General features: G+C 39.0%; 1 non-coding gene across 1 annotated transcript; it reads left to right on the top strand.

The window, feature by feature from the left end:
- Positions 1–22855: 22855 nt before the first annotated feature.
- LOC113621367 (U6 spliceosomal RNA) lies at positions 22856–22962 on the top strand. Its single transcript, XR_003433154.1, has one exon. It is a non-coding gene; the product is annotated as a U6 spliceosomal RNA (small nuclear RNA).
- Positions 22963–72089: the final 49127 nt, after the last annotated feature.

Here is a 72089-nt window from a genome sequence, read left to right as displayed (position 1 = left end):
GCATGAGGATGAGGGCACTGGGAGAGATGAATCCCTCATTGCAAGACTGCTGACCAGCAAGTGAATCAGAGTCCAGGGAGTTTGTGGCATACTTCATCCAGGTCATATTAGGGTCAAGACCAACATTCCTGCTCTGTGGTAAGACAAATGAAATGAAATGAAATGAAACAAAACGAAACCAAACCAAACCAAACCAAACCCGCACCTTTTTAGTCACTGGAATATTGAAGTCCATTGGATGGTGCTGAGTAATCCTGACAAATTTCTGTCCTCTGGCTCTCTTTTCCTTGTCTTTTTTCAGGAACTCCAACACCCTCCATACATCAGTCAAGCTATAAGCTATAGCTAATTCAAACACAAATTAGTTATATTACTTACAGATTAGATTCCTTGCTCTACCCTAATCCCTTGATGAGAGACAGGAAAAGGTCTAGTTTCATCTGAAGCATATTGATGGATCATTTTCTGATAGTAAAAACAGAATCTATATTTTTTGAGCCCTTCCTTTGTGCCAGGTTGTGTCCTATATGCAGACTATCTCCTCTAATCTTTGGTACTCTCTTCGTGAGGCAGAGATTACTCTCTCATGGTGGTCAAGTACAAGGGCTCTAGAGCTGGAAGCCTTGGTTCAAATCTTGACTCTATCACTTACTAGCTGTCTGACTTTAAGCAATTTGGTTAATCTCTCTATGCCTCAGTTTTCTAACCTGGAAAATGAAAATACTATAGGGACATAGTGGGAAACAAATTAATTAATACACTTAGTGTTAGGATGGTGTCTTGCTGATTTTAAGTAACAAATACATGTTAGTTCTGTTGGGGAGGAAAAACTTTTCCTCTAACCTCTAAGGTTCTATAATTGGAGGCTGTGGATTAAACTGACAAAAGACAGCTTGGCAAGAGAAAAGACAAACTTTTATTCACGTATGTTTGCAGGAGTTCACAGAAAAATATGACTAAGGAAGTGGTTAGAATTTAGGGCTTATATACCATCTTAATAGTGGAAGTGGAGGGGGAGAAGGGCACTTATGGGAAAACAAATGACTCTTAGGAAAGATAAATGGTCCCTTAGGAGAATAAATGGGAGATACGGTAGTTTTGTGACAATGTCTGTTAGAGTGAATTCTTATCCTACTGCTGACTTCTCCCCAGTGATAGAAGTCAATCTTCCCTGGTTGTGAAACTCCCGGGAAGGGTGTTTATGACAGCTGAATTCTTTTGGAAGGCTCTGCTTTTAGGCAGATAAAGGGTGTCTAGGAAACAAACTCTTCACAGTGGTATATTCTGGACCCCTTCAACTCTTATCATGTCCATTTTGCAGATGGACAAGTGGAGGCTTAGAGGGATTGATTTACCTAGATCACCAAAGCAGTAAAGGGTGGAGCTGGGATTTGAAACTGACGTGACCTAAGAGCCTTTGATTTTTCCACCGTGAGAGATCAGAGATGGAGAAACTTCTTGTGTCAAAATTCTTAGGGAATATAAATTCTTTGGAATGAATTTAACTTACCTGGGCCTCAACTTCATCATTTTTGCAAAATGAGGGGTTGAACAATATGACCTTGCAGGGCCTTTCTACCTCAAAATTATTATTGATTTTAGGTGCTTTAGCATAACCCATCATTGAAGAAGAAATTATGGTCATGTTTCTAAGAATGCAGCAGAGGAGACACTTCGATGTGTGTATGCAGGTATGTGTGTTCATGTACACTCCTCCATGTGTGTACACCTGAGTACATGGTCAGTTATGGAACCAAGCAAGACCCTGTGGGTTTCCTGGGCACAGAAGCCTTTCTGTCCCCACTTTCTTGACTCCAGCCTCCATGACCTTCCCTGAGTTCCAAAGGGCAAATTCGAACAGTTGCTAAAACGGGAAGGGAGGGGATGCAAAGACAAGGGAGGGGAAGCCAGGAAATAATGGTGCAGGCTTGGGGCAGGGTCCTGGTTCCACTTCAAGGGATACACATAACAAATTCTTTAAGCTCTTTAAGATGTTAGCATTCTTCATACCAGAGAAAAACCACCTGAGGCTACATTAAAGGAACCAGAGAGCTCATCAAGAAGATTACTTGAGACCAGATTAGAGGAGTGCAGGCCCTGCACAGGCCCTAATCTTATCAGCAACCCCACCCTTGACCTGTTGCTATAAAACTCCTCATCAAATCCTCCCGAGTTGGGACACATAGTTTTTGAGGGCAGGAGCCCACTGTGTCCCCCTTTGCCTGGCAAAGCAATAAAGCTATTCTTTTCTACTTCACCCAAAACTCTGTCTCCTAGATTTGATTCAGCACTGGTACACAGAGGCTGAGCTTTTCAGTTGCTCTCAAAAGAATGATTGTCTTTGGAAGGAAAAGGGAAGATCTTAAGATGGAGATAGTTTAGTTGTTTATTTCTATCACACAAGCTGCTGACCTCGGATTCTGCACGTCCTCAGGGAGTGCCTCTCTAAGGCCTTTTCCAAAAGGTGATTGGCAAGCGAAGTCCTTCTAAAAGAGATAAGTAGCTTCTTAAAGTAAACTCAGGACAAATGGAGTACAAATTCTGTTTACTAAGTATTTCCTGGTTTATGGACGCTAACGTGCAGCCTTGCATGGCATGGTCTTTGAGGAATGGAAGAAAGGAGAGGGAGAGGTTGAATTCTGTTCCTGTATCATTTGGGAAAGGTATTTGGAAGCTGCCCCAGATGGAAGATTACATCATTTCAGAGTAGTAACTCAAATCTATAGAAATAGATGCTACCGTGTAGGAGATGTGTTTACGTTAGAGACCACCGAGACATGGGAGAAGCTTTTGTTTGCAGTTAAAAAAAATTGTTTTTGGCCGCACCTCGATGCATGCAGGATCCTAGTTCCCGGACCAGGGAACGAACCTACGCCCCCTCCAGGGGAAGCACAGAGTCTTAAACACTGGACCGTCACGGAAGTCCCTTGTATGAGAGGCTTTTGAAAGCTTATGATAAAATTTGTTAAATTCTTTGTAATTTATTAAATCTGTAGAATTCCTTGCACTACACAAAATTTTCTGAGCAGTTTACTTCCTTTTTGCTAAATACACTTTGCATTTTTTGTGGTTGTATTTCAGAATCGCAAGGTTTTGCTGCTGCTGGTTATTCTAACCAAAGGCTTTTTCTTCCCCACTCTGAGGACAAACAGGAAGGCTGGATGCTTGAGCCAGTTGAGTCAAACAGTTTCCAATTCTTTTTTTTTCCCTCTTTCTCTCTTTTTTTTTAAAAAAAAACTCTTCTTTCTGGGACTTCCCTGGTGGCGCAGTGGTTAAGAATCTGCCCAATGCAGGGGACATGGGTTCAAGCCCTGGTCTGGGAAGATCCCACAGGCCGCGGAGCAATTAAGCCCATGCACCACAACTCCTGAGCCTGCGCTCTAGAGCCCATGAGCCACAACTACTGAGCCCATGTGCTGCAACTACTGAAGCCTGTGCGCCTAGAGAAGCCCCCACTGGCTGCAACCAGAGAAAGCCCGCGTGTAGCAACGAAGCCCCAACACAGCCATAAATAAATAAATTTATTAAGAAAAAAAAATCTCTTCTTTCTTAATATTTCCTTTTCTGATGTTGGGCCTTAGTGATGTTAATTTAGCAGCATGATTCTTATACTGAGTCTGACTTTTCAAGATGATTTGTTCAGCCCCAGGATAGGGCCAATTTAAAGTCTGATTGTCTGATACAGTGAGGCTAATACAGGAAGAGAAGTCAAAGGATTACTAGTTGAGACCCAAAGTTGTAAGATAGTGAAAGAAAAGAATTTTGGCTTTTTTATCCCACGTGAGATGAAAAAAACCCCAAACAACCAAACCAACCAAGCAAAACATAAGAACTGGCTTCTAAAGACAAGGGTGACTTTAGGAAAGAAAAGGAGGAAATCCATTTATTTAAGCACCTGTCAAGAACTTTGTTCCTCTTACCAAAATAAATCACAGGTGTACATAAAATAAAATAATAAAATCCTGAAAAATGCTGGTCATCAGTTCAGATTAAGGAATAGGTTTCAAAACATAAAAAAAAAAATCTCTTTCCTAAAACCACACTTTTCCGCTACAAGTTGATTTACTCACACAATTTTTTATTTATGTATTTATTTTTGCTGCTCCTTATTTTAAATTTATTATGAAATATGTAACTGGGAAAAAGAGAAGAAAAAAATTCTTCCCTAGTTTTCTTACATGTATTCCTTTTTTATTTTTAACATCTTTATTGGAGTATAATTGCTTTACAATGGTGTGTTAGTTTCTGCTTTATAACAAAGTGAATCAGCTATACATATACATATGTCCCCATCTCTCCTCCCTCTTGTGTCTCCCTCCCTCCCACCCTCCCTATCCCACCCCTCTAGGTGGTCACAAAGCACCGAGCTGATCTCCCTGTGCTATGTGGCTGCTTCCCACTAGCTATCTATTTTACATTTGGTAGTGTATATATATGTACTCACTCTTTAAGTGAAGTCAAAAAAGTGGCCTAACTCTAGTTTCTCTTGTAAGATGGGACTTGAGGCTGTCTGAGCTTCTTCCTCTGTCTTTCTGTGACCTTCTGATGACCTAGGAGTTCCACCTACTTTGCTTAAGTCCTCTCTATGCCTCAAATCTGCACATCAGTGGGATGTAGTTTTCCTTTTGTTTTAATGGCTCCTCAGAACCTTACGCATTTGGCAATCCTTCCCACTTCCTTTCTTGTTTCTCCAGCCTTTAAGGGCAGTAACCCTCCTCCCCTCCCCAGCAGGCAGGCTCTCCGGGATTGATGGTGATTCACTGATTTACAGTTTTCCTTGTTTTGTTTGGCTGGTTTGGTTGCTTTGTTTTGTTTTCTTCTCAAGTGGTGTTAAAAGCCAAACTGTGTTTTTCTTACACTTTGGATCTCGGCTAGTAATCCTTTCACTTCTCTTCCTATATTAGCCTTTGTTTTTTAGTATAACCATAGGGAAAAATTATAAACCAGTCAAAAGCTTGACAAAACATACTTTGGGTGTTAAAAGTCTGCATAAGGGATTTTTGTATTTTTACATAAACAGGATTATAGTCACATTTTTTCCACAACCAGCTTATCCAACTTCAACAGTTTATAAAGAACTTCTTTCATTTTTCCTAAGTATAGCTTTATTTCATCTTTAAAAAAAAAGATGTTTTTTATTATATTGTATTCAATGGTATGAATGTAGAATAATTTATATGATTGACATGTTATTGAGGAACATGAGCTTGTTTACAATTTCTCACTATGATCAGCAATACTATAATGAAAATCGTTGGTTTATGCTGGCTTAATTATTTCCTTTGGATAAATTCCTGGAAGTGGAATGACTGGGTAATGACCTCACACATTTTAGATCTGATTCATATTGCCTGCTTGCCCTCTTTCAGACATGCACCCTTATCTCATTGGGCATTGTTACTCTTTTTATTCTGTCTCAGTCAGTAGGGTAGCACCCATTTTAGAAGCTGGGCTTCTCTCCACCACAATTGGAGGATCACGCAATGCCAGATTAAACGTGTTGATGGCAAAAATATTGAAGATACGAAAAGTAGAGAGAAGAGGAGGATGTGATGAATTTTCTACCTCCAACTCTGGCTTCTCCTTGATCTCATGAGATGGAAGTAGAAGAAACGATGCAAAGGAGAAAAATGAAATTTTGTTAGAGATATGTGGGATGTGTAAATCTGGTCTAGGGTATTTTAACCTGTTCTATTCAACCCATTTCTCTTAAGAAAACGAGAGCCCCCAGTTTTGTGCCCTAAATGTGGAAGAAACATTGCAGAAGACAGTATACCAGTACAGGAATGCACAGGGTAGGGTGGAGATGGGGTGGGTAATTCACTGAGGGCCAGCCCTCTCTATTCCAGGTGCGTTACAGATATTGTCTCATTCAATCCCGCACAACAACCCTGTGAGTTGGGTGGTGGTGTTATCACCATTATACCGTATTTACAGAGGAGGGACCATAAGCTCTCAGAGGGCAAGCCCACGCTATCAGAAGTGTAGAATCTGGATGAGGTGGTGGTGTTGGTGTTGATGGGGTATCTGCATGAAGGGGCAGCTTTCTCATCTGACACACATGCCTCAAGGAACGGGGGCGTGGGTGTTGGGCAGGGAGGAGCAGGGAGGGGGAGGGTGGGACAAATGGCTGTCCCTGGGGGACAAATGCCTTTGTGAGCGTTGGGGAATACGCTAGCTGTATCTCTATGTGCGTAGATCAAGACTCAGAATTGTCCTAAAATGCCCTTTGCTTTTGGTGACAGTAGGGCCTATGTTTGTTTCCAGAAATTTCAGTAGCCATCACAATGAGGCTATGTTCATATGTAATCGGGTTTGACAGGAATTAATTTTTAATAAGAGGTTCCATTCAGACAAACAACTGCCCTTCAGGGCCGTGTCAGGGTCAGTTGATCAGGGCTGGGTACTGGCACAGTGTGCTCTTGGCTGTGGCCTGAGGAGTGTGTGTGTGTGTGTGTGTGTGTGTGTGTGTGTGTGTAGAGAGGGAGTGGATGTTGGGATGATGGGGTACTAACTGGTCTTAGATCTTAAATCAGGACCAGGCATTGGTCTTACCAGAAGGTGGAGGAGGCAGCTGGCCATTTAGAATTTCCAAGAAGAATAAGTATGGTGCCCCGCAGGAAACCCCTTCTTGTTCTTCATACTAAGGGCTCTTTCAACAAATTTAAGGTCTGACAGAGGCTTAGGGTATGCCATTCACTGTGGTCTTGCTCAGTGCCACTTACTCTGTGTTGTTATTTAATCTTAACAACAACCCTACCTAGTACAATGTGATCAGTCCCATTTTAGAGATGAGGAAAACTAAGTCTCAGAGAGGTTAAATAATTAAGACTACAGTCAACTAGAAAGTTGGGAGGTGGGCTTTCCTGGTGGTGCAGTGGTTAAGAATCCACCTGCCAATGCAGGGGACACGGGTTTGAGCCCTGGTCCGGGAAGATCCCACATGCCACGGAGCAACTAAGCCCGTGCACCACAACTACTGAGCCTGCGCTCTAGAGCCGTGAGCCACAACTACTGAGCCCGTGTGCCTAGAGCCCGTGCTCCACAACAAGAGAAGCCACTGCAATGAGAAGCCCGCACACCACCACCAAGAGTAGCCCCAGCTCGCCGCAGCCAGAGAAAGCCTGCGCGCAGCAACGAAGACCCAAGGCAGCCAAAATAAAAATAATAATAATTAATTTAAAAAGGAAAAGAAAAAGAAAGTTGGGAGGTGGACTCTATAATCTCTCTGCTAAATCATTTTGTGTCCTCCTTGTGAAGACAAATCTCTATCCTCACCATTTCTCTGAGGACCAATTACTGGAGTATTGGAAGCACTACTGTTCAAACTCTTATCATATTTACTCTTTATTTAATCTTTCTCATTGAAGTTACATTTACCAACCATGTTTATTTATGATCTGCTACCAATTTTTCCCCATGTCAAACTCTGCCTCACTCACATCCCTTTGCCTATTACTAACACTAATAAGGTGATGTTCATACCAATTGTTGAAGATCTGGGCCTTCTGTGTCTTCTCTCTGAGAGGCTGCTTCCATTTTACTGAGGAAATGCACACTTTTAGGGTTTTTTTTTTTTTTGGTCCTGTGAAAAGGCAGAATCTAGAGGCTCTTCCTTCTCAATGTGGGCGGCCCTGCCATTTCCAGCACTGCAGACTTATCCTCCAGCCGCCCCCAAAAGCTTTATCAGGAGATGTGGTTATTTCTCTATGAAATTACACAGGTTGGTTTAAAAATAGGCTGCAGGGCTTCCCCCGTCTGGGAATGCTGTCAGGCTGCCCACTTTTGACAGTCACTTCTACCTCCCTTCTTTGGTACAAGTTGCAGCATTTTAATTTGTATTTAAAAAAATGTTCTGCTTAAGTTATCTGGAGCCCCCAAATTACCAAAAAGGTTCATTTGAAACATCTAAGGGCGCCTTAAAAAATGCTTCAGTTTCCTGATTAAGAATCATGCACAATTTGATCTTCTACACCTTACCATCTTTGCAGGGGCACTGTTAGCATGAAAATGAATTTTAAAAATACATTCTAGCGGAGGCGAGCGTCCTGACATGAAGAGTTCTGCTCTGTGTGGATGGAGACTCAGTTGGGAGCACAAAGTAACTTTGTGCTGGGAATAGATCAGCTTGCATCGTGAGTGCAGCAAAGGGCAATAAAAAGTTAAACAAATAACAATAAGAAAAAATAAAAACAAAGCAAATAAAAATAAGGTCTGGAAGTAAAAACAAATTAATTAAAAAAAAAAAAACAACTCACCCCACATAGAAATGCTGGGAAAGAGAACAGGCTTACAACTTGGGTAAATATTCTCTAGTCAAATCTTTTCCAAAATGATAGGATTGGTTGAAACATCTTGTCCTTTGTGTGCGGGAATGTAAAAATCTCCATTTTTTTCTGTAACCTTTTGCCTCTCCGTTCCTCTCTTCTTATCTGTACTGTCTGTTCCTCCCTTATATGGCTGTTCTCGGAAGTCCAGGAATTTGAGTGTTATGTGAAAGGCTAATTCTAATTGGGCTCAGTGACATTCCTGTCAGATGGGAGATGTATGGGGGTCGTCCTGTGAAAGATCAACACGGCCGGCCGCGGCATCTGCTGTTCTGCATTGCCTCTTTCATTCCAGTCTCTCTAAATACCGGGCTTAGCTAAATGGCCCAACAGCCCGTTATCCCCTCCTCCATACCCCTCCTCTCAGCCCACTGTTTCCTTAATTAGCAGGGCAAGTGTGATTCCCTAGCATTTCTTTAACACTGCAACTTTGCAAAATGATGTTTATTATCTCATTGATTACATGCAAAAACCTGTGAGATAAAGAGGGCAGGAATTCTTACATCATGTTTGTTTCCTAGCTAAGAGACTTGAGGCTTTGTAGGTTCTGGTTACAGCGTATGATTGCACAGCTCATTAACGGCAGAGTCCATTTCCCCTCTTCCAGCCCCAGGCTCCTTGGCGCCTTCGTTGGGCGGTTTTCCCTAAACAGAGTACTTCCTGACTTTGGACATCAGGCACCATTTGTGGGTCCAAGTTAGAGGTTATTTTGTAATATGAAAACTCATCCAGCTTTATGCCTCATATTAAAGAAGCTTTTCTTATCTCAATCTAAATGACTTCATACTTTAGGAAGTGTATTAGCTTCATTCATTCAACAAATATTGACACTGTCTTAGTTTGAGTACATAGCAGTGAAAAACAATCAAACAAATTCTCTACCCTCGTGGTGCTTACATTTCAGTGGAGGAGACCAAGCATTTAAATAAAGAAATAAATACATATATGATAGGCCTGGTGGTAAGAAGTGTCAATGAAGTATTGTGCATTTATATGAGATGGTAAGGCATGGTTTCTCTGGTACAGTGACATTTGATGAGGTACATGAAGATTTGAGGAAGAGGGAGCTCCAGATATCTGGGTGGGGAGGAAGCATTCTAGGGAGGGTGATGGCATGTGCAAAGGCCCTGGGGTGGGAGAATGCAAATAGGATAGCTGATGGGAGCTGAGAGGGGAGGTGAGTGGTAGAAAATGAGGCCAGGGAGATGGGCAGGGGAAGTAGCAATTGGGATAGAGCCATAGTAAGAATGTTGGCTTTAACTCTAAATGAGATGGGACACCACTGGAGGTGTTTGAGGATGGAATTCTGGTGTCAAAAAGGGCATTTCGACAAATGTCTGCATCCTGCTGGGCTATGGCCCAACTCTGACCTCTTGCAGCCCAGCTTCTGCTCCACTCATTTTCTTTTTGTTATTCATCAGAGATGACTACACAACTTGCATGACCTGGTCCAAAAAGAAAACATGAGGATGTCTGTTCAAATAGTAGGAAAAAAGATACAGTTAAAGGTACTTAAATATACAGCTTTTCTCTTTCTTCTGCAGCCTCTCTCTCAAATTGTCATAGTGGTTTAAATTTGCCATTTAATGTAATTCTAAGTAAAGAGACATTAGCATTTAAAATTATTAGCATTAATTTTACTATTCATCTTTATATTGCACAATGCCAGTATAAATGCCAGTTTTAAATGCAAACGTAAGAGCATTTTTTTGTATGTGCAATTACTGAAATTATACATTTCATGTTTTGTAGTCGATACGTGCATGTGTATTTTGTTTCTGCCAGAACAGAGGAAAGGCTGCACAAGACTAACTCAGTGGTTTTTACTTCTTGATACGCGACATCTACCAACACTCTACCTTTTGCTTACTGATAGGTAAAAAAAGGACTAAAAAGGCAAAGGAACTAATGGTTGCCTTTTTTCCCCCCTTTTGCTATGTCATCGTTTTCAGGGTAAATGGTTGGCTAACACAGGGAAGTACTAGGGATAACCAAAGATATGACAGGTTTCCTTGGTTGTTTGGGTTTTTTAGAACGCCTTGGCCTTCTTTCTGCATCTGGAGTAAATTCTGGACAGATTGGAAGCCTGGCCCCTGGGGGTGGTAGCACCCTCACTTATGCAGTCCTAGATGTAACACGCTTATCTTGTACTTGCTTTCAGTCTCTCTGAACTCCCAAACGTGGCAGGGGCCCACGAATTCTGTGCTCATGGGGCATCACAAACGCTCGTGTGGGAATGGGGTGGCAGGGAATGATGGACAGGCCTAGTGTGTGTCCTTCCTCACCCCAAGGTCCTACTGGACCTCATTTAAAGAGTTCAAAGACAACATTATTAAGAATTTTAGGGGGCTTCCCTGGTGGCGCAGTGGTTGAGAATCCGCCTGCCGATGCAGGGGACACGGGTTCGTGCCCTGGACCAGGAAGATCCCACGTGCCGCGGAGCAGCTGGGCCCGTGAGCCATGCCCGCTGGGCCTGAGCGTCCAGAGCCTGTGCTCCTTAACGGAAGAGGCCACAGCAGTGTGAGGCCCGTGTACCACAAAAAAAAAAAAAAAAAAAAAAAGAATTTTAGGATGGTGACATCAGAACATTAAACCAAGAACATGGCCCATGAAGCCCGGCTGCATGTTCATGAAGCTGGCCCTGGTTTTCACCCCAATCTTTCTAGAACTAGCCTGGTCTTAGTGTAGGAGCTATTATAGGGCTGCCCGAGTACCTTCCCCATGCCTTGGTGACCATTGACACTGCCCGTGAGGAGGGCTCTTAACCGATCCTGGTTGTGAAGATGGTGCTTCTTTGGAATGGAGAGAGTTATGCAGGAAAGCACAAAGACATTTGAGAAAAATGAACAAAGGAGAGGCAAGTTAACATGAGTAAAAGAGAGAAAGCAGGTGGGGATGAGGAAGAAAAAATGACTGGTGGCAAGGGCAGCTTCCAGGGAGGCTCTCTGACAGTTTTTTTTTTTTTTTTTTTTGCGTTACGCGGGCCTCTCACTGTTGTGGCCTCTCCCGTTGCAGAGCACGGGCTCCGGACGCGCAGGCTCAGCGGCCATGGCTCACGGGCCCAGCCGCTCTGCGGCATGTGGGATCCTCCCGGACTGGGGCACGAACCCGTGTCCCCTGCATCAGCAGGCAGACTCTCAACCACTGCGCCAGCAGGGAAGCCCTCTGACAGTCTTTTGTGTGGAAGAGTGAGGGACACTGGGTGCAGAGAAGGGGGTGCCAGCATGGTAACTTTGGTACTTTTGGTTGAATTGACTCCACTCTTAGGGCTATTGGTAAGGATAACGTCAAAGAAAGGGGAATACAAATAAAATTAGGAAATAATCAGGGCCCAGGAATAAAGAGGCAAAGTTGGATATGAGTAATTATTAATTTAAAAAAGGAACTAGGCCTTAGTCTCCTGGTTTTTTATAGGAAGTGAGGGAGATGCAATGAGTTTAAGATAGTCATTGTGTGTATATGAGCTATATATATTTATATCTTTTCATTGTAGGTATATCTTTTACACATATATACATATTTTTTCTCCCTTCTCCCTTGGGGGAAGGATGAATGAGTAGAATTACCCTGGGGCAGGATAAAATGTCAAGAAAAGACAAGTTTTCTGAATTTGGAGAAAATGAGCAACATGGGCTTCGGTTTCAGACTTAGAGAATAATGTCAGGAATGAGACATTAGGAAGAAGCTGGTTGCCTGACATTTGTTTGTGATTTATGGAGAAAGTTGTGGGAGCCGAGGTGTCACCTAAAAGAAGCTGAAGCTCAGAAAACTAGAGAGGCCATCTGCCTGTGGGAGAAGGTGTGAGGCAGAATTTCCCTGGGGTGAAGGTCTGAGAAGATCCTGAGGAGAAGGATGTGGTCTAGTCGGTGTTACCCTTAGACCCAGGCAAGAGGTGCCCGTGTCCTGAGCCCCCAGCTCTGAGGGGTCCTGTCTTGGATATACTGGACAAGGGGCGAGACCTGTCTAAAGTCCACGCTCTGTTTCAAGACCACGTCTGAGTGCCTAGGCTCTGTGAACTCCCCACGCCCGAGTTCAGTGCCCTTGTGGCTGGGCTTATCCTCCTGACTGCAGACTGTTGTGCATTTATAGGTGTGTGGGGTTACCAAGGGCCAGCTGTCAGGCAGGGTTTGAACTGCTTGGATCTGGGGGCTGGGTTATCCCCAACCTGCCTTGAGGCTGCTTGCGGTGCTGGATGCAACCGGGCGCTGGGGGGGTGGGAGTGGGCAGGGCTCAGGGGAGGGCTCTCTCCCTGTTTCTCTGTTTCAGTGTGGAACTCTGAGGACTCCAAGAATCCTGAGTTTAAACCTGGCCTTCCTTGTTATTAAGAAGGTAGAATTGTCAAAGCAGGAGGATAGACTATATTTTATTTACCCATTTATTCTCTTCTTTTATAACTTTTAACTATTTATTCATTTGGTGGGCATTGGTTTGTTCTCCAGCACTGGTCCTGCCACCCTAGGAATAATTTCTGGGGGTTTAGTGGCTTAGACGAAGGTGAAGGGTGATGAAGTTCCGCCTTCTCCCTCCCCCACCAACATTGTTATTGTTGTTTTGTTATTATCCTTAGTAGGTTAAGATGGAGACCCTTAAAGACTGAATAGCAGATTCTTCCTGCCTAATTATACTCTGAATTACTTCTCATTTTGTGAATGGATAGAGTTGTTTTAAGGTGAAGAATTAAAAACATTTTGATGTTTTAGGCATCATTTGTTCCTTTGATACCTTGAACATGAAGGGAAAAAATGGAGAGACCAGAATTACTGGTTAAACTGAGTATCCTGTTTCAAGCAGATGACTGCAAGACATTCTTTCCCCCGGGAACCGGGGCTATGAGTTCCTCCACGAATCAGGGAGGAAGCCAGAGTTAGTCTGTACAGTCTGCTTTTTTCCTCTCCTTTAAACTCAGATCCCAAATCTCTTGCTCTTTCTCAGACTTGAAATTAAGAGTTTAGAAAAAGGGAAGTAAAACAGCTTGGGCAAGGAGAGCAGTAGATCCAGAATGTTCTGTTGATTTCAAATGTTCAACTTCTGCTTTGGCCCTAGGACATGGAAGCAGAGCTGAGGCGGTTGTGATGGGGGGCAAATGTAAGATTCCTTCATGGAACATGTGATGTGGCCAGTATTTTTATGAGAGTATGGGCAAGATTAGCAGACATGGTTTAGGTTCTTGTCAACAGCATGAAGACACATTTCCTGAGCACTTCTTAATGAGCCAGACATATGCTGAACATATGATAAGCATTATCTCATAATTCACAGATTCTAATACAATTATCAGTTCTCATTTTACAGACGCCGAAACGGAGAATTTAAGTTACCTGCCCAAGATTCTAGAGCTAGTCAGTTACTGAGCTAGACCTGAAACTGGTTCTTTTTGATAACAAAGTTCATGCTTTTGACTATGATGCTACACTGCCCAGACAGTGAATACTTGTGAAAGCACAGATCCAGAGAGGTCAATTGACTTGTTTGGGATCAATCAGCCCGTTGGTCCAAAACCAAAATTCAGGTGTCCTAAATTCTACACCGGCAATTATTCTGCTACATTCTGGTGAAGGACACATTTGAAAATACAGTTGGAGTAATGGTGGGTGAGGAAAGTGGACATGTTTCCTTTTAAAATTCGAACTTGGAGCAGAGTTGCCAGCCTCTCTTATTTTCCTGCTGTTTCTTTGCCTTGCAATCTGTGCTGAATTCTGAGAGCTTTCATAAGGGTATGTGTTGCTGATGGGTGGGTCTTAGTGTATGTCATGTTAAGGATGGAGGTACGTGGTGGTTTCTCCTGCAATGTTTCTAGATCAAATGTGCATTTTGTTTTAGTGGTTGTTCCATCAAACCCTCTTTCCTTCTCTTCCTTGGTGAGTAGGGTGTAGAAGGCAGGAAACGCATGCCCCAATTTTCAAGCATCTGATTTATACTTGACTTTCATGTGTGAACAACTGTTTGTTCTCCATCTCGCCTAATAAAATTGTGGGGAAAAGTCACATGATGTCTCTAATTTACTTTTAAATACTTCTGCATTAAAAAATAAATAAATAAAATGAGTTTTAAAAAGGAAACAAGAAATTTTGGAACTTTAACCTACTGTGTGGATTCAGGAGTTGTTTCAGTTAGCTTTTGCAGTAGAACCAATGTTCCCAAAATGCATTTATCTGCTCACAATTGTTTGGGTAGCGGTCTGTGCAAGGCTCAGTAGGGACTGCCCATCTATCTCAGCTTTCACTGTGACCATAGTGGGGACAAAATAGATGGTTTGAGAAGATGTCCATGACAGTTCCTTTCATCACTACACAAAGGCCCCTTGATGACGTGACTTTGCCACTCCTCTCATCAAATAGGGAAGTTTATTTCTCTACCCCTTGAATCTGAATTTAACAATGTGACTTATTTTGCCGGAGGGGATATTGGCAAATGTGACGCAGCAGATATTTGAAAAGGACTTGCATTTGGGGGCCTGCTCTCTTGCTGCTGGGAATCTGAAGACCACCTTCAGAAGAAGCCTAAACAAACTTCCTGCAGAAGGAGAAACCACGTTGAGAAACCGGCCATCCATCTCCGCTGTCTGGACTGAGACCTCAGACATGTGAGGCCGTCTTAGACCTTTCAGTCCCTGTTAAGTTGACCCAGACCAGAAGAACTGGGAGAAATAAATCATTGGTCCTATAATCCAGTTACTATTCACTTTTTGGTTGGTTGGTTTAAAATATCACATTTACTGCCCAGATCAAAATCTTATAGACTACAGTGATTTTTAAAAAAATCTATTTTTGCATGCTTAAAGAGCCTGAATAAGTACCTAGCAATCTAAGAGAGTTTTAATAAATTTTGTTCTACAAAATGGTGTTACTGATATCGTTGCCTGACTTAGAGCTGGTGGAACTTGTTGTAAGACAAAAAGTCCTTGTTGGCAAAGTAATTTAATCAATGCAAGGGACGTCGAGAATGGTACGCAGTCGCCGTGGGTTTACAGAGCTGCTCTAAGCAAGCGATATCACCTCCCTCTCACAGCAAAGGGAAGCAATGGCTAAAAAAACCTTCCAAGAATACCTTCAAATTGCACCTGCAACATATTTCTAAATGAATAAAGGTCAAGTCTGTAAACTAGATTAATGGTGCTCATGAGTGAAAGAATTAAAAAGTAAAGATGCAATCTGGTGAATCTTTCTACTTCTTCCTCTCAGGATATAATTTTTCTTCATGAGGAACCAGGAAAATCCCTTCCTACTCTTTGACTTCCCGGGTTAGCGGATGTTCGACAGCATTAGATCTAATTCCATCAATGTCTTGAGACAAACATTCCATTTTACTTTCAACAGATGTTGATGCATAAAAATCCACTAAGAAATACCCTCTGCTATTATGCCGCTGACTATGGATGGAGATCAAACAAGGAAGTGCTTGTTTCCCCAGGTTTCCCAAGTTCCTCACTGTTGCTCTCATGCTGATTGAGACAGAGCAGTCTCTGGTGGCTGCATGGCTTTCAGGGTTAAGGCCAGCACTAAGCAGGGGCATTGCCCCTGCACACCACGCATGGCTTGGGACCGAGGCAGCTCCTGGGACGCTGGAGGGCTGGGCTTGTGGGACAAGGTCCATAAGGACTGGAAGGACTGCAGGGACAGTACTGGAACTGGTGGGTCAGAAGGCTCCTGGGTCATGAAAAGCTTAAGCCATTTAGTTTTGGAGTGGTTTGTTTGGCAACGAAAACTAACCGAGGTATAAATAGAACAGCCTTAGAAGACCGTTTGGAACAGAATACCCTTAAGAAAATATCTCTAATTATGAAAACAACGCCAATGCCCACAGAATGAGAACAGCATAAAAATTACTATTACTATTTTTACTGAGGTATAATTGACATATATTTCATTAGTTTTAGGTGTATAGCATAGCGATTTGATATATGTACATAATGTGAGATAATTACCAGAACACGTGTAGTTAACATTCACCACCACACATAGTTACATGGTTTTTTCTTATGATGAGAATTATTAAGCTTTGCTCTCTTAGAAACTTTCAAATATACTATAAGTGTTGTTAACTATAGTCACCATGCTGTACCTTACATCCCCAGGACTTGTTTAACTTATAACTAAAACCTTGTACTTTTTGACCACCCTCACCCATTTCACCTACCCCCAACTCCCACCTCTGGTAACCCCCAGAGGTTACTAAAAATTACCATTATTAAAACTAACAATGATGATGATGATCCTGACAACTGAAGTGTCCCTTACTTCCTATGGTGAAGGTTAAAGGTCTTCCATAGAATGATCTCATTTAAATGTGTACACCTGTTAAAAAATGTTTGCCCTACACTTCCATTTGTAATACTGACATATATTCTATGCTTTTTAGAGATATTTTTGAAGGGATGGTGTTAATCGAAATATAATAAAGTACAGTATCTGTAGGAATTGGAGATATGAAGGATTGACTGAGTTTTCACAATTTAGTCAGATTGCTTTCCTCTGGACAGCTCAACTATTTGAAGGGAAAAAGGATTTTTATTGTAGGTAGGGACAAAGGAAGTGAGCACTCTGGAAGATCAGAATGGAGTGAGCACAGCTGAGGGGTGTGGATAAGCACAAAGGGGACAAGTTCCTGGGGAGAAGACATACAGGAGCTGTGTCAACAGCGTATAGAGAGGGGTGATGAGTCTTGGGCTGGTCTTGACCTCAGGAATTAAGGAGAAAATTCCCTTTTCCTCTTCCTTCCTGTTCAGCAAAGTTCATCAAGTTGGAGTTCTTAACATAGTTTAGATACATTTTGACATACAATAGCATTTTCCCCAGTGTGTTCTTTGTTTCATTAGTTCCTCAAGATGTTCCGCATGAAAGAGATAAGGCGTTAAATAAGTCTGACAAATATATTAAATCCTACTTTTTGCCAATGTATGTTAGTATAGTATACTGAGGACTTTAAGAAATACTGTAGTAAAGAAATTATTCCCTCTTTTTAAAATCTAGTACTTGTCAATCCTATTTAAAGACAGAATTATTTCCCTCTATAAAATGTTTTAACATCTCACATAACTGTCTTTCCCTTGAGAAAAATTGAGTTAGTTGGCTCAATTCAACCCGTAGTTATGTATATGTGTATATACACCTTGGTAAGATAAGATAAGATAAGATAAGTTCGATGTGGTATTGGTCTCAGAAAATTAATAGGTACAATAGGGAATATAAAACTGGTACACAAAAATATTATATGACGTAGAAAGAGATAAGGGCTGTATCAGTAATAGGCTTTCACTGGAGGTAACAAAACCCAGCTCAAAGTGGCTTGAGGGAATGATTGGCTTATGTAACTGGAAAGTTCAGAGGTCGGTCAGGCTTGGGGAGCTTGTTCCATCAGGATCCTGGCTGTATTTATCCTGCCCTCCTCTGGGTGTCAACTTCACTCTGGCTTCCTTGATGGGAACAACAGGTATGCCCACAGCAACATGACCCATATTATCCATAACTTTCAAGTCCAGGAAGAGAATGTCTCCTCCCACAGTCATTGGTGAAAAGTCCTAACACTTGTGCTGATGGTACATCTCTTGAACCAGTCCATGTGGCCAGGAGAATGTCAAATACCTATTGGTTTAGGATTAGATTACCTGGATCAAAGATTCAGTCAAGAGAGATGAGATTATCCTCATTGGCACAGAACCCACTCCAGGAAATAAGGGTGGGCTCAGTCTCACTGAAACCCTATGGCTGTTAACCACAGACTAGAGGGGGTAGAATGGACGTGGGGGGAAATGACCACAATGCCCACTACAGAGGGGCCATGAAGAGCACTTCAGTTCTGCGGATCCAGTAATTGGTTCCTTCTGTTGAGAATCTTGGCGGGGTAGCTTTTGAGCTGGTTGTCAAGGGCATGAGTTGCCTTTGGATATGAAGGAGAAGAGGGGTAAAGGGCATTCTGGGAGAAGGGAGCTGCAGAGGCAAGTCAGAGGGGCAGGGCATGGAGGAGCGTGAGTGAAGCGCTGTCAGGCAGACCCATTTGGATGGAATAATCACAACAATGTTTTTATGCGAAAGTTCACTCTGCGCTCCAAGTACTTAAAAAAATGAGGTTTTGAAACTCAACCCATTAGTAAATTGGGAACTCCCTGTTCTCTTGGTGGCAGTCGTAGCCCTACTAACATTTATGATGTTTATGTTTCAAGAAGTGTATAGTTGGCATATCCATGCAAAATCTTTATAGAAAAACTACAGACTTGTTTGAAAAGATGCCAGGTTAGTGGAGAATTGACCATTGACAACTCAGAGTTGACCATTGACACATTTTATAGCAAAATGCTTGTTGACAGGAATGAAATGAATTCCTTGCCTCTCCCTAAGGACCCCTGGCTTTCCATATATTACTATATGTAATAATTTAGATTAGAGATAAAAAGCAGTTTAAAAATCTGATTTTGGAAGAGATGCTATGCATTTTCCTGTACCCAGTGTTTAGCATTTTATTTTGAGTAACTAAAAAGACCATAACAATTTATGTTATATTAATTTAACATAAATTGTCTAGACTAAATTTCAAATCTGTTAATAGACTGAAGTACATTAACAGTGTGAATTAGGAGAAAAGAAGAGGTGCATGCTATTGGGTATGGAGAAACCAGATGTGCAGTTACCCATCTGGTAACAGAAAGATAGAGCAATGGATGCTCTAACATATTTTGAGCCTTTTAAAATATCTCCCTGACTTTTTCTTTTCATTTTTTAAAGAAGTCTTTGTATTCACTTATTTAGTTGGTTTAGTTTTTGTTTGTTTGTTTGTTTGTTTAATTGAGGTATAGTTAATTTACTACTCAGCCGTAAAAAAGAATGAAATTTTGCCATTTGCAACAACATGGATAAACTTGGAGGGTATTATGTTTAGTGAAATAAGACAGAGAAAGACAAATACTGTATGATATCACTCATATGTGGAATCTAAAATATAAAACAAATTAGTGAATATAACAAAAAAGGAAAAAAAGAAAAGAAACAGACACAGATATAGACAACAAAGTAGTGGTTACTTGTGGGGAGAGGGAAGGGGGAGGGGGAAGATAAGGGAACAGGATTTAGAGGTACAAACTGTCATGTATAAAGTAAATAAGATACAAAGATATATTGTATGGTGCAGGGAATATAGCCAACATTTTTCTAGTACTCATTCACGTTAATTATACATTTCTTCTTTTCCTTAAAAATCTAGCCTAGCACTGTATGGAACTTCCTATGAAACAAGAGTAGGACATTTTTAAGGGACTGGAGTCAGACCTTATCACTGCCTTTGATGTACAGTTTGATCTTTCCTAAATAGCTCCAAGCTTTGGTAGTGGTCATTCTGCTTCCTCACTGGTTGATTCAAAATCCGTAATTACCTCTAGGTCCAAAGGAGAAGATTAACAGAACTTAGCCTAATTGCTTGTTTTTGTAGAGCTGTTAAAAAAGATTTGGGCTCCAGAAACAGAGGGTGTAGCCAGACAGAGGCAGCCTGGAGTTCAAAAGTCTTGTAATCTTTGGCTCCACAGGCCTATAAAATTGAAGTGTTGACTGAATGCAAACAGCCTGCAGTCTAAGAGACCCAGGCCCATCGGTCATTTGAAGAGGCGGGGTTCTGGACTGAGCTGTTAACGGATGGCCCCATTTGATTTCCCCTTCCTCATGAATGCAAGATCTGGAGCTCTCTGCCACACAACAAAGCTTTTCTTAGCTCCCGTATTCCTGGAATTTAAGAATAAATGAGGCCTTTTGCAAAGGCCCGGAATGAAAGGAGTAAATTGGAAATATTAAGGGATGATTGTGCAGTAATAATGCACTCTTGTTTCCTGATGCCACTCTTGAGGTAATTGTTACAGGCTTGTAATTTGTGAGCAAGAAATTAAGTTCAATATTAAAACGTGATTACAGGCAAGTAGGAGCGGGGGGCTCTTTGGGGAAAGTGTGAGCCATCAGTCACCTCCTCACCTCCAAATATTACAGGTTACCAGAGGTTATAAGATTTAACAATATGGAAAGTTTTGCTGGGTGAGAGGGTGTTTTAAAAACCTCACCTGGAAGGTCTTTCAAGTGGCTTTCTTAACAACAAATCGTGCGTTCTCACTCTCCATGGGGTTCTTAGGAAATCTCTGGGTATCTTTACAAAGGAAAAGTTTAAAGTATAAATGACATGTTATACCTGATTGATTTGTGGAATAAAAGATATATTATTTCATTTAAGAAGATGTAATAGAATATCACATTAAAGCTGGTTATGAAAAGATGTTAGAAGAACAATGAAGACAGACTTTTTTTTAATTTTTATTTTTTAAACTAGGCAGAAATTGTAAAGGAACAATGGTTAAGCCTCTGTTTCCTTTTCTTTCTAAGCTGAATTTTTTGTCAGCAAGCTAATTCTCAGTTATTTTAGCACAAATATATTTTAAACAAATTTAGAAACAGTATAAATGGAAATAAATATTTTTAAATGTTTTCAATGAATCTGTTTTTTAAATTTTTTCTTCTTCCTCTTCAGAGGAAGAATCTCTTAGTTTAGGAAATCTTTGTTTTATATTATTTTCATATTTGCTTAAAAATAAGTACTTTCATCTTATTTTATCTTAATATTTGGACTTTTATAAAGTCAGGAGATTTCCTAAAATTACACCTACGTCACCGATCCCTATTCATTACTATATTTGAGTTTCTCGAGAAAAACAAGGTTTGATATTTAAGAGCCTATTTTTTGTCTCCAACTTGAACTCATCTGTGATTTTTTGAAACTAAGAAACTAAATTAATTTGAGGTGCAAGTCTATAAAAAGAGGTACTTGTTATGGGAGTTTTGATGACTCCCATCTTTTTTTCCTCATAAACATGTCTGAAATCTATTATATTTTCCTTATAAAATGTCTGAATCTATTATATTCTAGAGGACACTGTCTCTTTGATGATGTGTCTTGCATTGGCCACATTCTGACTTTCTGATCCCTGGAAAAAAATTTCAACACCCGTTAAACAACTAGGTCTCAGAAAGTAGTTCCTGCCTTATCCATCCGGAAGGAACTTCTTAATTTAATTCTGAATACAATGATTGACTACCCTGAGAAAGAATTATGTCAGTTCTGTGTGTTTTGGACCCAAGTCTCTTGCACCAGCTCTTTCTCCAACCCTAGGACATGGGTCCCACAGGTAATCAGAGAGAGAGGTCAGATGAAATGTGTGACTTGTGTGGCAGGGTTCAGGACTTAACTCACATGTCAATTCAGACGTGCAGAGAAACATAGCTCCTTTATTTTGTCTATTGCCTGTCCCCTTCCTGAGCTCCCACATGCTGGTTTGCGGGAAAACTTAATTAAATTTCCAGTATGTTTTAATATTAGTTCAATCTGACAATTTAAATAACCCCTTTAGGTTATTCTCAGTCTCTCACATGAAGAAAAATATTGAGTCTTGGAGAGTTTCTATTTCCTCCTGCCCCATTTCTAACATTGAGTTGGTGTGAGTGGAAAGGTGAGTATTGCTCAAACTTGTGTTGCCCCGAGGCAAAGGAGAAGATTTGGGATTCTCTAAGGTGTGATGTCTTCTGAACTCCAAGGTTATGGCCATTGATTACTGAATTCTCTCCCGCGTTCAGAGCTGAGATCTGGAGAATATGAAGCTGTGGGCTGTTCTCTTGGCTCAGGAAGTGCTACCAGTGTGGACTTTGGCTGCTTTGTGTCAGCCACCAAGTCTCTAGCAGTTCCTCCATCTGGCCTTCTGTTCTTGGGGTCCTCTTCAGCTGTGGAGTCCTTATGCTTTTCTGTGGTGGGCTCCATGGTTGGCCTGTTGGATTTCACTTTGAATCCAAGCAATGGGGAAATGCAGGTGGCTTGGGAATGCGAAATATCGAGGCTTCTTTACCTAACCACACTGCTAAGGTTTCTTTGAGTGGCTGTGCCTTAGACTGGATACTCTACTAAGTGGTCCCATTTCAGATTCTAAATTGGGGGTAGTGGATCTCATTGGTACTGCATGTGTGACATATTACCTCCTTTCATGGTGGAAGCCAAGATGGAAAAAATTTGAAGGCATGTGTTGACTTGTCTTTTATCTTCTCTCTCTTTTTCACCATCTTATGTCCATAAAAGGGCAGACTTTCTTCCACTTCCTTTAAGACACATCCTCTGTCTGCCATAGTGATGGCTTAGCTGTGAGAGGATAGGCATCCTTTCCACACCATGGTAGAACTCTATAATCTAAGTTCTTGCTATCCTAAAGGAAGTATTAAAGTGATCTGGAAAACCTTCTCTCTATGCAATGATATGTCTGGCAAGGCTGTTGTCTTGGCACGTTACCCTATTTTGCATCTCAGAAGCTGCTTATAACTTTATTACACCTGGAATTTGCTCCGCAAAAAATACCAGTGTTTACCTTGCACGAACTGTATCACAGGCAGCTGTGACACCATTTTGAGGATTTTGGGGAGTCTTGGAGGCTGAGCTAAGACCTATTGGTTCTGTTCTTATTTTTCTACGGCCCCTTGCTTCAGCAATATTCTTGATATTTTGTTAATTAAAATGGAAGCTAAGTGCTCGCTTCGGCAGCACATATACTAAAATTGGAACGATACAGAGAAGATGAGCCTGGCCCCTGCGCAAGGATGACTCGCAAATTTGTGAAGCGTTCCATATTTTTACTGTCAAACAGAGTGAAGTAAGTCAGAAAGAGAAAAATAAATACCGTATGCTAACACATATATATATGGAATCTAAAAAAAAAAAAAAAAAAAAGGTTCTGAAGAACCTAGGGGCAGGACAGGAATAAAGACGCAGACGTAGAGAATGGACTTGAGGACACGGGGAGGGGGAAGGGTAAACTGGGACGAAGTGAGAGAGTGGCATGGACTTATATACACTACCAAATGTAAAATAGATAGCTAGTGGGAAGCAGCCGCATAGCACAGGGAGATCAGCCCAGTGCTTTGTGACCACCTAGAGGGGTGGGATAGGGAGGGTGGGAGGGAGACGCAAGAGGGAGGAGATATGGGGATATATGTATATGTATAGCTGATTCACTTTGTTATAAAGCAGAAACTAACACACCATTTTAAAGCAATTATACTCCAATAAAGATGTTAAAAAAAAAAAAGGAAGCTAAATGTATTCTTATGATGTATGTATTCTCTTTCTGCCAAAATATAGCCTGCTGAGATGTTGACCATCTATTTCACCTCCAAACCCATCAATCAGTTTCTATTACCTTATCCTTCCTTATCTTTAGAGAAGTTCGTCTTAGTGAAATTATATATTTTTACTTGCTTGCCTGCTTACTTTCTGTCTCTCTCACTACACTATAAGCTTGAAGAGAGGGAGGCTTTATCTGTTTTGTTCACTATGGTATTTCAATGCCTAGAACAGGATGTACTCATATTAGGGACCCAATAAAATATATGTTGAATAAACAAATTTATAAATAAATGGATGAATGAATAAATCTATATCCAGATTCTACAGTCAGTTGACTTTCTTTTCCTTCTAGGTTCAAGGTCTCTGCATAGGCTCATTAACAATGGCTGATCGTCAATGACGTTACTATAGATGACTAAGCAATCATATTCACCGAGGTTAATTCTGAGCTGTGTTTTTATTTCAAAATGTTTTTGGCCTGAAAATTTCATTGGTTCATGGAGAGCCTGTTTTGTGGAATTGGAGAAGTGGTATCCTGACTGTGGAATCAATGCAAGGTAAATTCACGCAACATTCAACAAATGCTATAAACTCTTAATATTCATTTGTTCATCATTGTATTTTGGTACCTATTCATTTGTTCATCATTGTATTTTGGTACCCAACCCCACTACGTGACACATAGTAAGCATTCATTAATGTTTGTTGAATTGGTTCAGTACGAAATGTGAGTTCAAAACTTCCAATTATGCTTTACGTGTTTGCATAAGTTACCCTGAAGTCACTAAACCTCAGATAAAACTATACTGTTCATGGTATGTTTACTCTAAAAAACAAAGATTATAAATCCTAGTCTGCTTTATTTTGTCTTAATTTAGGTCCTGAGACACTTCACAGCCAGCTAGAAGAAGGCATTATCAGTAAGTTCTTTACCATTGACACTTCAGTTCCAACAGTTCCACTGTGCTTTGTTCCAACACACTAGCTGACCTTAAAGCAGCAGAACAGAACTGTTCACAGATTAATCAAGAAGCCCTTGTTATGGAGGTTGAGGATTTGCACAATCATTGTTGACTGCTTGGGATGACTGATTACTTAGATCTCCTACGCTCAAAGGGGGCTGACCACAAGAATTGTCCAGATATCCAGGAATAAGCTGTTCCAAGCCTGTTTCTACAACGAACACAAGAGCCCTCTGCTTTCTCGTGATCATGGCTGTGAGTCATCTCAGCTGTGTCCCCAAGCCATTTGGGTCTCTTGGAAAGGCCTCACCTGTGTTTAGTGTTTTGGGAACTGAGATCTGGCCAAATCACAATGGCCACGGGACTGCTGGCATATTCAGGCAGTTCTCCAGCTGTTCAGTGAAATGATTAAATTGAGTTATCCTAACTCACTTTTATGATGCCAGTCGTGCAGTTTGGGGAACACAGATTCAGAAGTAGAGTCCGATGGTGGTGTTATTGTCTGCTGGTGTTTTGCTGGCATAAAAGTTACACTCATTTTCCATCAACATAGTGTATAGTTCATATGTGGTAGGCCACTTAAAGCAAAGAGGGGCTGATGGAGAAAAGTCACTCTATTCAATTAAAAAATATGTATTAAGCACTTATTGGTATTGGGTATTAGCCACTGCACTTAGTAGGCCCTGAGAGAGATACAAAGGAGAGCAAGAAACGATTCTTAGCCTCATGAATATATCGAATGTTAGATATATTTATGCTTGCAGATAAATAGAGCATACTTTGACACAGAAGACCAGTTAGTATTTTTTGTTTGCATGTGGTATAGGAGAATCGATGTACTTGCCTTAGACTGCAGCGTTAAGAAAGGTTAATGATTGATGACTTTTTCTTGTCTTTTGGAACACATAGTATCTCCTAACACTTCTTTTGCTCAAGTGCCAGAAACATTAAATATAGAACCGAAAATTGCATAATAGAAATGGGTGGGTTTTATTGAAACAAACCCAAAACAAAAACTAAACTAAACTGAACAATCAAAACGTATGCGTTATTGAACTGGAAGTTTACGTATTTTTTAAACATTCTTTGACATCCATTTTCTTTGGATCTTTTCCCCCCTTTTTTTCTTAATACTGAAAGTACTCAGAAGAAAATCCTATCTGTCTAGATTTATTTTATTCTTTGCCGAAGCCTGCACGGTTTGCAGAGTTCCTTTCAGTTACCAATGTAATAAGGGTGATATTTTTAACTTCAAACCCTTGATGATTATTTTTATTTCTCAGGAAAATCCTTTTTTCACCCTTCTATCCTGCTCACCAGCAGAGAGAAAACAGCACCTTATAAGTCTTTCTTTCCTCCTATGGCGTGTTTCATAACACCAGTGCTCTTCACTTCAGCTCAGCTTCCAAATTTAATTCATTTGTTAGGCCTATTTTTACCTTGAGACATGAAATCTGAATGTGTTGCTAAACTATCAGAGAAAGTGCTTTTCTTTGTGCCTTCCATCTAAGGCAATGTGTGCTTTCCTAATGGTATTATTTATAGCTGTGGGCTGTGAAAACGGAGCACAGACAGGCTGCTTACGTCCCCTGTCACACTTTTTTTTTGGTTAGAGTAGTTAGTCATTAGTACTGAATTGTTTGGTCACGAGCGGGGAGAGAGTGAAAATGTAAAATTAAATATACTTCATTTTCATGGTTCTGGTGTGAAATCTATGGGGGAAATCCCTGAGTGGGGTAACCCGACCAAAGGGTTGCAGGTATTTGGTGTTACTCAGCATCTCCTGCCTCATCCCTTCTGCCCTGGAAGTCTGTGTTTGTGAATTTACTAGTCAGGATAGGCTAGTTTATGTTGCATTAACAAATAAGTCCCCTACCCCCCAACCTCAGTGATTTATAGGCTGATTAATTGTAGCTTCTATACCATGTCCTTTCCATATTGGCTATTGCTCTACTTCCTGTCATCTGATAGAGCAGCCTCTACCTGGAACACTTGGTTGTTGTAGCAGAGGAAAAAGAAACACGGCAAACCGCTTGCCAGCTCTGAAAGCCTCTGTGTGACCCACATCATTTCTGTTTACATTTCATTGGCTAAAGCAAGTCACATGATCACTTCTGAGTCCATCAGAGCAGTGATATATAATCCTTCTTCAGGGAGGGACACTGTAGATAGGGGCCCCAGAATATTTGTTGAACAAACTACCGCAGTGGGCGTTCACTGACTTTCATTTGACAATAGTCAACAGAAAGTAAGAACTTTCCAGACAAGGACTGAATCTTGTGACTGAGCTTGGCAAAGAGCTAGTATCTTTTTTTATTTTTTCTGGGGAGCTAGAAATAAGGTAGAAGTCCTCATTGCTTAGAACTCTAGGCCACTAGATTTGAAGGCCGCTTTCTAATGTATTTACATACTTGTTATATCCATATTCATTATGCTATTGTTTGATCTACTCAGTTAAAAAATAACTTCATGATGTTTGGTGTTTTATGACTATCATTTTGTCCTTCCTGTGTGTCCAGGTTCATCTCTCACCACACTCCTGCCTCAGACTCTAGGCTCTGGCTGCAACTATTTGCTATTCTAGAACTTTCCTTAGAATGCCGTTTAGTCTTGCCTTGTCTGGCCAACTCCTCTCATCCTTTAGGGCTTAAAGTCAATATCACATTTCCTAGCCTTGGTCAGGTGCCTCTATGCTCTAATAGGAGGCTGCCAATATTTATCATTACCATAACATTTATCCCATGAAAGTATGTTATTGTTTGTTTATCAATTTTTTCTCATTATATTTAATTCATCATTGCCCTGGGAGGCCCACAACTGTAGCCTCAATTCCTATCACTCTCCTCCATTGACCCTGATGCTCCAGCCACACTGGCCCTCTTTCTTTTCTATGAATCAGCCCAATTTGACCACACCTTGGTGCCTTCTCACTATCCATTCCTGCTGCCTGTTCTCTCTTGTCTTCAGAACACTGGTCCTTTTCTGTCATTCTGGTTTCAGCTTAAATATCACTTCCTTAGAGATGCCTTTTTTCCGAGTACTTAATCTAAAGTAGCCACCCAGACTCTGGCTATCATATCACACTGTCTTTGCATACTCCTTATCACTATCCAGTACTTTTTCTTATTCATTCATTTGTTTGTCATCTGCCTCCTTCCATTAGAATATACTCTAAGAGAGCAGAAAACTTTCAGTTCTGTTTATTTCTGTGTTACTGAGGACAGTGTTGGTTATTAATACTGTTAGGTAGTCAATAAATAGTTGTTGACTTTTTAATGAATTAATGACGTTATAGTAGTTCTTCAAAATCAAGGTTAAAGCTTTCATTGTTGTTAAGCACTCAATACATATTTATTTATTATTAAAGAAATTAGTGAAATTCTAGAGGTTCTTCAAAATCCACATGAAATCTCATCTTCCATTGATAATTTCCACCCACACTACCAATCTTTCACAGCACTTCTTAGTATTTTTTAATCTAGTCATAATATCTTCTCATTTTATTTTTACAGGTTTATGTTATGCCCCTGATGATGACAGTATATTTTACTTTAGTTCCCCCTTCGATTCTTAGCAAAAAATTTGGAAATTATATTTTGGGATAGATTTTATCTCATCAGTGGATTGTATAAGAAGACTTTGTTAGGCAAGTCTTATTGTCATAGATTACTCATATCAGAAATGAATTTACCAAGAGTCAAAGATTCCTACAAAGATCTTGAATCACTCAGACCAAATTTTCATGACCTTCTATGACTAAAGCCTGGAGAATTAATTTCCATGACTCTATGGAAATTGCCTGAGATGGACTATTAAGAAGATGCCATATGATTTGGTAATCACTGAAGAAACTTTTCCATAATTGGATTCATGTATCATTTCTTACTCTTTCAAATGAAACATTCATCAGATTTTGATTTTAATACATTTCCACTTCACTAACAGGGTATATGACCTCAGACAAGTTAGTGACTTCTCTGTGTCTTGGTTTCTTCATCTCTAGGTAGGAGATAATAGTATTGACCTCTCAGAGTTGAGAGGATTCAATATATTAATACACATAAGCACTTAAAACATTGTCAGGAAAGAAGAAGGTGCTACATTATTGTTAGCTATCATCATTATTATTTTTAATAATGTAAGCTAAAATCAATGGTGAACTTCTAGGAGATGCTTGAAATTAAATTTTTAACTAGAAAACAAAGACAATACAATAAACCTTGAAGAGTAATAAGTTGGTTCAACTTACAAAGCTCTGCCAAAGATGTGGCATCTTTACACTTGCAAGCCTACCTGTAAAATTTACCTTCAGAGATTCTAGAATACAGCTTATAGTCTAAGCCAGTGGGATTCAAACTGGGTTCTGTGGGGCTCCTTCTAAGGTCACTGTGGAGTGTTTGGATTGGGGAGGAGCAAAGAACCTACGTGTGTGAGATTTACCACTCCTCCAACCCTGTTCCTTTCCTTGCCTGTTCTAGCTCCAGAATAGAAAATTTTCCTGATTTAAAAAGTTAGGTTTTTGCATAACATTTTTGGAGTGTGTACCTTCAAAAAATGTGTGAGAGGTTTGAACACTATTGGTCTAAGTTATAATTTGGGGGCAGTAAAGCTAATTGCATGGGAGCTGGGGATGAAAAAGGGCAGAAATGAAGACCTCTTTTGGCTCTAAGAGTGGCCCTGGGAAGTAAATACATCAGTTGGGGAATGCCACCCTTGTTCTCTCTACCTTGTTTTGCTTTTCCTCCTTCCTCCTTCATTCACTTCCATGTCCTTGACCCTTAGTTGCAGACCAAGACCCAGCATTTGATTTATTCATTAACTTGATCTTGGCCTTATCTTTGATACCATGGAGATCACTATATTTGATATTGAGAGATGGATTTTGGATATCCAGCAGAACCTCTGTGTACCCCAAACAGGATGATGTCCAAATACCCAGTCATGTTGATGAACAACCTTAGGCTAACTGTTTAGCATGTAGAACAAATAAAATATTAATAAAATGTTACATACTTTAACTGGTTGCTATATGGTCATATAAAAAGATCCTTCATTGATGTGGTGAATTCATCCTTTCTCTGATGCAGATCAATATGTAGGGAGACCGAAAGTAAGAAATACAGAAATGTTCTGGAGGAGTTTTTCAGGAATTTATCTTGTCAAGGGAAAGCATTGGTATGATTAAGCTTGAAGAGATAGCATTATTATATTTTAGTAATATCTTATCCCACCATTTTGATCCCACAACTTTGATTATTCCTATGTGTTGATCTGTCTCTTTCTTTGCATGTTTCTTTTTGTCTCCCTTTATTCTCTCTTGGCTTTCCCATTCACCTATTCTCTCTCTTCCATTCACCCATCTTCTTTCTCTTCCTTGACCTCTTTCCCTTTCCTTTTCTCTATTAAGTTGCTTATAATTTTCATATGGGTTAATAGAGGAATAATGATATTTGCATTAAATATTACTGGTACAAATAATCTCCATAGAATAGAACTGACAACATCTTAAATTGCACATGGTAAAATTTGTTATTGACTGAAAATTAATGGAAGAATAAGATCTTCTTAACAATATTTAGGTCTGCAAATTCTCACCCAGAAATATTGAACTTGGTAGATATAATGGCTACAAGAGAAAACCCACAAAGATTGAAAGAAATCAATAAAAATTGATATGACAGAAACCTCGCTGATGAATGAAATTATGATTTTATAAGTATTATAATTTATAATTTAGATGGAAAACAACTAATGTCAAAGAAATAATCTCAGTTAAATAAAGAAGAAAATTGAAAAAATATTGAAAAATAGTTACAGTACTATTTTGATCAAGGAATAATTTGGCTTAGTGGTATTTGCTCTGGGACCTAATTTCTTGATGAAAATTTTAGCAATATTGGCCTAATCTGATCAAAATGTTTGTACTATACACATCCTCAGGGTCAAAATTTCTTCAGAGACAAAAACAGCTGTGTCAAAATGGTGGGGTTGAAACATCCTATAAATATTATTTTGTAATCTGATTTTTATTTAACAATTTATTTTGTAGAATTTTCCATGTCATTGGATATTTGTCTACAATATTTCAATGGCTGCATATTCTAGTTTTTGAAAATATAATAGTTTATTTAATTGGTTTTCTATTTTGTATATTTAGATTGTTTTAAACTTTTTGCTATAACAACTCTGTGAACAATACCTTTACAGATCAGTGGCACACTTTTCATAAGAGGAACATTTCTTGAATCTTTCTATTTCTGTAAGGGTTTCAGAAATAGATATTGTCTGAAAAACTACTGTGAAGGAAAAAAGACTCTGTATGTCTTTCTTTTTTACTTCAAGTTCTGGTTATCTGGCATTGACTATTTATTAAGAGCCTTTCAGATTAAATTAAAACTTTTAAACTTCCAGGGTTGCCTGAAACTGTGACAAAATATGAGACAGCATCTGATCTTTGCTTTTAAAATAAGTAAACCTGAAATATCTCAACCCAAATAGCTCAAAAACAGCATGAAAGGATTGAAATGTCATATAGGAGCTGCTAGGATTTGATCGGTCGGAATTTATTTGTCTTGTGCTTAGTCCAATGCTATTTATAGTCAAAGGTAAATATAATTTTAGCCCTCTTTTTGGAACCACAAGCAGAACCAAATGTAGTTTCTGTAAGAGGCTAGAAGAAATGGATTGGGGATAAACTAATTTCATACTCATTGCTTAGCATAGTAAATACAATTCATTAATAGTCATTGAATGAATGAGTAAATAAGTTAGTGAAAATGAATTTTTTAAATTTTATTTTATTTAAAAAAATTTTATTTTTTGGCTGTGTTGGGTCTTCGTTGCTGTGCGTGGGCTTTCTCTAGTTGTGGCGAGCGAGGGCCACTCTTCATTGCGGTGAGCGGGCTTCTCATTGCGGTGGCCTCTGTTGTTGCAGAGCACAGACTCCAGGTGCACGGGCTTCAGTAGTTGTGGCGCATGGGCTCAGTAGTTGTGGTGCACGGGCTGTAGAGCACAGGCTCAGTAGTTGTGGCACACGGGCTTAGTTGCTCTGTGGCATGTGGGATCTTCCTGGACCAGGGCTCGACCCCGTGTCCCCTGCATTGGCAGGTGGATTCTTAACCACTGTGCCACTAGGGAAATCCTGAAAATGAATTTTAATTTCATACTTTGTGACAAGCAAGATATCTACAAAGTCTATCACCTGGCATCTAGTGCTGCAAGTTCAGGTATTCAGCATGAATTCTTGCCAGATGAATGCAGAAATAAATACATATTCCTGTTGCCTTGGATATCACTGTATATTTAAAAGATGTCTGAGGCCAATGTGATCACATTGTAGCACTGGTTACACTGAGTGGTCAATGGTATGAACTTGGGCTTATGATGGCTTTATGTGGCTGGTGATGAAGGCTGTGAATGAATGCTGTGAGGAAGTTAGTTTACCCCACAAAAATAACCACAGTGTGTAAATCATCTACAGGGTGCCAGGCACTCTCCCATTTTGTAGATGAAGAAACAGAGGCTGAGAATGTTAAAAACAAAGAGACAAAAAGAACAAAAACTTTTTCAAGCCTGCACAGGCAAGAGGTTTAGCTGAGACATCTACCCGCTTCTTTATGGTCCTAAAGCCTGTGAACCCCATTACACCCATTGCCTCTTCTTCAAGTTGATAATCCAACAATGTTTCTTAAAATCACTCATCATCCCAGTACCCAGAGATAGTAGCTAGTATTTTCTAGAATTTTAAGAATCCTGTTTGTACTATCAAAAAAGATATTTGGGATTATCCTTTCGGTTCTGTACTGTAGTTTCCTTTATTTACTGTTTTCTTTTTCTTTTCACAATGTATTTGAACATTTCCTCATGGAATTAGATATCCTTCCCCATACACTTCAGTGGTAACTTCCCCCACCAGAACCCCAAGTAAATTATAAGGTCTTTGAGGGGAGAGACTTAGAAAAATGCATCTATCACAGTGTTTAGGGTAACACTGGACATAAAGCAGATAATAATAACTATTATAGCTACATTATATAGTGTTTATTTTGTGCCAGGCAATGGGCTAATCATAATGTGGATTAATTCATTTAACTTTTATAAAAGATCTGTGAGGCAATACTATTAGTACCCCACTTTCCATACGAGGAAAGTGTCTAGGTCATCTATGGTTACTGAGTGGCAGAGGCAGGTTCAAACCTGGCCAGTCTGGCTCTGAAATCAATGCTTCTAACCACCATGCTCATCTACCTAAAATAGATCCGCAATGAATACTTGTCAACTCTAGGAAATGGCGAGTAAAGGTAATTATGGGTGTGCCTTGACATTTCCCATGTGCAAAAAGCCCACAGTTCATCCCCATTGCTGACCTGCCTGAATTCTAGATTCTTCTGCTAGGCTTTTAAATTAAAGATTCCATCCATATTTCTCCCAATTTCCATTTGAACTTTTGGTTTAGTGAGACTGAATGCATGACCACCCCATGTCCATTGTCATTTTTTAAAATCTTGACTCTATCCAAATTCTCTCCACCATTGCAAGCTTAGCTTAGTTCCTGGGTCCTCCACAAAACATTCCCTGTGTCCTCAGACCTTGTTTCCTGTCTCTCTCCTTTGGACTCGTCTGGTCTAATGTTAAAGATTTTGTCTTATTCCTCTTCGTATTTCTTAATGTCTCAGAAAAAATGCTTGATTCCCGGCAGGAAGTCAATATTCTTTTGTTGAGTGAGGAAATGCCCAAATGAATAAATAAGAGTTACACTCTTTTGCAGCTGATTGCATCTGCAGTAGCCTTATCTCTACAAATAGACTATAAGCTATAACCAGGCACTAGAGAAATAAAATCACATAAACTGGAAACAGCAGAAAAAATGGACAACAGAAATCAAGCAACAGTTACTTCAAGGTATTAGACTTATCAGACACAGACTGAAAAGAAGGCAAAGAAGGATCAACTCTGACCATTTCTCCATCCTCCAAGTGCCTGGTACAATCCGAATCAGCACAAGGTCCTCAGCCAATACCTGTAGTTGTTGTGGCTCAGCTTGGAGTACATAAATGGTGGAGAAGACAGTGCACTTTAGAGATTAAGACATATTTTGCCCTTTTATCAGATGCACTTACTTTCTTATTTATTTGTATTTTCTGTTTGCTTGCTAAGAATATTTATTAAGGAATTATTTTGAATGAATCACTATTTTCAGGGTTAACAAAATTAAATTAAAAAAATTTTAATTTTAACTATTTGTTGTTAGTGTGTAGAAATGCAATTAACTTTTATGTTTTAACTTTATATTCAGCTACTATTCCAAACTTATGTATTAATTTTAATAATTTAACTATAGATTCTTTTGGATTTCCTATTCATATAATCATATTGTCTGAGAATAATGACAGCTATATATATATTTTTTATTCTTAAAGCTTCCATTAATTTTTATTGCCTTATTTAATTGGCAAGTATATTTAATTCAATGTTGAATAAAAGTGGTGATAGGAGGCATCCTTGTCTTGTGACTTGTCTCAGATGGAAAGCTTTTATATCGCACCATGAAAGAGGAATTCTTGAATCCTTGGTTTGGTGTTTTCAGTCATTATCCTTTAAATATTGCTTCTGTCCCAACTGGTCTTTATCTTCTTCATGAATCGTATTATATGTTAGAGTTTCTCACTGCATCAGCTAAGTGTCTTTCCATCCTTTTATGTCTCATTTTACTCTGAATATTTCTTTTGATCTAACCCTCGTTTCACAAATTTCCTCTTCACGTCATCTAATCTGTTGTCAAACTCATCCACTGCATCCTTAAATTCAATTGTGCTTTTCAATGAAGTTTATAGAGCTTCTATGTGGCTCTTTGTTACTAGTTTCCAATTCTCTGCCAAATTTCTCAGTCTTGTTTTTTATCTCCATCAACATTGTAAAATAGTAAATATTATATTTTAAAGTCTGCATCTGATAAGTCTAATACCTTGAAGTAACTGTTGCTTGATTTCTATTGTCTATTTTTTCTGCTGCTTCCAGTTTATGTGATTTTATATTTCTTGTGCCTCATTATTTTTTGTTGTATTTAGGACATTGTGCACAACTGTTTTTAGAAATAATCTAAGGTCTAGGATAATCTTACCTTTCCCTAGAGAGAATTAACATTTGCTCTGCCATGCTTCTGACTGTGTTTGCGATATGGTAAGTTTCAGGAGATGATGTAAAGGTGTCCTGCAATCCTTTAAAAGCCTGTCTATTCTGGGTTCATCCTTAAGATGTGTCTTTCAGGGTCTCAACAGAGAGCAAAGAGTGTTCACGTGAGCTCTTCTTCTGGGTGGACCCTGGCCCCAAACTTTGTTCCTCCAGCTCTGGCAGACTGTCGAAAGTACTCCAGCTCAGTTTCTCAGCCACTTTATCTAGAATTGGCACAAGTCTCCAGGGGAAATGTGACCCCAAATGCCGAAGTTTTCTTTCTGGGTTTCTGCCTTTTCCTGAATCTTTGTCCTTTTTCAGTGCTTTGTTGACTCTGCTATGCTTTCAAGTGGAAGTATTTATATCATAGAACTTGCCCTCATTACATAGTCTGCTATTACTGGAATCAGAATGTCTCTGTGTTCCTGACTTTTGATTTTAGATTTTTTGTGCTCCACTCTCTATACTGTTTGAAGGAGTGAATCTTTTGAAATTTATGCATATTCCTGTTTCTGTTTGTTTGTTTGTTTGTTTTTAGCACTGCAAAGTAAGTTGCTTGGATATCTAAAACTCTAGCTACCTAAAGTGAACAAAATGTTGGGTGTTTGTTGCAGAGATGGACTGGACATGCTCACACATATCAAAATACAGCTGGAAAAACTAGTTATAAGACAAGTGTTGAAAATAGGCTATTAAAAAGAAAAGCATCCTGTCAAATTTGATTTTCCTGTATCGTGAAACTGTTTTATCCTTTTTCATTCCAGGGTAGGTGTACTAATGTTGGTCTTTCTGCTTAGAAAGGGAAGACTACAATATCATCATTTTTGTATTCCTTAGCAACTCTAAAATAACAAATAATAGCAAATTAATGGAAGAAAAAGAACAAATTTATAAAGGGACAAGTTTGGGCTTCACGTTTCCTTTGGCTTCTTTAAGATAACAGCCAGTGGAGAAATAAATGTTTATAACATTTCTTTGAAAGTTCCCTTTAAGGTTTTTATCAGAAATAACTAAGGACAAGATTTATGCCAAGTAGAAAAGTATCCTGTTAACTAAGTGATACATTACAAACAAAAATAAATACTAAAAGTGAAAATAATTGACTGATTTCTTTCTTTGGACTAGTAATACATTTTTGTTTCCAGTTATAAACAATGGATATAGATGAGACTCTATCAAATACCACTCATAATACAGCAGCCAGAGTGATTTTTTTTTAAACAAATCAATCCTACAATGGCTATCAATTGCACCTAGAAACAAAAACTGAATCATCACATGACGTATAAGAAATTACCGGGACTTCCCTGGTGGCGCAGTGGTTAAGAATCTGCCTGCCAATGCATGGGACACGGGTTCGACCCCTGGTCCGGGAAGATCCCACATGCCATGGAGCAACTAAGCCCAATGCGCCACAACTACTGAGCCCGTGTGCCACAGCTACTGAAGTCCGCATGCCTAGAGCCTGTGCTCCGCAACAAGAGAAGCCACCACAATGGGAAGCCTGTGCACCACAACTAGACCACGCTCGCCACAACTATAGAAAGCCCGAGTGCAGCAATGAAGACCCAATGCAGCCAAAAATAAAATAAATAAATACATAAATTTATATTAAAAAAAAATTACCTAACCTCCATGATTTGACCTCCACTTTCCCTCTCCCCTCCTTCACTGGACGCCATCACTGCCTGATTTCTTTTTATTCCTTGAACACAACAAGATTGTTTCTACCATAAATGTTTGCACGTGTTGGTCCCTTTACCTAGAAGCTCTTGTCTTTAGCTTTTCTCTTGGCTGGCCTCATTTTTATTGTCCAGGTTACAACGTAAATTCCTCAATGAGAACATATCTCACAAACAGTCTAAATTAACCTCCCCTCATCTCTGCTGCCCCTACTTCAATCCCATTCAATCAGCTTGTTTCATTTTCTTCATAGCATATATCATTATCTGCAACTATCCTGTCCATTTGTTTTCTTACTTGCTTGTACTCTATCTTCTTTAGAAAACAGGCATCTGGCTATTTTCCAGAGCCTAGAACAGTGTCTGTCACACAATGGATCTTGAAAATAATTATTGATAAGCTTTCAAATGTGATATTTGAAAGGTTGTTGTAAAATATGTGTTATTTTCATAGAAAATTTCATTGCCTACCTCAGCAAATTTTATGTCAGAAAAAATTGTTACAATGAGATTCCTCATAGAGAGGTAATTCTGGCCTAAAGGGTATTAAGTGTCCAACTTAAAATGAAGACCTTCCTCAAACAGTGTTCAAATTTGCCTAGAAGATTGAATGATCCATTTCTCTATTTCTCTATCTATTCATATATATGGCATTTAGGAGACATATATATTCATATTCATATGGAAGAATGAGATCATACATACTCTGAAGAAGAAATTTGGAAGTGAGTCTTTCATTAAAAATATTTTTTGAACCTCATTTGCCCTCTGTCAAGCAGTTGATGACGTATTTCTGATTAATTTTAAATAGTAACCTTTCTACTTAGACAAAATGCACCCCTTAACGCTCACCCCCCAATATTGCACACGCACACGAGCACACTGTCTCAGGGTTGGGATGATACTCAGAGGAAACAAATACTGTTACTAAGATGGTAATAAAATTTCCAGTTACCATGTCTACCTTTCATCAAAGTCTATATGTATGGGAGCTCCTAAATCTAGCTAAAAATGTGTACTGATATTCATCTGGCATAGAATTGGGATTAATAATTAAATCCAGTTATATTAAAAATCTACCACTATCTATCAAGTGAAGATTTAGTCTTTACCTGTGGCAGGCAGAATTCTAAATGGCCCCTAAAATTCCCTTGGAGCACATACCCTATATGATCCCTTGCCTGTGAATAGGATGGATTTCACTCCTGTGAATAGGTTACACTATGTAGCAAAAGTGAAGGGATTTTGCAAATGGAATGAACGTTCCACATTAATTGACTCTGAGTTACTCAATAAGATTGTCCTGGTGGGTTTGACCTAATCAGATGGGCAGCTCCGAAGTCTGCGGCCCACTTCCACACCAAACACCTCAGGAACATGAGTAGTACACAAATGTAATCATTTTAATGTCGTGGTATTAGTGAAATGAATCCTCCCAGAGAAATGAAGAATGCTTTATAATTTGAAAATCCCTTCCTAATTTTCCTTTTAAAAATGTATGTTTTTGAATATACTATTCCTTCAAAACAAAGATCCCTCAGGTTCTTTATATCAATTGCCGTCTGCCAGCGTCCTTCACACGTGGTAAGGCCTCTTTAAACCTTATGTGATAAGAGCCATAGGACACAGCCCCACAGACGTGGGACCTGCAAAGGAGTGGACTGGGCCAAAATCAATTAGGCTAAAGTTAATTATGATTTGTTTTTTGAATGGTAAATGTCTCGATGGCAAGATTCTCAAAATTCTTCTGCTGATACAGTCACTTATTTGTATAAGAGACAGCAGGAGGCGGATGTAGTTCTAACCATTAGGTCGTGTTATGTTTAAAAGGAACATTAATTCTATTGTTTCTGGTTTAAAAGTAAACTATATCCACATTGCATGCTGAGATACCAGCCAATGCTCCGAAACACCCACATTCATTTAGTACTTTATTGTCTTCTATTCATTTCATCCCTTTCCTAAGCCGCGGCTCACTCCACAGCCCTCTCCCCACCCCTGCCTTGTACATCTTTAAGAAGGGGCTCATTTCCCTTCACTTTGTGTGCTTTCTTTGCTGATTCCTAATTATTTTACTGCATTAGTCGAAGCTGTTAGCAAAGTAGCTCCAAGAACAGACTTCATAAGAGTGACAGATTTTGACTTTCATATAAAATTATAAATCCGTGTCCATGGAAACAGAAGGGAAAGCAAAACCTCAGATTCCCTTCCTTTTTATCTTGCCGGGTGGCACAATGAAAAGTAACCACAGTGGAAAGAGCTGAGAACAATTATGTGTTGCAGCAAATCCAATATCCCAGGTGTCAGGAAAGCACAGTTCCACAACCCATAGATTTTGGTTTATTGCTAAGGAGGTGCGCTTCAACATGGTTCAGCCACCATAAATCTGGACGTGTGATTCTAATCTATCAAAACCTGAAAGCGTCAGAATGTTATGTTTCAAGAAAGACTTTTTTTTGGATAGGATTACTGTGACAGTTTTGAAATGACAGAGATGTTTTTACCTGTGAATACTTTCTTGTTTATTTATTGGTATACTATTGTGATGTCTGTGGAAATTTGCCATTGACATCTCCTTCAAGAGAGCCTGCTAGCGAAGTGTAGTTGATGGAGACACTCAGCTGCCCTTCCTTAGTATCCATCCCAGTGGCCACTCTTTTGATGGCTATCCCCAGCCAATGACCAAATGACTGTGGGATCTGGGACCTTTTTAACATCAGTTTTGGCTCTTCAGCTCCCCATTCATCTGGCCGATATTTACATGGAACTGCCCTGCAGGCTGAGACTCTTCCTATCCAGACCTCCTTCCTTCTCTTTCTTTCAGAAGCATCACACCTGCATCTGGCAGTGGGAGCCTCCCCCTGGCTACTTCTGCTCCTTCCTCTTTATCCTTCACTGATATTCCCACCATCAAATCTTTGCATGTCTAATCACACTGTGGTGTCTGCTTCTCAGAGGACCCCAGCTGGCATAACTGCCTTTTCCCAGAAAAGTATATAAAATGGTTTACATAAGTACCAGCAATACAATGAGAGATTTAAAATAGGCATGAAATATTAGTAAATGGGAAAATAAAGTTAAGATAGTAGAATGGAGTCCCAAAGGGGTTAATTTACAGAATGAACATTATATATGGGTCATATATTTGGAAACATATGAGTAAGATAATTCTTGTTTTACTGTTTAGAATAACTAATAACATAGAGGACCCAGAAAGTGTTGGGAAAAGACAAATTTCTTACCATCAAAGCAATTTTGACCACGTTTTGATTATCTGTGTTAGTGACTTAGAGGAGTGGTATGGATATAACCAGCTCTTGGTAATTTTAAGAAATCAATTTCATTTGGCATTGGATACACAAGCATATATTGTGCAAATATATATTTATAGCAGACTTTCTTTTTCTAATATTTTTCTTCTATTAATATCGGCATTAATTGGTATATATCTGACTTTTTTAGGATGTGTGACAGTGGTGGGAAGAAATTAAAATATCTTGCGGATCTTTCACCGTATAAACCTCATGATACTATTGGAGAATGTGTTGGTCCCAGCAGGGCCCATTATGTCCTCATGGTTCTTCATATAAATCAAAGTGGTCTATATCTTCTCAATCCAATCTCAGCCAGAAATCCAGATGTGAATAATAGTAATGTACATTCAACTGTCAGAAAAATAAATTACAAATTAATTTCACTCATACACAACACCGTGTTCCACTCTGGTGACTAACCTTTTATATTATGTGCTCTGGAAAAGTAACTTTCTGTCAGAGAAGGATCTGGGGTTAGAAGAGACACTAAGTTGAGCATAAGTCAACATTGCAGTTTTGTTGAAAAAGGTCAAGAATGTCACTGGAATATATAAATATAAATGTGGAACCCTGCATGGGTAGAATCACACTAAAATGCTGTATAACACGGAGACAGGATAATAGTGGTTAAACACAGGGACCTGGAGCTAATTAATGTTAGCAGTTGCGACCATACTAGTGTCTTCACTTTTATCTGTCAACCATTATCCTTTCAACCTTTCTTCAGGGAAACATAATTCAGGAAGTTTTAGCCAATTACTTTGAGCCAGAAGACAGTCAAACTCAATCTACAGTTATTACTGTTGTCCCGCCCATACTTGTTAAATGTAATACAGCTGTGATGATTTCTTTCTCCATCTTATCTCCATTTAAAAATTATTAGCTCATTCATACATAATTTTTACTTTATACCACCAACCACCATTCCAAGCTTGACTAGGGAAGTCTGTTGATATTATAATAATGATTTGTGTTAGAGTCAGTTCTAGTCAGATCATTCAGATGATAGGTCATATTCTAAGCTGTATAATTTAGGGAGAATTTAGGAATTATTCAGGAGAGAAAGAAACAAAGCTTGGTAAAGAGCCAAAGGATGTGTAAGAAAAGGATATAAAGAGCACTTTCCTGAAGTAGAGAAACCAGAATCCCAGATAATATGGATTTAAAAGAAATCAAGGTATCATTTACAAACAGTAGTATGTACAAATCTTAAGGCCCATGAATTTTTAGAAAGTAAACACACCCAGATAAACTGCATTCCCAATAAGCCAGAAACTTCCATCATGCCCCATTATTAAGTCATTAAATTATTCCTCAAAATAACGATTGCTCTGATTTCTTGTCATTGTAGGCTCTTTTGGCCAGTTTTTGAAAACTTCCCTCTTTTTCTTTCTTCCTTCCTTTCTTTCTTCCTTCCTTCCTTTCTTTCTTTCTTTCTTTCTTCCTTCCTTCCTTCCTTCCTTCCTCCCTTCCTCCCTCCCTCCCTCCCTCCCTTCTTTCCTTTCTGTCCTTTCTTCCTTTCCTTATTGCTTTTGTTCTTTCTTTTTTTAGTTTTCTGGTTGATTTAATACAACATTATGCTTGTGAGGTTCACCTATATTATGTGCAGCAATAATTTCTTTTAATATTTATATAGCCTTCCATTGCATGACTTAACCATTCCATTGATGAGGGACAACTGGGCTATTGCCGTGTTTTGGTTATTATGAACAATGCTGCTGTGAACATCCTTCTATGTGTCTTTTGGTGCACATCTATACATATTTCTATTGTGTTTATGAGCAAAATTCTTGGTCATAGGGTATGTGTATGTTCAGCTTTAATCAACACAGCTAAGTAGTTTTTCAAAGGAGTTGTACCAATTTGCCTGATAACCAGAAGTGTATGGCATTCCATGTGCCCCATGTGCTTGTAAACATGAGATGTTGTCACTTTTCACCTTTTGCTCAGTTCTAATACATACTTTTTAATCATCTGCCATATTCATGAGACAGCGTTTTGAGATCAAGAAGATTTTAGAGGTGGAAAAGATGGAGAAGAAATATTTAAAAGGTTATGAAAGGAAGAAGATAAGGGATGAAGCAAAGAAAAGGGAAGGATTATCTGAGTGAACTATGGAGGGAATTCTTATGCATTTTGATCACTTGAGAAAAAACAAAGTGAAATTCAATTCCTTCCGAGGAAAATTTCTTCCATCGGACTTGAGGCTCTGATTTCTTGGGTTATAAAGATATGATAATGGGAAAAATAAAAATAGTGAGCAAATATAGAAAAAAAAAACAATAAAGCTTCTCCAAGTAAGACCTAAAGGTCATTGGAAGAGTCGTAAAAGCAAGTAGTATGTTATCATTAGATATTTTGTGGTCTATGCTCTTGCATATTTTTCCTGTCTGCTACTTCCATCTAATGCATATACCCCATATCTTTATGAAATATTTTTGATATTAAAAAATTTGGAGATGGAAGGGAAAAAAACGTGATGTCTGATTCCATCCTCTTCTTTCCTTTGCTCTTTTCCTTCATAATTTCTTCAACCTTACCTAACACATCTTTTCTCTGGGGTGTGAAGGGAGGGTGTCAGAAGCAGTTCACCATCCTGTAAAATCTCAAAGGTCTGATCTAAGTCCCTGACGGGAGGTGACAAGCCATCCCTGAGAAGCTAAAGTATTATTGGCTTATAATGGAGGTGAGGTGACACCCGATATCTTCTGGGCAAATGACTTTTCCTTGTTGATTCTGTCCACCTAGTCTTCTAGCTTTGAAGAAAAAAGAAATCTAGTTTCATGACCTTATGAAGGGAAATCCCTAAAGGGTTAAAACCTTCCACCTACTTAAAATTTATTGTTTACCTGGGTAATTTCTGTTTAGTAATGCCAACTTCAATAAAAACTGGTTGAGAGAGGGACACCATTGAATATACAGAAACCATGTCTCTTTGGGTTTGCTTGCTAATTCTGTGCATTCCCCTCGCTAGCCATCTGGAAGAAGGGAACAGGCTTCAAGCTAAATTTGGAGATTTATGAGGCATTGGATGCATAGTTGCTCTATTCATTTGAATTGAAAATTTGATCCAATTCTGGAGACTTCGAAGTAAGCATCAACCTTCTGGGTTGAACTAGAAATCTGGAAATGACTTTGTAACATTATCTGCTTTGATTTAATAGGGCAAAATGTTGTCTCACACCTAGCAAAAAAGCAATGGAGCAATAACACTTGCTGTACTTGTCATCTTTCTTTTTAGCTAAGAATACTGAAGAACTTTACGACAACTGTATGCCTAAATTAGCATTAAGTTGAACCTGTCCGGTAACCTGGAATCTTTTTCCAGGCAGCTTCACTGGTGTTGCCCTCATTATGTTAGCAGGACTTTGCCTCTGTTACTATCCTAGATCAGCTGAGGTCATGGTTTATGGACTGAAAATAAAGGGAAAGAGAGGCATACTGCCACAAAGCAATTAATCCGTCATTGCAGAGAATGCCAAAACACACACCTTCTGCTGTTACTATGACTTACTTAATCTCCTGTTAATATGTATTTTTATACCTACATGGTACTGAGGGCTCGAGAACACTAACAATAGTGTTGGTGAGAGCTGGATTTTCACCAAGAGCATTTTTACTTTGCAAAAGCAATAATGTTAGAAGCTAAATAGGTATCTATATTTCTTTTTGGCTCTCATGGAGAATTCCTCTTGGGCTACAGTAGAATTGGACACTCACTTCTCAGGTAAAACATATCCAAGTAATTAAGAAAATGTATCTAATCCATGAAGAATGAATTCACAGGCCAGCATGGGTTTAAATATTGGCTGGCTGAATAATCTCTTCTTCCTTTTCTTCTTTTTCTTCTTTAAGACAATGCAGACAACATGGAATAGAAAATGAACCTACTCTTCAGCTGTTAACTTCTGCACCACCCACAGTCCAAAAGCTAAAAGGGACGATAGCGATTGTCTAGTTTAATCTTGCCTTTGTACAGATGAGGTAACATGTGGTGAAAGAAATTAACTGGAGTTGAACCACACCACTCTCTGATCTCTTCCAATCATCAGATTCTGTAAGTTTATGAAGTGAGTTGAACTAGAGATGAAGAAACATTGATAATCAACGGGTGTATGTTATAAGAGGATATTACTTGCTGAGAGGAGTGGTTGCAGGAAATTCTTTTATTTCGTATTTCATATCTTTTACTGTAATGAATTAAGGTCACTTTTCTGAGTACAAAAGATATGGATGTGTGAATGAGAATCAGACCTTCTCACACAGCATGTTATTTAACAGCAAAATATCTTCATGACCATCTGGCCATCCACTTATTTACCTATTCAATCAGCATGTACCACGTCCTAGACAAAGAGCTGGTTGCTAGGCCTGCAGGGTAAACAGTATAGATATGGTTCTTGCCTTCTAGTGTGACACTTTTGACCAGTGGGGGACACAGATCTATATACAGACACATATATAATATCTCATTGATTCTAAGGTACACATGTCCTCCCCTATATTTCAATATATCTGACATCAGGACACATCCTAAAATTGAAAGAGTGCCATATCCTTTTCTTTCTCTTTGTGACATGTAATATAGTGGCGTGTCTAACACTTGCTGGAATTCTAAATTTGATGAGGTATTGGGTGTATATATATGGCAAGTGCTATGAAGAAAAACTGTTATGAGGCAGACTAGCTGGGAAACTACTTTGGATTGGTGGGTGTGGGAAGACCTCTGGGCAAGGGGATATTTAAGCTTGAGGAAGGAGAAGGACCCAGTTGGGTGAGCAGAGAAACACTCCAGTCCTAGGAAGAGAGAACAGACTTTGTGAATGCCTGGCTGGGACAGAGCTGGGCCTATTTGCGGAACAGGTGGAAGGCCAGGGCTGCTGGACCATAGCAAGCAATAGGGCCTTTCGAAAAGCCTGATTCTTTTAGCTCCTTGCAAATGTTTATTCTGGAAAGACCTGTTTCAGATCAGCTGTACTGAAGGCAGTTCCTTTTGTTTCAAGTCATATGAGGGAGCAAAGGCTTTCATAAGCTCTGCCACTGCTTGGTAAAATCAGTCCGAATTTCACGTTTTTATCTGATGTTTTTAACCTAAGTGTAGGGAGCACATGCAATTGTAATTGAGCCGAGTAATTTGGCCTTTGTTTTTTTTTGGAATTATGTCGCAAGGTAACATTTCTCCTATTTTGGCTTCTTTGATGACTTGCCATTTTCAAACAAGTACAGTATACCTTTTTTAATTGAAATACTTTAGGGGAGGGATTATTGAAATTATGTGATTTTAACAGAAAATAATTTTACTTGAGATTGCATGCATATAAGACAAAGTGTTAATAAAATGTGGTGGTTGTGTTGCTGAGGTTGTAATTCACTGAGCCTCAACTATAAAGAGCAAAACTCTTCTGCATAAAAATGAAATAAAAAGTAACAAACAAAACTAAATATAAGTAAATGTAAATATAAAAAATATCCCAAATTCTAAAACACAGTTTACTCTTTAAGTAGGGAAACACAGCCCCTGAAAACTGATTTACAGTTAAATTTGTTAGCAATTGTTAACTGCTAATATCTCCAGGATGAATGGCTACATATACAGTAGTCAAAGAGGAAAATCCATGTTAATGTAGCTTTATTGTGAAACATTTTTTGAATCCTCTCCAGTATGAACAACATACTTTCTTCCTCTATGTATAATCTAACAATGATGAGTTTTTCTCAGGCACGTTTAAATAGGTATCTAAAACCAAAGGAAAACACTTTTCAATGATCGGACTTAAGGAACACTTCCCAAAAAGAACCACAAAGGATTGCGTTTCTTTATCACACTTAAAAAATTGATTCTGACAGTTCTATACCACCGCCACCGACAACAAATCCTCTACTAAAATAAGTGCAAAATATCTTTTCACCATTTGACTCTCATCATTTTTTCCATAATTGTCTTCCAGGCATCTGCTTTGTGTTCCAATTTTATTTTGCTAGAGGTAATTTTATATAGGCTTTTCTGAATGGTGCATCTGCTTTAAAATCCAGGTGCATATGTGCATGAAAGTATTTACAGAAAATAAAGCTAAACCTATGAAGAGAAGGAATGACTGAGATCTTTCATGAAAATAGCACGGTTCCTTCAAAGAGTGGTTTGTTGCCAAATTAGATATAGGTGGGTTCATGTCTAATTCCATGTGCGCTGCGCTGAGGCTGTTGAGAAGAAATCGGCCCCATGAAGATCCAACAATATTTAGAAACTAGATGTAAACCCTGCTGTTTCCCAGGAAGTGCAGTAGTTTCAATGAAAAACTCCTCCATTCTGCTGGGATTTAATTGACCACACATGGTGGAGATTGTGAGGGGAACTCAGCGGAATACATTCAGTTCCTCTAAGTGAAAAGTCATCCAACCTAAACAGGAAAGAGCAAAATTTGAATGCTAGAGGATGGAACAAAATTGCTCTAATTTCCAAGGTGGAAAGACTCAGATGGCTTTGTATTTTAAGTTTTTCATATAGAAATGGAAAAAAACAGCCAAGTGCCACTGAAAAAACTGCATTTAAAACATGGAAAACTTTAAAAACAGGGCTATGACAGTGAAAAGGGGAAAAATGGCTCCTGAAATTTTTCATTTAGTAATTCATGCTTAATTAAAATAGAGATGATGAATATCTTTGCTTAGTGTGCAGTAACCAGCTAAAATCCTTAGGTAACAACATATTCATCAATTATGACTGTGCTTTCAGATTTAGAATCAAATTGTTTGTTTATTTAACTAATATGAGTGCTTTTCACTGGGGGCAGTTACCATAGCAAAATGGTGTTAACAGACCTGGTGAAGTAAAGAAATTTTAAAAAGAGCTCCTAAGGAGAATAGCAAAAGCAATGCATTAAGTTGACAAGAGAACTACATGTACAGAAGTAAGCTGCTATTATAAGGGAAGTTTTATAGATTTAAGGACACATTTTCATGCATATATGTACCATATTTCCCTTTGGTAGCTAGGAGATGAAGTAGAATACCAACACAGGAGTCATAGCATTGGTTTCTAGCCTTGCATCTGCCAGGCTCGTGACCTTGGGCAAACCACCTTAACTTTCTGAACCACTGTTTTTTCATTTAAAACAATGGAGGGGAATCATAGTATTTCCCCTGACACTTCCTATGGATTCAGGTAAGATGATGGATATCAGCACATGGTATCAATAAATGTACTGATAATGCACCAATATCAATTAAGAAATAATTTATCACTATTATTATTATTGTGTGAGAAATTCACAAAGATAGGCAGAAATGTGTTGGTCTGCAGGGCTGGATGCTACTGCTAAAACAATTCCTTGTTTCTTTCCAGGCATCCCTCAACGACTGAAACTCTATCGTTCACGTTAGCCTTTCCAAAAGGTAATGACCAAATCATTTAAGTTAGACAGCCAAGACATAGCTCTGAGAATTAATTCTAGCGTATCGTACTCAACATATTTAAGACTGTCAACAGTTTTTGTTCTCTCAAATGTTTCATAAGGTCAGGAGTTTAAAAAGAGAGAGATTTTCTTGATACAGTTTTTCCTTCGTTTCCCTTTGGGAAACATCACTTTGCCTCACTGCCTTCAGGCTGAAGGTGTCAGGGCTTACAGGTTGGGACCAAACAAAGAAAAGTCCCTCCCTGAGACAGACGGTAAGGAACGAATGCCCTGGGAAACTGACTGCCCTCCCCAGTCTCAAAGGCCAGATGGGCTCTGGACAAACCCTGAGAGTGTAGGCAGTCTGGGGTAGTGGAGGTCAACCATGGTGCTAGGAAATTCCCTCTCTGAAAGACACATGGGCAACCTGTTTTGGTATCCGGAGTTTGAGTGATGAAATGGTGAGAAGGGGGACTAACTTGGTGGACTTTGGCTGGGTCTGTACACACAAAAGCTTTCTGTTTCCCTAAGGAGGAAAACCCCAAGGGATACTGATCAGTGGAATTTAGGGTACAGGAAAAGTTACTAAGTTGCATTGGTTCGCATAACTTTTATTGCAGACCTTATGTTTACAAAAAAAAGTCTTTTCCAACAAGTTTATTTCATTGGGGGATTATTGTCAACTAACTGATCATGATAGGGAATGCAAAAGATTTTTATTTACTACAAGGCCAAAGATGCAGGCTCAGGAGGATGTGGTGACAGATTCTACTTCCTGTCTATTCAAAGAGTGTGAATAGACAGTTTACATGATAGAACATTCAGTAGGCTCACATGGAGCAAATCATACAGCCTAGTTTGCAAATAACAAAATGCAAATTAAAAGAAGCTATGGCATGTTTGAAAACTGATTAAACTCACAAAAATAAACAATGAGAAAACCCTGAAATTCAATTCTTTCTGGGGAGCAGTGTGTCTAGGCTGTGTGCGGTGGTAGAGAGAATGTTGCATTTGGAATATGAAGACTTAAATCTAACCAAAACGGTGGGCAAGTTATTTACCCCTCTGAAGCTCAATTTTTTTCTCTTCTGTAAAGTGTGAATAATAATATCTGTCAACCTTATAAGGTTTATAATAGATTCAAGTAAGTGAGTGGAAGAAATTTTCAAATGGTAAAGCATTGTATAAATATAAGGTTTTCTTCCTGTTTTAATTAACAGATTCCAGTTACTTTGCATCCATTTCAGAAGCAAGTAGGATAAAATTTATGCTAAATGCATTAGCAATTTCACTTTTGGACATTGTCAGGGGACTGGCTAAATAAACTGTCTCAAAATAATAAGAGGGAATTGATTATTATTAAAAATTATAATTTTGTGGACTCTATCAATACATTCACATTAAATTCAGATTTCATCATGCTCCCCTCATTTTGTTGGTTGATTTCACCACGTCAGCATAGTTTAATCCACAAAACAATCTTGAGAGGTAGACATTATTTTTCTTATTTTAAACATGGGGAAATGAAGGATGCCTAAGTTCATTTAGTTGGCTGATACATAAAAATATATTTAATTGAAAAAAGCTGAAAAAAAAAGGCAGTGTATGTACACGTTACTTGACATTATATATGAATGTCTATGAGGACTTAATAAAGATGGAAGACAATTTGAAGAAGTAGAAATGGTTTAGAACTAAATATTTAAACATTTTAAAATCATAATGTCTTACAAATTCTGAGACAAAATGATATCCTTGAGGGAAATTTTTTTGGTATGATTAAAAAAAAAAAAACCAAAATAAAACACCATTACCACAAGGGAAAATTAGTTTAAAAATAATTTAAAGTCTGAAAGATATTAGTATAATTTAATAATAAGACCAATCTTGCCACAAAAACAGAGACAAACTGTAACTTGTCCTGACACTTAGGGGACGAGAGGAGTTCAGATTATAACCTCTCTGAAAACTGGAAGAAAAAATGGCAGTGGTAAATCATGTCACTTATCATCCTCTAACAAAGACCGGAACACAATCCTGGAGCATTTCTGTGTGTCAATTAACAGTTAATATGTTATCTGCTCAGTGACATTAAGATGTGGTTCCGAAAGCCCTTTACAAAGACGTTGGCTCTGATGAGTGACAGACAACAAGCCCGGGCAGGCTGGTGAAAGGAAATTCAATTATATTGCTTCTGAATTGTGCATCCTCTGGGTTGAACTCAGAGATTCAAATACCAAAGAATAACACTCGACCCTAGATTTCCTTTAGGGAATGCTGGGTGATTTCACAATTTTGTCTCTGCTTGAGAGGGACACATTGCAGGGCAATCAGGGGCAGAACTGACAGAAGAGTGAATGCCCTTGAATGAGGAGTGTGAAGGCTGGCATTTGTTGTTGGAGAGGCATTTCAGAGAATGGCAGGTCACTCTGGGCCTTGGTAATTCTATGCATAATAGAACCAGGGCAGAGATGGCTTTTGTCTAAGAAGTAATTCAAAAACCAGCTGTTCCCTTTGTTTACTCAAGTAGATTGGTCTCCAGGGTGGAGGTTCATGCATCCCAGAGGTTGGCTAACGACAGCAACAGGGTCTGGGAAGAAAATAGTAGAACTGTTATTAATTTCTGTCTAAAAATGTAAGAAAGGGATTCAGCTTACTAGCACATATAGAGTGGCTGGTACCGGCACTCCCCAGCAGCATTTCTGGGTCGGTGTGTTGGATAGCCTTGCATCTTGAACAGTGTGGAAGTTTCCCTGAGTGGGGAATGGAGATGGGGAGAGGGCCATTAGTCTCACTCTTTTGTTTGCTTGCAGAATATTTCAAAGCAGGGTTTAGTAAGTGGCTTTTCAGATTATATTATCTCGTTTTCACTGAATGAATGCTCACCAAATAGACACATGGCTTGAAAATGTCCCTTGCAGAGAAATTGCAGATTAAAAAAATGCTAATAATGTAAGCACACGTGAACAACAATAACATTGTAGAGGCGGCTTTTGCTTACTCCTTACATGAGACTCGTGACAAGAGAAAAGCAATGATCGAACTGATCTATTAAGAATTAAGATACCGAGCTTCCCTGGTGGCGCAGTGGTTGAGAGTCCGCCTGTCGATGCAGGGGACACGGGTTCGTGCCCCGGTCTGGGAAGATCCCACATGCCGCGGAGTGGCTGGGCCCGTGAGCCATGGCCGCTAAGCCTGCACGTCCGGAGCCTGTGCTCCCCAAAAAAAGATACCTTTTTTTTCACTTATCAATAGTATTATTTAAAATAAGGACTCACATCCACTATTTTTTCAGCTTTATTGAGGTATAATTGACAAATAAAGCCGTAAGATATTTAAAATGTACACTGTGATGATTTGATAAACGTTTACTAACTCATCCACCATCTCACATAGTTACCTTTTTTTTTTTTGGATGGGAACATTTAAGTTCTACCCTCTTAGCAAATTTCAGTTATACAATACAGTGTTATCAATTTTAGTCACCATGTTATTTATACATTAGATCCTCAGAACTTGTTCATCTTATAACTGAAAGTTTGTACATTTTACCAACCTTTCCCCATTCCCCCCATGCCCCAGCACCTAGCAACCACTTTTCTACTCTCTGTTTCTGAGTTCAATTTTTTTTTTTTCAGATTCCACATAAAAGTGATAGCATACAGTATTTGTCTGTCTCTCTTTGGCTTATTTCACTTAACATAGTACCCTCCAGGTTCATCCATGTTGCCACAAATTACAGGATTTCCTTCTTTTCTTGTGGCTGAGTAGTATGCCATCAAGGTGTCTGTAGGGTTGGTTTCTTTTGAGGTCTCTTTCGTTGACTGTGTAGATGGCTGTTTTCTTCCTCTGTGTTCACGTGGTCTTTTCCTGTGAGCGTATACATCTTTGTCCAAATTTCCTCTTCTTACAGGGACACCAATCATATAAGATTAGGGCCCAACCTAACGACCTCATTTAATTTAATCACCCATTTAAAGATCTTATTTCCAAATATGATTACACTATGAATTACTGAGGGTTAGAACTTCAACATATGAATTTTGGGGAGACAGAATTCAGTCCATAAACATAGCCATTAAAATCAAGTATTAAACTGAACTTATAAGCAAACTTTCAAATCATTGATCACAGGTTTTAAACCAATATTTCAAAAAGAAACATACTTTTCAAAGTTTTGTACCAATAATAAATACAAATTATTTGAAAGTATTCTATATGTCAACTTGACCTCATCCTTTCCCCATGGTCTAGAGTCTAGTTTCCTGAGGAATCCAACAAGAAACACATGTTATATATTATATTATACATAACATTATAATAGATTATACTTATTATTAATCTATTAATAGAGATTAATTATCTCTATTATAGATATCTCTATCTATTATGTTCTATTATAGTGCTATACTGTATTATTTACTGTTTTTCTTCCTCGCTAGAATGCAACCTCCATGAGAGGAGGTACTTTGTCTCTTTTGTTCACTGCTCTAGCCACAGCTCCCAGAACAGTGCCTTGAAAGTATTTGTCCCCCAATAAATATTTGTTAATTTAGTGAATGTTTGCAAAGTCAGAATAAAAATAGTACTGACTTCCCAAGATGAAATGGTGACAACCCACGTGCCATCTTACTACAGTGCCTGGCATATAACAAGTGCTCAACAAAAGTTGGTAATTATCAATATTATGATGTTCATTTCAAAGAAGACTTATCACTCTCATTTTTTTTAAGGGCAGTAATTCAACTCTATTTGTTCATGTGTTAATTAATCAAAAATTTATTGCCAAGAACTGCATTAGGAGCTGGGGTGACAAAGAGGGTAAGAAATAGTCCCTGCCCTTAAAGAGAATTCAGTTCGCTGGCATGATCACAGGTCACATTTCATTAGTTATTTCATATTTAGCCAACTATCAACTAGCTTCTTTTGTATATTCTTTCCTTTGTCAAGTATTCTAAGATGTGAGCTTCAGTACCTGTTTTCCAAGTGACTTTTTTCTCTCTCAATTATTTGGGCAGTACTTCTCAATTGAAATTCATTCACATAAACCATTGGGTAACACCTAGCTGGAAACTAGATCAAAACTTGTCATATTTCAACTGATATGATCAAGTTCTCTTCATCTGCTGGCTGTTTATTATTATTATTTTTAAATCAGTTAAGACATTTGGAAAGGGTTTCATTTGCTAACACTTTGGGTGAAATATTTTTTGGCCAAAAGATTCCAAGGATTCCATCAGAACTTTGCCATCTACTCATCCTTGAAGACTTAGTTCAGGTATTCCCTCCTCCAGGAAGTCTTCTCAGGTTCAATTAGCTACTTCTCATCTCTGCCTCCATCATACCCAGTAGTAGGTTAAGCTGTTGTTGAATTTGGCACATTTTATCGGAATTCTGCTTTTGAATCTGTTTTCTTCACTGGCCCAGAAACTCCTAGGATCAGAAACCTTGCCTTATTTATCATTGTGTCTCTCCTGCCCATTGCAATGCCTGACAAATAACCAGAATTATAGTAATAGGTAATCCTTGCTATGTAGGCAGGTACTGTTGTAACTTCTTTACAAATCCTTATAATGAGCCTCTGAAGTAGGTACTAAGATTAGCTCCATTTTACAAACCAGGAAACTGAGGCCCAGAGATCTCAATAACTTGTCAAGATTTCCCAGCTAATAGCGATCCAGGTGGAATTTGAACCCAGAAAACATGGTTGTGGAACCTGCAAGCTTACCCACAGCTCCTACTGGTAAATGCATTTTGACTTGAACTATGCATATAAATTATTTCACATAAGGGAAGAACTATGACAGGAAACTTTAACCACAATTTAAGCTTAATCCTTTCTTAAGTTCAGAAACTTCCATAAGTAGATATCAGTTCTCAGAAGTAGAGATTTTTCATATTTTCTTGTTTAAAAGTAGAAGATGCCATGGTTTACTGAAGTCATTACTTCTGTGTCGCTGTAGTCTTCTGAGAAAGGGTAGCTTATGATTAGCTTTGGCTCTGCCCCATATCCTGGGGAAAAAAATCTATACTCAGGAATAACAATAATGTAAACCAACATTTAGTGAGCATTCACTATGTAACTTGGCCACAGACACACAGCTTGCCAGTGGTGAGATGGGAATTTGAATCTATTGCTAAAACCATTATGCTTCAGACAGGACCTTGCTTTGTTTCCTCTGCCCACGGTTTGTAACTCAGTAGTTAAAACAATGGACCATGCTTCTTCATGTTGTGGCCGTCCTTCTTTCCCTGCCTGGCACTCCAATTCTTCTGGGACTGGTGTCGCACATCTCAGTCCCTGTGGTTGAGCATCTGGTGCTGTGTTCTAGGACGCTCAGGAATTGCAAGTTGTTAGATTTTTTCCTATCTTGATATTCTTATCACCTACGCACCCATGATGCATGGATATAAATTCATAGTTTGTTTTAGGTCTGGGAGGGACCCCGGAAGTCACTGATTTCAACTACTTGGCTGATACTTGAAAACAACTTTTGCAACTTCCTTGCCAAATGGTTATGCGAATGTTGTTGAAGAAATCTAGTCCCTCTTTTGACTATTCTACTAGAAAATATTATGTTGAGGTGTACTCTTGCCCCCATAATTTCTACTCCTAGTTTTGGTTCTACTGATTATACGAAATCCAATCAATCTTTTCAATAACAGACTTTACAATATTTAAACACAATGCTATGTTCTCAGGAGTGTTCTTAATATTCATCCCCAAGTCGTTTACCTTATTAGATATCGTTTCGAGTTCCCTGGCTCTGATCATACAGGAAGGGGAAGAGAACATCGTTCAGAGTCAGACACACCCAGCTTTGAATCCTGCCTCCACCACTTACTGGCTTTGTGTGTTTCGGTTTTGGTTTCTTCATTTGTAAAATGTTGATAATGACACATAGTTTAAAGGGGAGTTGTGTTGTCAAGTGTTGTATTTCACCTTTTCATTTAATCTTCGATAAATGAAAAGGTGAAATACAACACTTGACACAGAGCAGACACTCAAATAAATGGTACTTGCTGTTGTTTTTACTATCACCATGTTTTTATAAGTAGAGTTTGAAGAGCCCAAACTGATATTCAGATGTGATCTGATTATCACAAAATAGTTGAGACCCTCATCCTCTGACAGTGATGCTGAGGATGATGCTAAGACAGAGAACAGTGCTTTCATTTACTGTTTTCTCCAAGGCAGGCTTTGTGTGAAGCAGTTGATATCTATTATCTCTTGAGGTCCTCTCAATCTGTCAGGTAGGGATTATTCCTATTTTACAGATGAGGACACAAGCACAGAGAGAGATGACCAGCTCAAGTCACACAACAAGGAAATGACAGGGTTGAAACAAACTGTCTTGTCTGACACCAAGACCTTGCTGCCTCTAATATTAGACCTTTACTCATTCATTCTGTGTTGGCAGCAAACACATGGTGGACTTACCTAGAACTCACTGTTAACGGAAGCTTTTCTCTCTCTCTCCTGCCACTGCACACGGTTAAGCTAGGTATTGTCTATCTTATACTCAATAGGTATATTTGTTTGTTGCCCAAATGTGAGTGTATTACATAGTTTGCTAGGGCTGTCATAATAAAAATGTGATAGACCAGGTGGCTTAAACAACAAAAATTATCTTCTTATAGTTCCAGAGGCTAGAAATCCAAGATCTAGGTGCCGGCAGGTTTGGTTTCTTCTGAGGACTCAGTCCTTGGCTTGCAGATGGCCTGGCCACCATCTTGCTGTGTCCTCACATGGTCATCCCTCAGTTGTGGGTTGTCTGTGTCCTAATCTCCTCTTAAAAGAACACCAGTCGAGTTGGATTAGGGCTCACCCTAATGGCCTTGTTTTAACTTAATCACCCCTTTAAAGGCCTTATCTCCAAGTACAGTCACATTCTGAAGTACTGGGGGTGAGGGCTTCAACATATGAACTTGGGGGAGAATACAGTTCGTCTCATAAGAGCAGGGTCTCACATGTATCTCACTAAAAGTTTCCTTTTGTTAGATTTGTCTTTTTGTTCATAGAAAACTTTCTGAATGCTGATTTTGTTCACCAGCATTCACCTCATTCCTTCTACATCTGTGCCATCTGTAAACGCAGTATGCATTCTGCCTGTATATCTTCCCATTGATTAATGAAAAACTGAAGACAACAGGAGTAACTACAGAGCTGGAGGGATGGAGCTAGACAACTTCTTCCAATGTGCTGCCCTCTTGCTGCCTGTCTGACCCCTGTGGGCTTCCCTGGTCTTCACTGGCTGGCTGTCTATGGTTTGGTCATATGGCCATTCTCTGCATACTCATTTTGATTTAATAGATGAAATACAGGTACTGTGTTTAGGTCTATTTAAATGAGAGCTTCATCTAATTCAGTGGTTTTGATAATAGAAAAAACATCAGACAAGGAGTCAAATGACTTGAGTTCTAGTCCTGGTTTTATAATGATCTGTGTCACATTAATCCAGTATCTGGATTCTCAAATTTCTCACCTGGAAAAATGAGATAATGCCTTCCTTACTTCAGGCTTCACAGAATTGGTATCAGACTCCAGCAAACATCTACGTGGAGCCTCTATAGAGGCAAAATGTTAGCTATCCATGGCAGAGTGTCAGCAGGCATTTTAAGATTCACATCTGTCAGCCTATTCTCAGGCCAAGTGGTCCCAGTACCAGCCAGAAGATGCTTAAAGCATCCATCTCCTTGAGACTGACTACTCTCTCATTGTTTCTTTGTTTCAGGACTCTTTGGAGGAGAATGCAGTACAGATATATTTTTGGAAAATTAAAATGAATTAAAATAGAGTTGCTTGAAAAATTCAGAGCCGATCTAGAATTATAAATCATTGACTTCGGATATGTAGACTAAGTTTAATATCTTGAACCCAACATAATTAGGAAGATAAGTCTGCTTTAGGGTCATCCTGTGATGCTTTTCTAAGCCAAGTAGAAGAAACATTTTAGAATACACCTCTCCATTAGCTAGATAATCAATATATGGAATAGATGCACTCTTAAAGCTTTCTGAAAAACAAATTTCTGAGTATTTAATCTTATTTTACTCCTGATTTCTAACATAATATGTAATGCATATTCTTGTGGAAATTATACGTTACACTATCAGGTTGTAAATAAGCTTGCTAAGTCATTTATCCATGCAGGATAGGATCTAGTCTTCTAACTTGTGTGACAGGTGGATACCAGGAAGTCTTAAAAAAAAGTTAAGGTAAAGGAAGAAGGTGAAGAAGGGACTTGCATTTATTGAATGTCTGCATGTCAGATTTATGTGCTATTTCAATTCTCATATAATCTTGACAATAATTCTGAGGTAACACAAATATAGCAGCTGGGAGGAGAGTATATATAACAGTTGGAAATGTCAGCGTACTCAAAATCAGCTTCTTAAATTGTGAACCACTTCTGTTGATCCTATTTGTAGAATATAACATTGAAAAAAAATTTAAATTAAGATTAAAAAAGAAAAAAGAAAAATCCTGCTTGTGGGAGGAGGACCGCTGTCACACTGGGTAGCATACCAAGTTAACCATCTGGTGATGGATGCTTCTTTTTGTAAGGTTGTCATTATCACCTCCCGTTTTTCAGATGAGGAAACTGAAGCCCAGAAGACTTCCATACTTGTTCCATGTCAAACAACTGGTAGGCATCAGAGCTGGGATTCAAAGCCACAGTTGCCTTCTGAGTGTGTGCTTTTGCACCATGCCCTGAACATGCTGGACTAGCAGGCTGAGATTATCCCCTCTGCTCTTGGGTGCTAATATATGACCTTGTCAGTCACTTAGCCTCCCTAGGTGTCATGTGCCTTCACCACAGAATGGGGATAATCTCAGCATGGATCAGAAAAATAATCTCTTCTAGTCTTTTTTTTTTTTTTTTTTTTTTCAGATGTGCCACACAGCTTGTGGGATCTTAGTTCCCTGACCAGGGATTGAACCCGGGCCACGGCAGTGAAAGCGCCAAGTCCTAACCACTGGACCACCAGGGGATTCCCTCTTTTCCAGTCTTTGAAAAATCATGAAGTGCCATACAAACAACGCAGTATTTTTCAAAAATATCTGAAGCAAGATTATATATTAAACTCCTTTCCTCATCTAGAATGTTTAGAGTCCGACAGTGCTGTCCAATAGAGCATTCTACAATGATGGTGTTCTATATTTATACTTCCCAGTACATAGCCTCTTGTCACACGTGGCCATCAGCAGTTGATATATAGCTACTGTGACTAAAAAACTGAATTTTAAGTTTTTTATTGACTTAACTAATTTAAGTTTAAATTAAATTGCTACATATTGCTAGTGGTTGCTCTAACGCACGGTGCGTAATGTTGGATGGATTTCATACACAAATATGGATTCTGAACAACGAGTTCATTTTTATATATTCTAGGCATGATCGCTAGTCCTTGATGACGTAGCTGGGGAACTGAAATGGGTGTTTTATACTTCCTGAAGTCCTCATATCTCTGAGTCATGTGTGTTAGGTTTCTTATTTTAGTTTTAAGCAAACTCAGGTTATTTAAAATTCTCCTGGCTCCAGGTGGACTTAATAAATTAATGTTTGTTGAATGAATGTACGTGATGTAATTAGTATACCTTGGTTCCCTTTTCCCTGGCTGGGCCTTTCTTATCTGTATACAGTGGAGGGAATCATGCACCCCAGGCTTACACTGAGGCTGAAAGACATCCAGTATGTGAACGCCTCTGGCACAGCACGCAGTAAGACCTAAATAAATGTTAGTTTCCCTTCCCTTCCCTTCCCTTGAGAGAAAGTGCTTCTTGTAAAGGAAAGAGCATAGTATCCATGTAAGTAGCCTGCGTGGCTAACTGTTGATCACAGCTGGGCCTCCTTGCCTGTGCCATTCAGTTCTTTGGTACATGATTTGCAAGTTTAGCTCATCCATTGGGATAATCTTTGTGAAATTTAGTTTGCATTTGCTTTTGTGATTTTTAAAAATATAAAACCAGAGGGAGTAATCGTTTCTCTCCACAATGCCATCTTCCCCCACCCAAAAGTGACTCATTGTAAAATATATTTAATTGGGAGAATCTTAATTTCTGTAAATATAAAAAATCCAACTTCTCTGAAGTAACCATATGACTTTTTTTTTTGTTTTTGATTCATGCGTTTTATAGTTAACTGGAAGAGGGAGATGCTCTTTTCTCCTATCCCCTCAGTGTGTGTGGGAAGTTGTGAATCAGCACAACTATAAATCTCCAGAAGAAACTTATATTACGACAGTGACTCCAGACTTTCTTAGCTTTGTGACTCAGTGGGACATTTTTCTTCAGCACTATAGTGTTAATCACCTACTTTCTGGAAATGAAAAGAAAAAGAGAGAGAGAGAGAGAAAACTGTAATAACAGAAGTTCTATCTAACTTTAAAAGGACACCTTTGACCTCTATCCATCAGTCTGTCCTTATCAATTTGTGGAAATTCCTGTTCTATTGACACAGAATGTAAGGCTTTGATTGTATCTGGCTGAGTAAAGAGCTGTACATTTGCTTTATTCTAACTGATGAGATTTGGGGGAAGAGAAGAGTTTTTTCCTGAGAGATCCTGAAGCCCTGCGGGATGATTTTGCCTTTGAACTTATCTCTCTGCTTTTCTTTTTTAACTCAAGGTTAACCTTAAATTCAGGGCCTTTTTCCTTAGACAGATTTCACAATAATTTTCAAAGTGAGAGCATGAGCAATGTTTCAAAAGGTAATCATTATGGGATCAACGTTACAAAAGGAAATTTGAAATATATTCCTTATATTCCTTCCATCCTGACAAAACACTTTTTATTTCAGACATTATTAACACAATTGGCCATAGCAATAAATTTGTCACTCTGTTTTAAACTAGTTTTTTAGTGACGAGAAAAGGAGAGGTTACAGCAATAAGTCACCATAGTACTTTTCAATAGAAGAGACTCTTCAGGAATATATTTCAACTAGTTTAGAATACAATTACGGATCTAAATGTTATCATGCAAGACCATTTTAACACACGAACCTGTCAGAAGTACTAAAGAATTATGGTGAGCCATAAATGTAACAACAACAACAGAAACACTAGAATAGGTCTGAGGAGAAATGAGTTCTTGCCTGAGTTCTGCTGGTAACCACTTGTGTGATCTTGAGTAAATGCTTTAAACATGATCTCTTTTCTCACCTGTGAAATAATACATTTGAGCTCCAGAATCTCATGACTCAAAGGATTCTATTTTGTATAATTCTGTGGAAACATATTTGTAGGCTTTTGTATACAGAAATAAAAGAGTGAGGGGCTCCTTATCAGTAGGTCATGCTCTTGGGATTAAGCTGTAGTATAAGTGATAGATTTGATCCTGGCCATCTACGTGTTCTCCTGTGTGGTTCTTCCTGGAACCAAGCACAGACATTTCTCTTTCCTGCTTGTGATGAGGCATCCTGTCTATGAGCATGTTAACTTTGGTCTCCCTGGCATTTGACTTGAACCAATTAAATGAATGATGTAGCAAGTGCAGTTGCCACAGAGTTTATACCCAGTAATGGCCCCAAAGGGTTACACATGGCTGCTCCTTGACCCAGTAAAAGGCAGTTATAAAAATCCACCCAGCAACTGGAAGCTGTCAAAAGTCATTTCTCAATGAGTCATTTGTCACTGTTAATAAGAATGAGCTAGGGACAAGTGGAAAATATTTGTTATTTTTAAGGCAACTACATTTCAACAGATGAGCAAAAAGTTGTCATTCCACACTTTATGAATAACAGTTGGGTTATTTTGAAACCAATAATCCTTGCTTCCTTTAGGAGTGCTTATGAATGCTATCACTCAAACAACTTTCTAGTTATCAGTTTCCCAAAACATGGATGGAAACCCACCCTCTGTATTGATGTGCAGCTGAAAAATGGGGGATGCAGGAGTAGAGCCAGGTACAATCAGACTGGAGGAGTCTAGCCTGGACTTTGCTCTTTTCACAAGCCCTTTTCTTCATCTGTAAAGTGAAGCTGTTTTTAGATAATTCCTCAAGATCATGTCTGTTCTAAATATCTGTGACTTATGGACCCAATAGCCCTAAGTAAGTGGTAAAATCTCAGAATCTTCCTGTTGATCTTGAAATCAGGGGAAAGAGTATTTGTTTGTAATAAACTTTAATCAACAAATTCTATCTCTAAACCATGTAGTTATGGTATACTTGTTCTAGGCTTTGTGATATATGAATGATAAACTCCTGATTTCTGCATGTTAAATCATTCTTAATTAGCAATTTAAGTACGTTTATAATTGCTCACAGTTTGAAATCCTTATCTATAGAAGGGTTATTGACCTGTTTTCTATTGGAAATGAACCTTGTATGTAAGTTTTCTGTGACTTTGCCATATAGAGGCTACAGGCATGTAAATATTCTAAAGAAAATACAGGAAAAAGAAACCTCACAAAAACCTTCACTCTTTCCATATGAATACGGATATCTTTCCCAGCTTAATAGTCTAGAAATCTTGTTTTATTTTCTTTAAAAGGTGTTGGATTGAAGATTCTGAGAAAGCCACTGATTATAAGCCATAATGCTATAACTGTTTTTGTAACATATAGTTTCCTGGGGAATGGATCCATTGAAATAACTCCATTATATTTAAAAAGGCAGGGTTTTTTTTGCCAGGTTTTAGGTGTTTGTACAATTATGGAAGGGTTTTCAGCATTTAGATAGAGTCCAACACTTGAAATTATTGCAGATAGTCTTGTCATATCTATAGCTGTACATAAGCCAAGATCCCGTGGGGATGGTGAAACAGCCAATGCTACAACATTGGCTGAGCAAATACTTTGCGCTTTCTCCAAGGTGACTGATTGTTCCGAAAGACTGGGACTGCTGTATCAACTGAAAGATGGCTGTGGTGAGAGAGCTATCAGGTTAATAAACAAGGGATTCAGATACGGACTCTGAGATGAAAGGTTATGAGGCAGGGTTTAAATAGCAACTTTAGTTATCATTTGCAGGTCTGTTAAAGAAAACCATCTTGTGCCACACTTAAGATCACAGTTTATACTGAATAAGGGCTGTGCACTGAAAAACAATACCTTTTTACTGATTAGCATTTCTTTTTACTTTGAATAAGCAGATCACGTGTGTGGACAGTTACAGACCATAAGCCATCGCTGGTAAATGAAGCTGTGATTTTCATAAATACTTCGTTAGTTCTTCCTCCTAGAACTGTAAACCTTCCTCAGTCAATAGTTTCAGTCAATGGTCTTCCTCAGTCAATAGTCTCAGTTTCTATGTGGGAAAGGCTATAAGCCACCCTAAATATTTTGGGACTTTTTCAAACATCTAGCTGAAATCTGTATCACTTTAGTAGAAATCCCCATTTTCTCTTTTAAGAGCTTTAAGATTGATGGCATATTTTTTTTTCTTTTTCATGAGGAAGCATTTTTTTTTTTAAAGGGCTATCACTTTTGAAATGGTATCTGTGTCTCTAAATATTCAAGCAGATGCCTCCCATTTAGATATTTTTTTCCCACTTTTGGAAACAGGGAATCAGCTGCTCTGCCTACTGGATTAGAGATGGAAGTCTGTACATTTCTTCTTAATTTCCTAACACTGAGTATCATGGATATGCACAGTATTACTTAAACAAACCAACATCCAAACTTTGTAACTGCAAACATGAGGCCAATCTGCTAATTACTGTTTTCTTTTGCCATGACACCTATCTGTGTATATCTAGCTCAGAAGCTAGAGATCACAACGGCCCTAGTTTCACACAGTGAATTTCCAGCTAATTAAAAAAAACAAAAAAAAATCCCCAAACCTAATTTGATGTATAAAAATGAGCTGCATTCCAGAATTTCAAGAATCTAACCTTCACAAAAAGCTAGATATAAGTAACAGCTTTGGATATTAAGCTGTCTGTTCCAGAGTTGCTCAGAGTTTAATAGATGGCCCAGAGTTTTTTGAGCATCTGTTCTTTCTGTGTGGTCTGGAGGAGGCAGGTGGTATACTAGAATTACAGATGATGAGTCAGATAAAAACATGGCAGGTGAGTCAGAGACATTTAGAGCCTGCCAAGTATTAATGTACTCCTTTCCTTTTCCCAGACTCCCTTGCAGTTAAGGTTAGAGCCATATGAGTAGTTTTGGCCAATGAAATGTGAGCAGAAGTGCCATGTGTGTCATGCTTGTGCTATGTTTGTGCTAAGATATTGAGATGGTTTGCTTCCTTCATTTCTTTTTCTTTCCCCCCAGATTTCCAGATGGCATAGCTATAAGGTAGAGGGAGTGATTATGAGACAGAAATAAATTTTTACTGGGTTAAGCTGCTGAGATTTGGGGTTTGCTATTGTAGCAGCTAGCAGTAATTACCCTGACTAATATAGTAGGTGATACTCTTTATGTTAGAAAGTTATTGGAAAAGCTGGGGCCATTATCTAGATCAAGAAAACACAAATCTGACGTTGAATCAAAATCAACCTGGGGAGCTTTAAAAAAATTCACATTTCTGGGATCCATGTAAGATTTACTAAATAAAAATTTAGGGGGAGGGCATATGAATCAATATTTTTATCAAGCTCCTCAAATAATTCTAGACAATTCCCTTCAAATCTGAACTCCCGTTCCATGACATCAAAGTCTCTGATTATTTTCTGGGGTGATGAGATGGAAAATTAAAAATGATCAGAGAGAATCAGAGGATTTAGAGCTAAAACAGGATCCGCAAACTATAGACCCCAAGGGCCAAATCTTGTCTGCAGTATGTTTTTGTAAATAAAGTTTACACAGCCACATGCATTGGTTTACATATTGTCTATGTCTGCTTCCACTACCAAGGGAGAGTTGAGTGGTTGCAACAGTGATGTTATGGAGTGCAAACCTTAAAATATTTACTATTTGGCCCTTACAGAAAAAGTTTGTGGACTGCTGCTCTACACGATTGTCTCTGTGCTTGAAAAAGTCATGAACTCTTAATTTGGCCCTGCCCATAACTGAAAGACTCAAATTCTCAGCATTCCTGGTAAGTATAAGAAAGGCCAGTCATGAAAACTTATTTAACTTTTAGATCAGTGTCACATTATGGTATCTCTGTGGTCCACGGAAGAGTTTAAAGTCATACAAATTCTCCTACTGTCTCATAATCTGTGGAACCTCCAGAAACACAGCCACAGGAAGACAATTGTTTCAGTTGAATCTATTATAGAAACAGCTGGATGATATTTATAGGGGAAAAATTATAGTTTCCAATATATCTGGATTCTTGTAGTTCTTTCTGTCTACAAATGAAGATATGAAACAGGATTAATATTTAATGGGACCCATTTTCTTTACTGTCTATCTTTCATTCATGATTAAATTCTATCAAGTGCTTGGTACAACCCCCCCCAATTTAAAATAATTTATATTTAGATATGTGTCCATTTAAATCTGTAGAGTTGAATACACACATTTAAATATAAATTTTAAAGCTGTCCAGTCCAGGAAATTCACATTTAAAGTGCCAATTCTGGGGGGATGGCTATTTTAACCAGTTCCAAATGCAGATTTAAGCTGAAGATCTTTTCAGCTCAGCGCATCATCACTGTGGCTTTCCTTTCTTTCCCTTCCATTTCCCCACTAAAATACTACCAATCGGAAACCTAGGGAATCACAGCAGAGAAACTGAATATTCTTGCTTTTTAGTGAACAGGAGGGGAATTTTGTCTCTTGGCTAAATTATCTCTGTTATTGCTCAGTAAAGAAAAGAAGAATGAGTTCTATGTTTGTATCACAACGTATTTACCTGGTCCTTCTGGAGGCCCACAGAGGGAGTTCCTAACAGCTCCACTGCAGAGTAAATGCTGAAGTTAGAGTGGACTATAGGTGAAGAACTGCAGGGGCTTTGATGTACGTGGTTTTCTTACACTTAGAAGGAAAAAGTTATGTTTGAGCTCTGTTCCCTGACTACTTTAACTTCTTGGAGCCAGAGAAGAAAGAAAAAGCAAAGCAAAACATACAATTTCATTACACTCCCTAATGTATGTAATTGGTAACATGTGTACCTAATTTTGATTACTCACTCTTCTATTCACTTGTTGCTGGTTAATTGAGAGTGGCAGTCCCAATTAAACAACCCCTAGTAGCATGTAATGGCTAATTGTGAGCAGGTTAGAAGCCTTCTTTGTCTTTGAAAAGGTCTCTTAACTCTCCAGGGCATGTCTGTTTTGGATTGAAGTCATAACTTGGTATCGGATGATTTAAATTCAAGAAAGTCCTTTAATATTAAGGTTCAAATAAATGAATTTACACTCCATGTCATATGTTTAGCAGGTGACTGAGACCATGTGCTCTTTACCCCACTTAGAGAATTATAATGTATAAGAGATTTAAATTAGGCTGTAACCAGCCTTGCTGCTAGGGGCAAGAAGTAATGTGGTTAATATAGCAGGCTAGAACGAGAAGTGGGTTCATTTGGGCCATTTACAGTGACTTCTTATTGAATTCAGGTAATTTCTTCTAAAAAGAGTTCATGCTTCTCTTCCGTCTACTTCTAACTCCAAAACTTCAGACCCAAACAGTCACTGATTTATGTAGTTACTATTACCAAATTGTCGGGCTAAACAACATGTCTCTCAAAATGCTTTGGCTAATGGAGTCTATGAAAATGATTATGCAAGTCTGCTGTGGATGAGGACACAAGTTATTAGCTGTAACCGTCACTGTGGTACCCCCAGGTGGTTTCTAAACGTTGTGCCGGCTAGAAGACTTGTGAAAAAGATGGAATGCGATGGCTGAGGCTTTATCAACACGATTCTCATTAACAGCGATGGGAATTGTGTGGGCGAGAGCCATAGTCCTCTTGGGTGGGCACGTGTGCACCGAGGAGCACTTTTCAAACAAGATGCTATTTCCCTTTCCTTTATCTCAGAACCAAATTTAAAATTTATGAAAGTCCTCATTTCACTTTGAAATCACCTATGGATGAAGGTGGACCTGGATAACTGGGAAAGTTGGCGCAGCCCATTTCAGGATGCATCTCTGAATTTCCTTTCCTTCTTTCTCAAGCATCTTTCCTTTGACTCACTATGAGGACAGTATTCAGGGAGGTGAGTCACGCTGGTCTGCTTCTAAACCAATCCCTCAGTCTTGGTAACATCTCTTCCTTTTTTTTTTTTTTTTTGGGGGGGGGGCGGGTACGCGGGCCTCTCACTGCTGTGGCCTCTCCCGCTGCGGAGCACAGGCTCCGGACGCGCAGGCTCAGCGGCTATGGCTCACGGGCCCAGCCGCTCCGCGGCATGTGGGATCTTCCCGGACCGGGGCACGAACCTATGTCCCCTGCATCGGCAGGCAGACTCTCAACCACTGCGCCACCAGGGAAGCCCATCTCTTCCATTTTTGATTCAACTTCCTATACTGTCTCCTTTGCTCTTCTCAGACTCATTTGCAAGAGACATAGGCAGAGTATGAGTGACACATTTCCTCAAGGGGTCAGGGGAATTAGAGTTAAGAATCATATGATAGTTTTCTGCCTTAGTTCTTATTCTTATTTTTTCAGGTCTACAGCTAAAAGGAAATGCATAATATCAGTCTGTTAGTTGAACTATACATTCTGTTGTGGATAATAGGGACCCCAAAATATCACTGGCTTAAACAAGATATAGATTGATTTATTTTTCTCTTATATAAAGGTATAGATACAGAGGCCAAAGATGATGGCTTCTCAGTCATCTGCGACACAGGTTACTTCCATCCGCCCATCTCACCAAGGTTGGTGGACTGGGTACATGACCCTCATCCTCATGGATGAAGCATAGCCCTTACATTCAAGTTCCATAAAACAGGACAGAGAAATAGGAAAGGACATGTTCCCTACCTTTAAGGACACATCTCAGAATTTACACACATCAGGTCTGCTTACATCCCATGGTTGGGACTTAATCACGTAGTCACACTTAGTTGCAGGGGAAGCTGAGAACTGTTTGGGCTGCCATGTACCCAACTAAAATTTTGTACTTCTGATAATGAGGAAGAAGTGGAGAACGAATTTAGAGACATCCTACAATCTCTACCATGGTCTGTCCAGGTGGAAACCTAAAAAGCTTTGTGTATCTCTTTTTCACATGCAGAGGACACTCACCTCCTCTCTCAAGGGATTCAATTCAAAAATCCCACCCAGTTACTGCAATAGGGTTCAAGGTTCAGAAACTCTGGGTGATGCTTGGTCCCTTCTACAAGGTCAGAATAGGGTTTTTTTAGGTCCATACTTTTCTGGTCCCATCTCACCAGTAGTAGTAACATTATAACTGTAGCAAAAACTCCTATTTGAAAAAGGAGAGAATGCAAATAATTCTCAGTCATTTGGTTGTAGCAGTTATCAGATCCTGCTGGACCAGAGTGAAGAGGGAGTGATGGGGAGTAAGTCTCCTGCTTAGCGCATCTGGTGGCTCTTGGTTCTGACTTTCTGGGAGGAGCTGTCTTCTTCTGTGATCCTCCCTGACCACATCTGAAGCAGACTCCGGTATTAAGTATTTGCCATATAGCAGGTACTATGCTAACCAAGCATTTCATGTACCTTTTTACATTTAGTCTTCCACGGGCTGTGAAAATGTATTTTACTGGCACCATTTTTTACGTGAAGAGACTAAAGCTTGGAGCGGTTAAGTGACTTGCTCAAGGGCACGTGGCTCCTAAGTGATGGAGCTGGTATTTGCTACTTGTATGATTGGTTCTAAAGCCTGATATATCGACCTTCTGAGTATATTGAGGGCCGTAGTTCTCAACTGGAGGCAATTGTGCCCCCCAGGGGGTGTTTGGCAATGTCTAGAGATACTTTTGATTGTTACAACTGGGAGACTGCTACTGGCATCAAGTGGGTACAGGCCAGAGATACTGCTAAACAGCCCATAATGCACAGGATGACCCTGTGCATCTTGATAAAGAATTAGCTGGCTCAAAGTGTCATTGGTGCCACAGTTGAGAGACCGTGAATTAAGCCTCATTATCTAACACATTTGGTAGATGCCTTCGTCCTTATTAACGGATAGCAGAAGATTTATGTCCCTTTAGATTGTTAATCTGTGGAAATAGGGAATTTCCATTCCTGTGCAAAGGGCTAAATTTTTCTTAGACAATAAGGATCAGTTCTTCATTTTAGAATTTAGCTGATTTACATTTTGGGGGAAAAGATTGAGTTTTTGGAGATGTGGGAGCAGGGAAATTTACAGAAAGAGAATACAAAACAATATTTAGAAAGTAATTATTTTATACATTGTACTTCTGAAATTTTTAATAGAAAATGAAACTTTCATCCCAATTCAAAAGGACGTAAGTTATTAATCCACTATCTTTCTTTTAAAAGGAAAATGGCTGTGTATAATATGTATATTTGGAACATGAGCCAACATTTGATGCTACTCTTAGGCTGTTTGGTTGCATGGATTTTAAATGTTGTAACTGCTTTAACATCAACCAGACAGACTTTCCTTTAAATAGGCATTTACTAAGTACTTAAAGGGAACAGAACTTGTCCTAGGCAGCCCAGGTAGAGATGAACTATGACTTTTTTTACCCATAAGGAGACTATGGTTTACTGGGGAGAAACAGTCAGCAAACCAGTGGTCCTAATCGGAGGGGACTGAGGGATACATAGGGGATCAGTGACAACAGAATGGGATACGGTAGAGCTAGGTGTCGGGTAGCGTGGGCTCACAGAGGAGAAAACTTCTGTCACTGTGGAGGAGGTGGAGAAGACAGTGAAGGCTTCCCAGAGAAGGTGAGATTTTAGTCAATTCTTTTTTTTTTTAATTTTAATTTGATTGGAGTATAGCTGACTTAACAATGTTGTGTTAGTTTCAGGTGTACCGCAAAGTGATTCAGTTATACATATACATACATTTATTCTTTTTAAGACTCTTTTCTCAGATAGGTTATCACAGAATATTGAGTAGAGTTCCCTGTGCTATACTGTAGGTCCTTGTTGATTATCTGTCTTATATATAGTAGTGTGCATGTGTTTATCCCAAGCTTCTGATTTATCCCTCCCCCACCAAGTTTCCCCTTTGGTAACCAGAAGTTGTTTTTCAACATCTGTAAATCTGTTTCTGTTTTGTAAATAAGTTCATTTGTATCACTTTTTAAAATTAGGTTCCACATATGAGTGATATCATATGATATTTGTCTTTTTCTGTCTGACGTACTTCACTTAGTATGATAATCTCTAGGTCCATCCATGTTGCTGCAAATGGCATCATTTCATTCTTTTTTGTGGCTGAATAATATTCCATTGTATATATGCACCGCATCTTCTTTATCCATTATCAGGAACTGTAAGGCAGGCGATAAGAATGTGGCAGAGGGAATAAAGGGATGAGAAAACCCAGACCTGGTACAACTGTGTAGTTTTTGCCCTGAAACCCAGCATACACTCTGAGGCACATCTGCTTCCCTACTGAGAAGGTGGCACCCTTTTCTTTACATATAATTTCCTTCTACTTTCTGAATCTGGCTTCTGCAACTATGTCTGCCTAGAGGGAAGGTCTATTGAGAATGAGCACTAATATTTCCTTATATCCATGAAGAGGACTGACCCTAGAGGTGTTGGATGCAGCATGTGTAAAGCCAGGGAGGAGTGAAACATCATGACATAGCACAGAATGGAACTTATGGAGCTGTCAAAGTACTGTCACCTGTACTTTAGGAAAAGCCCTGGTGCCTACATGGAAGATGGATGGACTGATGCTTCAGGAGATGAGGCTGAAGTCAGGGGTTCACTGTAATGTCACTGGGACAAGTTTTACTTAAGTGTAATCAAGACTAATGCCTTAACTAGCTTTAATCCTTTGACACTAACATTAATGGGGAGATCACCTGCTATAAACATTTTATTGGCAGCAGGATATGAATCATAAATAATCCATATTTGGAGGGAACAGCTGTCTTATCCAAATACCCTTTTGGTGCAAAGAATCAATAAAGTGACACGCTCATCTCTAAGGGCCAGAAAGCTCCTGAGAAGAGAGTTTAGTTCTTCCTTTACAAATTTTAACTGTGCAAGATGTCTTCAGAATCTGGATTTCCCCCTAATTGTTGGGGGGAATTTATCACTCACTAATTTGTGTGTGAAGTAGGAAAAAATTAATATGATTCTGGGACATTTATGATTGTGGAATTTTAAAAAAATTCAGTAACGAGCAGTTTCATAAACTTCAGGACTATTAAAATTACAAAAGACCTTAGAAATATCTTTCAACTTCCTGATTTTACAAATGAGAAATCTGAAGTCCAAAGACATTGTGGGATTTGCCAAAGTCCACCATTAGCTACTGGCTGATCTGCGCTGTGAACTGAATTTTCTGGCTTTAGTCCAGAATATTCTCCATCAGAAAAAGAAATTCTTTTACCTAAGAATTAAAAAAAACTAGTAGAGATTGTTTATTTTAATTTCATAGCAAATGTCCCCAGTTCCTCTGTCAAATATTTCAAGGGATATACTTCCTCTTAGTTATGTCGATTTTAAACAAGTGATTGGGACTGATCTTTGGTTTGCTTGCGTTTTGGTGGTTTTCTTCCTATTCTCGAAAGATCTAAAAATTCCTGTGGATTCTCTTGTTCTTGTTGAAAAAAATGGGGAAAACTCTCTATAGTCAGAGAGGAGAACCATTTGTGAATGAACACCTTTGTGCGATTAGGACAAACTCTTAAATTCATGAACAAGCACTTAATGATAAAATATTTTGCATTTCCTGGAGGACTGAAATAAATGGGAAGCTCAGGCAATGAAATAAAGTAGCATATTAAAGTCTTCTAAACAGGCTGGAAAAGATTTCCATAAGACTTTGCAAAACGGCATCTGGTAAACCCATCCGTGACTGCAAATAGGAGTTACTATTCTTTGGCCCAAGAGATATTTTCTCACAGTCAAATAGCGGGTGTTGCCACTTCATCCGACCTGGTGTTTCATAAACCATAAACTCTGTGTCAGAGTGGGCTCTTTCTTCTTCTGGAGTTCTCCAGGCTAGCCCAGGCTTGCTCAGGGGGCCGTCCCCATAGCTTTTGAATTTTTAAAAGATTGAGGCTAAGCGCTGTCATTGTTCCAACACAGCTCTTTTCTCCAACTCTTTTCTGGGTCAGCATATTCAGATTTTCCCAGATGCAGCTTGGCCTCAGTAAGACTTGATGACTCAAGTTTCTGTTGTATAAACAAGAAGGTTTATACTTACTGCCTCAATTTATGTTGCTAGGGTCTTTATTCATCACATTTTTATCCATACCACATTGTTTCAGGTTAAAAGGTATATTGTCTGGACTTTCAAAAATTTAGATGGTCTTTGAATAAAGAGTTAAGCTATCTAGACAACTTTTCCTCTTTAGTTTTATGGAGCACACAATTTGCTCGTGGTCCCACCCCCATATTCATTATTCCTCTCTTCTTGAGCTTTTATTGGACACATGGCTTCCCAGCATGAGGCTGCATGTCCCGGTGTCCCCTGTAGCTGGTGTGGCCATGTGACTAAATTTTGGCCAATGAGTTCTGATCTGAAGTATGTGTGACTGATGGGTTTTGCAACTCGAAGATGTGTGGTTTGCTCCCTGCCCTGCCCTTCTCACTGCATGGATGTTGCCCAGAACCCAAAGGCAGAAGCCCCGTGTCTTGAGGGAGGAAAACTGTCCTAGCAGCCCTGCACCACTTCCCTCCAAACTATCATGTGAGAAAGAAATAATTTCTGTCTCATTTAAGTCACTGTATTTTGGGTAATTTTTTAATGTCAGCTAAGCCTTGTCCTAATTAATATACCTTGCTAGAGAGTTTAAAACCATTCCGAACCATTTATGCCTGGATGAACACGAGGCAGTGGAGACATCTGTAGCAACTATAAGGGAGAATAAGTTTCCCTTCAAGAGGATGTCTACATAGCAGAGTCATTCCCAGCACAACTGCTCATGGGAAACTTGGTAACAACTCCACACCCTCCCTGAAGTTTGTTCACCTCTCTCCAGTTCTGTCTTTGAGGAATTTGTTACCTAAAACTAAACCAGGCTCTGATGTTTCCTCAGGTGTAAAGCTCTCAGCTGATGATGCTGTACTGACTTCAGCGTCTGAAACTGGAGTATGTTTAGAAGCACAATTTGGGGGAGAAGAAAATCAGCATATAAAGTTGTCATGGGGTGCCAGATGCCGAGCTTGGACATTTCATAAATATTTCACTGAATCCCTGCTAAAGCCCTGTAACATTGATGTTTTTATGCATCGTTTGCAGATGTTGAAACATACTATCAAAAAATTTAAGAAGCTCATTCAAAGTTACATAGTAAGAAGAAAAGCTGAGACTTGAACTCAAGACTTTAGAGGTCTAAGGTTATGCTTTTTCTAATAGTAGTGGTAGTCTGTGAAAGGAAAGAAATCCCGATTAGAGACATTAAAAAATAAATTTGCATGATACCCCAGGAACTCAGCAAAAAATGCCATCTCTTTAGTCTCCACTCCTGCCTGGCTAACATGCTCTCCTACTGGTGTTCCATGCCTATGCTTTATTTTCATATAGTAGCTCATTTTTTAAAAATAAATGTATTTATTTTATTTATTTTTGGCTGCGTTGGGTCTTCATTGCTGCACTTGGGCTTTCTCTTGTTGCGGTGAGCGGGGGCTACTCTTCGTTGCGATGCATGGGCTTCTTATTGCAGTGGCTTCTTCTCTTGTTGCGGAGCATGGGCTCTAGGCACACAGGCTTCAGTAGTTGCAGCAAGCGGGCTCAGTAGTTGTGGCTCGCGGGCTCTGGAGCACAGGCTCAGTAGTTGTGGCACACAGGCTTAGTTGCTCCGCGGCATGTGAGGTCTTCCTGGACCAGGAATAGAACCCATCCATGTCCCCTGCACTGGCAGGTGGATTCTTAACCACTGTGCCATCAGGGATGTCCCCAGTAGCTCATCTTGATTTGCAGAAACATAGGGCTAATTGGGACCTCACCATATCATTCCTTTAATAATACTGCCTTTAGACAGAACTATGATTCCTGTTTTTTAAGATTCTTCATAGTCTTTAGCAGAGTGATTCAATTCTTTCACAACCTTCACTGAATAGAAATTCTTCCTTCCATATGACATAAGTCCTTTATGCTGTAATTTGGAGGCATCCTGTGACCATCTTACTGAGTAAGGAAGAAGAGCAGAAATA

This window comes from Aethalodelphis obliquidens, unplaced genomic scaffold (genome assembly GCF_003676395.1).
Source record: "Aethalodelphis obliquidens isolate GAN/ISIS:26980383/991018 unplaced genomic scaffold, ASM367639v1 scaffold8, whole genome shotgun sequence".
NCBI classification, from domain to species: Eukaryota; Metazoa; Chordata; class Mammalia; order Artiodactyla; family Delphinidae; genus Aethalodelphis; species Aethalodelphis obliquidens.
The sequence above is the reverse complement of the archived record's forward strand: the minus strand, read 5'-3'. Positions and strand labels throughout refer to the sequence as shown.